General features: G+C 43.9%; 1 protein-coding gene across 1 annotated transcript; it reads left to right on the forward strand.

Moving 5' to 3' along the window:
* The first annotated feature begins 5,633 nt into the window (after nucleotides 1-5,633).
* YOD1 (YOD1 deubiquitinase) lies at nucleotides 5,634-23,495 on the forward strand. Its single transcript, XM_044288363.1, has 2 exons — nucleotides 5,634-5,891; nucleotides 22,160-23,495. Exons 1-2 carry the CDS (start codon nucleotides 5,684-5,686, stop codon nucleotides 22,852-22,854), a joined length of 903 nt encoding a protein of 300 aa, XP_044144298.1. The 5' UTR covers nucleotides 5,634-5,683; the 3' UTR covers nucleotides 22,855-23,495.
* The last annotated feature ends 48,594 nt before the right edge of the window (nucleotides 23,496-72,089 follow it).

The following is a 72,089-nucleotide window of genomic DNA, read 5'->3' on the forward strand; positions in this document are numbered from 1 at the left end:
TCAAGCTCAACTCCCAGTCCTACTGCCAGTTTCTGGAAGACACCTTCTTCAAGCAGTGGTACAGGAAGAAGTCTGCAAGGTAAGAAAAACATGATTTTCATGCAGGACAATGCTCCATCACACGCGTCCAAGTACTCCACAGCGTGGCTGGCAAGAAAGGGTATAAAAGAAGAAAATCTAATGACATGGCCTCCTTGTTCACCTGATCTGAACCCCATTGAGAACCTGTGGTCCATCATCAAATGTGAGATTTACAAGGAGGGAAAACAGTACACCTCTCTGAACAGTGTCTGGGAGGCTGTGGTTGCTGCTGCACGCAATGTTGATGGTGAACAGATCAAAACACTGACAGAATCCATGGATGGCAGGCTTTTGAGTGTCCTTGCAAAGAAAGGTGGCTATATTGGTCACTGATTTGTTTTTGTTTTGTTTTTGAATGTCAGAAATGTATATTTGTGAATGTTGAGATGTTATATTGGTTTCACTGGTAAAAATAAATAATTGAAATGGGTATATATTTGTTTTTTGTTAAGTTGCCTAATAATTATGTACAGTAATAGTCACCTGCACACACAGATATCCCCCTAAAATAGCTAAAACTAAAAACAAACTAAAAACTACTTCCAAAAATATTCAGCTTTGATATTAATGAGTTTTTTGGGTTCATTGAGAACATGGTTGTTGTTCAATAATAAAATTAATCCTCAAAAATACAACTTGCCTAATAATTCTGCACTCCCTGTATAGTGTATATAGAGGGAGGAGAGTATATAATGTATATAGAGAGAGTAGGGTATATAGTGTATATAAAGGGAGGACTGGAGGAGGGTATATAGAGGGAGGAGAGGGGGAAGGTATATAGTGTATATAGAGGGAGGGGTGGAGGAGGATATATAATGTATATAGAGGGAGGAGGGTATATAGAGGGAGGACTGGAGGAAGGTATATAGTGTATATAAAAGGAGGACTGGAGCAGAGTATATAATGTATATAGAGGGAGGACTGGAGAAGGGTATGTAGTGTATATAGAGGGAGGACTGGAGGGTATATAGAGGGAGGACTGGAGGAGGGTATGTAGTGTATATAGAGGGAGGACTGGAGGAGGGTATATAGTGTATATAGAGGGAGGACTGGAGGAGGGTATATAGTGTATATAGAGGGAGGGCTGGAGGAGGGTATATAGTGTATATAGAAGGAGGAGTGGAGGCGGGTATATAGTGTATATAGAGGGAGGACTGGAGGAGGGTATATAGTGTATATAGAGGGAGGACCGGAGGAGGGTATATATAGTGCATATATCTACTGTGAGGGGGCACATCTACTGTGATTAGCATAACTAATGTGTGGGACACTTAAGGGGGCATCACTGTGTGGAGGACACTAAGTGGACCTCCTGCTATGAAGGGGTATACACTGTATAGTGTATATAGAGGGAGGCGGGTATATAGTGTATATAGAGGGAGGACTGGAGGAGGGTATATAGTGTATATAGTGGGAGGACTGGAGGAGGGTATAAAGTGTATATAGGGGGACTGGAGGAGGGTATATAGTGTATATAGAGGGAGGACTGTAGAAGGGTATATAGTGTATATATAGGAGAATTGGAGAAGGGTATATAGTGTATATAGAGGGAGGAGGGTATATACTGTATATAGAGGGAGAAGTGGAGGAGGGTATATAGAGTATGTAGAGGGAGGACTGGAAAAGGGTATATAATGTATATAGATGGAGAAGTGGAGGAGGGTATATAGTGTATATAGAGGGAGGAGTGGAGGGGGGTATATAGTGTATATAGAGAGAGGAGTGGAGGAGGGTATATAGAGAGAGGAGTGAAGGAGGGTATATAGAGGGAGGAGTAGAGGAGGGTATATAGAGAAAAGAGTGGAGAAGTGTATATAGTGTATATAGAGAGAGGAGTGAATATAGAGTATATAGTGTATATCAGGGGTGCACAACCTTTTCTGCACAGAATGGTATCAAAGGCCACATGTGGCCCCCGTGCCACAAGTTGTGTACCCCTGGTGTATATAGAGGGAGGAGTGGAGGAGGGTATATAGTGTATATAGAGGGAGGAGTGGAGGAGGGTATATAGTGTATATAGAGGGAGGAGGGTATATAGAGGAGGAGGGTATATAGAGGGAGGATTGGAGGAGGGTATATAGAGGGAGAAGGGAATATAGAGGGAGGACTGGAGGAGGGTATATAGTGTATATATAGAGGAGGAGTGGAGGAGGGTATATAGAGAGAGGACTGGAGGAGGGTATATAATGTATATAGAGGGAGGAGGGTATATATAGGGAGGACTGGAGGAAGGTATACACTACGTGCAGAATTATTAGGCAAATGAGTATTTTGACCACATAGAGGGAGGAGTGGAGGAGGGTATATAGTGTATATAGAGGGAGGAGTGGAGGCAAAACTACAGTGTGGGGGGGGGGCACAGCGGAGGCAAAACTACAGTGTGGGGGGGGGCACAGCGGAGGCAAAACTACAGTGTGGGGGGGGGGGCACTCTGCAGGCAAAACCACAGTGTGGGGGGGCACTCTGCAGGCAAAACCACAGTGTGGGGGGGCACTCTGCAGGCAAAACCACAGTGTGGGGGGGCACTCTGCAGGCAAAACCACAGTGTGGGGGGGGGCACAGCGGAGGCAAAACTACAGTGTGGGGGGGCACAGCGGAGGCAAAACTACAGTGTGGGGGGGTACAGCGGAGGCAAAACAACAGTGTGGGGGGGCACAGTGGAGGCAAGACAACAGTGTAGGGGGGGCAAAGCAGAGGCAAAACAGTGTGGGGGGGGCACAGCGGAGGCAAAACTACTGCATCATACTCTGGGGGGCACTAAATGGGCATTATACTGCCTGGGGGCACTAAGGGTGGGTTTACATCATGTTTTTCCTGTCAGTTTTGATACAAAAAACGTATACGTTAATCGGATGTCTCAGACTGATAGCATACAGTGGCATCCGTTTCCCATACTGGACTGTGCAGTATACAAGAACGTGGTGCGCAGCGTTTTGTATCCTTTTTTTCATAACATGTACATCAAACGGAGGCATAAAACGTGATGTGAAGCCTCATTCACAAGTCCGTGTCCGTGCTCAAATCTGTGAGAAGGTGGTCAGTGATGCCTCCATGAAGGATCTGTGTATGGACCATGTGCCATCCGTGTTTCACTGATCCTGCAGGGCTGAAAAACCATTTTCAAAGCATATCTTCTTAATGATCCGTGAAGCACGGATGTAACATAGATGACATCCATGGTCTTCATGGACCCTTATACTATGATGGCCGTGATGGCTCCGTGAACATGGGACAAAATAGAGCATGCATCCGTGCTAAAAACACGGCCCGTGCTAGAACACTGATGTATGAATACACACATTAAAATGAATGGGGACGTGAGCTCTCCATGGAGAACTGATGTGTGAATGAGGCTTTAAGGGACATCACTCTGGTAGATGGCAATCAGCGGACATTCTTATTGTGTTGGGATCAGAGGCATGGCTTACTGCAAAAATTTGTGTGTGGACTCAGCAGGCAAAACCACAGTGTGGGGGGCACAGCGGAGGCAAAACTACAGTGTGGGGTGCACTCTGCAGGCAAAACCACAGTGTGGGGGGGGGCACAGCGGAGGCAAAACTACAGTGTGGGGGGCACAGCGGAGGCAAAACTACAGTGTGGGGGGGGGCACAGCGGAGTCAAAACTACAGTGTGGGGGGGGGGCACAGCGGAGTCAAAACTACAGTGTGGGGTGCACTCTGCAGGCAAAACCACAGTGTGGGGGGGGGGGCACAGCGGAGGCAAAACCACAGTGTGGGGGGGGGCACAGCGGAGGAAAAACTACAGTGTGGGGGGGCACAGCAGAGGCAAAACTACTGTGTGGGGGGGCACAGCAGAGGCAAAACTACTGTGTGGGGGGCACAGCAGAGGCAAAACTACTGTGTGGGGGGGCACAGCAGAGGCAAAACTACTGTGTGGGGGGGCACAGCAGAGGCAAAACTACTGTGTGGGGGGGGGGCACAGCGGAGGCAAAACTACAGTGTGGGGGGGGGCACAGTGGAGGCAAAACTACAGTGTGGGAGGGCACAGCGGAGGCAAAACTACAGTGTGGGGGGGCACAGCGGAGGCAAAACCACAGTGTGGGGGGGCACTCTGCAGGCAAAACCACAGTGTGGGGGGGCACTCTGCAGGCAAAACCACAGTGTGGGGGGGCACTCTGCAGGCAAAACCACAGTGTGGGGGGGCACTCTGCAGGCAAAACCACAGTGTGGGGGGGCACTCTGCAGGCAAAACCACAGTGTGGGGGGGCACTCTGCAGGCAAAACCACAGTGTGGGGGGGCACTCTGCAGGCAAAACCACAGTGTGGGGGGGGGGGCACAGCGGAGGCAAAACCACAGTGTGGGGGGGCACAGCGGAGGCAAAACTACAGTGTGGGGGGGGGTACAGCGGAGGCAAAACAACAGTGTGGGGGGGCACAGTGGAGGCAAAACAACAGTGTAGGGGGGGCAAAGCAGAGGCAAAACAGTGTGGGGGGGGCACAACGGAGGAAAAACTACAGTGTGGGGGGGCACAGCGGAGGCAAAACTACAGTGTGGGGGGCACAGCGGAGGCAAAACTACAGTGTGGGGGGGGCACAGCGGAGGCAAAACAACAGTGTGGGGGGGGGGGCACAGCGGAGGCAAAACTACAGTGTGGGGGGGGCACAGCGGAGGCAAAACAACAGTGTGGGGGGGGCACAGAGAAGGAAAAACCACATCAGGGAGTTAAAGGGATTCTGTCACCAGGTTTGGGGCTATAGAGATGCGTACATGCACGGCTAGATCGCCGCTAGCATGTCCGCAATATATCTGTCCTATAGGGCTGTGTGCTTTTATTTTCTTTAAAAAAGGATTTTATAGATATGTAAATGAGTGTTAAATGTGTCCAAGGGGCTGTACTAACCTTACTTGTGCCCAGCCACGCCCGCCGGTGAAGGAGCCCAACACCGCCTATCCTTCTTTCATCAACGATAGATAGCCGTAATCTCACGATGCGCGAGCTTGCGCATGCGCAGTGCCGGTATAGTGTTCCTTCCCTGTGCTGTCATCAGCCTCAGGGAAAGAACTGAGCATCGCAAGATTATGGCTATCTGTCGTTGATGAAAGGAGGAGACATAGGCGGTGCTGGGCTCCTTCACAGGCGGGCATGGCTGGGCACAAGTAAGGTTAGTACAGCCCCATGGACACATTTAACACTCATTTACATATCTATAAAATCCTTTTTTAAAGAAAATAAAAGCACACAGCCCTATAGGACAGGTATATTGCGGACATGCTAGCGGTGATCTAGCCGTGCATGTCCGTATCTCTATAGCCCCAAACCTGGTGACAGAATCCCTTTAAAATACCTTGTAAGGGGGTGTACTGTATGGTGAGCAATGTAACTGTGGGAGACTTTATAACAGCTTCTGGCAGCTCTTAGACCCCCAGCCCCTCACCAGAAATCACACAGCACACTGTAAGTGCTGCACTCTCCCAGCTCTGCTGCTCCTACAGCTCTTGTCCTGCATCTGGCACAGGCTGTAAGGGGCGGGAGGAAGCAGTCACATGATCTCATGACGTCATGCCCTCAAACAAGCCACTACATTCTAGACTCTACCATTGTTGTGCGGTTTTCCTGTAGTGACAGGTTGTAGCTCCGGTAATGCTGCGGCTCCGCTGTAAAACCCGGGAGGGCACTCACCTGCTGCAGGGGCTGACTGACCTCTCCAGTGTCCGGGAGCTGCAGGAGCGGATAGCCGGGCTGACCGGCATCTCGGGGCCCACACAGCGAGTAATGGTGGGCTACCCCCCGGCCAGCCTGGACCTCGCTGATGGGGACGCCGCACTACGAGATCTGCCGATCAAATCGGGTGAGAGGAGATTTGCTGTGACTGTCGGTGCCCTGCACATAATAACACTGTATGGCACCCCTTTATTTGTACCCTAGGAGTGTTCACACCTGGCAGTTATAGGGCAGATGTATCAAACTGCTGTCAAGTAGAACCAATCAGATTCCACCTTTCATATTCCAAAGGAGCTGTGAAAAATCAAATGTGGAATCTGATTGGTTGCTAAGGGAAACTAAGCCAGTTCTACTTGACACCAGAGATCGCCCCATGGTGGTGGTTCAGTGGCAGAGCATTGCGCTTCAGGAGCTGCTTATTTCTGGAGTTTAGCAGCAATTTGTGGCAGGTTCTGCCAGTGCTAAGTCTGAATACTCCCTGCTGTATCATTGCAGTGTGACACTTGTAATCTGTGTCTGTACGCCTCCATCCTGCCGTATGACGACTCTTTTTCAGGGCTCATGCACACGGCCATAGTTTCTGTCCGTATTCAATCTGCATTTCAACGCGGCCGTGTGCGGTCCACATCCGTATGTCCGTGTGCATGAGCCCCTCAGGCTGTGGTCACGTTCCTGGTGAAGCTCCAGTAGGATCCTCCATCCAGCGTGCTGTACTGTCCTAGCAACTGAAATGACCGAAACCCAGCAGACCCATGGGAATTGTCCACACCTGGCCATACGGGTGTTCTAGAAAGGCGCCCGCTTTTTTTTTTAGCCAGAGACCTGCTGAATCTAAAAGTGTATATGCGCTGAGTGCGTAAGACGCAGGGTTTTTTCTGCTTGGATTTTGTGCGGAAAATCTGCTTTATAATACTTTACCAGCAAAAGTTAAAGGGGTTTGCCGGGATTTTAATATCAATGACCTATCCTCAGAATAGGTAATCAATATTACATCGGCGGGGGTCCGACACCCAGCACCCCCGCCGTTCAGCTGTATGAAGGGAAGGTACGTGCATGCCGTCTCCCTCATCTTTTTCTGCTCGACATAGAAGCAGTGAGCAGGAAGAGAGATGGCATGTGCGTGCCTTCCCTTCATACAGCTGATCGTCGGGGGTGCTGGGTGTCGGACCCCCGCCAATGTAATATTGATGACCTATTGTGATAGGTCATCAATATTAAAAGCCCGGAGAACCCCTTTAATTAAATTTCCAAATCCCACATGGTGCATTTATTTTATTTAAAGGAATTGTCCACACCTGGACATATGGGTGTACTAGAAGGGCACCCGCTTTTTTTTAACTAGAGACCTGCTGAAGATCATGATTGTAATTGTCGTCCATGGATATTAAAGGGGTTTTCCCATCTCAGACAATGGGGCCATATCGCTAGGATATGCCCCCATTGTCTGATAGGTGCGGGTCCCGCACCTACAATGAGAACGGAGCCGGAAAATAAATGGAGGGTGCACTGCGCATGCGCAGCGCCCTCCATTCATTTCTATGGGGCCTCCGAAAATAGCAGAGTGCTGGCTCAGCTATTAGCGTCTGCCCCATAGAAATGAATGGGAGCATGGGCCGCGCATGTGCAGTGCTCTCCTGTTCACCTCTATGGGAGCGGCGCTTGGTGGTGGACGGACCCCGGGAAATCCAGGGTCCTCCAGCCACAGTGCTCCCTGCTTCGTTCTCGTTGTAGGTTCAGGTCCCAGCGGTGGGACCCTCACCTATCAGACAATGGGGATTGGGGGCATATCCTAGCAATATGCCCCCATTGTCTGAGATGGGAATACCCCTTTCATCTCATCTACACGCTGCGCTTGCAGTGCTGGTTTAGAAATCCAAAGCATGTCCATTGTTTGTGTGAAGGTTCAGTGCAGATTTCACCCTTAATATCGTCTCAAATTGGCATTAAAATCTGCAAGTACCATGTGGGTTTTGGTGCGAAATCCAGGAAAATATGCTGAAACTACTGCTGGCCATACACCTTAGATGGCTGTCATCCAAGTGCGAAGTAGGCCGACAGCTGTTACTCCTGAATGTCCCCACCTCTCCCAAGCATGCTGTTTTCAATGGTGCAAAATGAAATTAGGCCCTTCCAAACACTTCGAGCATCAGCTTTTCTCCATTGCAAACTAAGGATTCCGCATGCCTGGTCCTTCCTCCCCTTGTATCTGCCATTGACAAAGAGTCTGGACAACCCCAAATTAAATAGATGGTCGGCCAATCCTACAGAAATTGGCGGGTGCAGCCAAAATTCATCTGATGTGTAAGACTACCTTAAAGGGTTTCTTTGAGATTTATTTTTTATTGATGGCCTCCTTAAGATATAGATCATGAATATCTGTTTGGTGGGAGTCTGACTCTGGGTACCCCCTCCAATCAGTCGTTCTGCAGCGGCTCTTGAGCTACCAGTTCCAATAACTACACAGTGGATGGAGCTGGAGCCACAGTAGAAACTCTGATCGGCCGGGTTGCCCCAGAGTCAAATCCTCTCAGATCTGTTAGTGATGGCCTCTCCTGAGGATAGGTCAGCAGTAGAAAAGTCCCAGAGAACCCTATCTAAGACTCTAATTCCGAAGTGCACTGCAAAATACAACAAAGGGTGAAATTGACAGTTTCCGCCACAGAATAAGGTCAGATTTCTTCATGCCATTTTTCAGGGGCTTTTATTTAAAGGGGTGATCCGATATCTAAAATAATCCCCCCCAATGCCTGGGTCCCAATAGCAGGCCCCGATGGTGACTAGCCTCAAGGGGGCTATCTCTGTCATAGCCTGCTATTGGCTGCCCTGAGAATATGCTGTCGTGAGGGTGGCATATTATCATGGCTGGTCTAACCAAGCTTTCATACCAAGTGGTGGTTTGTATAATAGCTGCTAAGTAAGAATGACAAGGTCCTCCAATGGATTTGTAATACAGGTCCTTCTAAAAAAATTAGCATAGTGTGATAAAGTTCATTATTTTCTGTAATGTACTGATAAACATTAGACTGTCATATATTTTAGATTCATTACACACCAACTGAAGTAGTTCAAGCCTTTTATTGTTTTAATATTGATGATTTTGGCATACAGCTCATGAAAACCCAAATTTCCTATCTAAAAAAATTAGCATATTTCATCCGACCAATAAAAGCAAAGTGTTTTTAATACAAAAAAGTCAACCTTCAAATAATTATGTTCAGTTATGCACTCAATACTTGGTCGGGAATCCTTTTGCAGAAATGACTGCTTCAATGCGGCGTGGCATGGAGGCAATCAGCCTGTGGCACTGCTGAGGTGTTATGGAGGCCCAGGATGCTTCGATAGCGGCCTTAACCACCTCCGGACCGCCTAACGCACATGTGCGTTCCGGAGGTGGCAGGGCTGCGCACAGTCACGCATATACGCGTCATCTCGCGATACGCGAGATTTCCTGTGAACGCGCGCACACAGGCGCGCGCGCTCACAGGAACTGAAGGTAAGCGAGTGGATCTCCAGCCTGCCAGCGGCGATCGCTCGCTGGCAGGCTGGAGATCCGAATTTTTTAACCCCTAACAGGTATATTAGACGCTGTTTTCATAACAGCGTCTAATATACCTCCTACCTGGTCCTCTGGTAGTCCCTTTTGTTTGGATCGACCACCAGAGGACTCAGGTAGGTCAGTACAGTCGCACCAAACACCACACTACACTACACCCCACCCCCCCGGTCACTTATTAACCCCTTATAAACCCCTGATCACCCATGATCACCCCATATAAACTCCCTGATCACCCCCCTGTCATTGATCACCGCCCTGTCATTGATCACCCCCCTGTCAGGCTCCGTTCAGACGTCCGCATGATTTTTACGGATCCGATCCATGTATCCATGGATCCGTAAAAATCATGCGGAAGTCTGAATGGAGCCTTACAGGGGGGTGATCAATGACAGGCGGGTGATCACCCATATACACTCCCTGATCACCCCCTGTCATTGATCACCCCCCTGTCACTGATCACCCCCCCTGTAAGGCTCCATTCAGACGTCCGCATGATTTTTACGGATCCGATCCATGTATCCATGGATCCGTAAAAATCATGCGGACGTCTGAATGGAGCCTTACAGGGGGGGTGATCAGTGACAGGGGGGTGATCACCCTGATTACCCTGATCACCCCCTGTCATTGATAACCCCCCTGTCAGGCTCCATTCAGACGTCCGCATGATTTTTACGGATCCGATCCATGTATCCATGGATCCGTAAAAATCATGCGGACGTCTGAATGGAGCCTTACAGGGGGGGGTGATCAGTGACAGGGGGGTGATCACCCTGATTACCCCCTGTCATTGATAACCCCCCTGTAAGGCTCCATTCAGACGTCCGCATGCGTTCTGTGGATCCGATCCATGTATCCATGGATCCGTAAAAAATCATGCGGATGTCTGAATGGAGCCTTACAGGGGGGGTGATCAGTGACAGGGGGGTGATCACCCTGATTACCCTGATCACCCCCTGTCATTGATAACCCCCCTGTAAGGCTCCATTCAGACGTCCGCATGCGTTCTGTGGATCCGATCCATGTATCCATGGATCCGTAAAAAATCATGCGGATGTCTGAATGGAGCCTTACAGGGGGGGTGATCAGTGACAGGGGGGTGATCACCCTGATTACCCTGATCACCCGCCTGTCATTGATAACCCCCCTGTAAGGCTCCATTCAGACGTCCGCATGCGTTCTGTGGATCCGATCCATGTATCCATGGATCCGTAAAAAATCATGCGGATGTCTGAATGGAGCCTTACAGGGGGGGTGATCAGTGACAGGGGGGTGATCACCCTGATTACCCTGATCACCCCCTGTCATTGATAACCCCCCTGTAAGGCTCCATTCAGACGTCCGCATGCGTTCTGTGGATCCGATCCATGTATCCATGGATCCGTAAAAAATCATGCGGATGTCTGAATGGAGCCTTACAGGGGGGGTGATCAGTGACAGGGGGGTGATCACCCTGATTACCCTGATCACCCGCCTGTCATTGATAACCCCCCTGTAAGGCTCCATTCAGACGTCCGCATGCGTTCTGTGGATCCGATCCATGTATCCATGGATCCGTAAAAAATCATGCGGATGTCTGAATGGAGCCTTACAGGGGGGGTGATCAGTGACAGGGGGGTGATCACCCTGATTACCCTGATCACCCCCTGTCATTGATAACCCCCCTGTAAGGCTCCATTCAGACGTCCGCATGCGTTCTGTGGATCCGATCCATGTATCCATGGATCCGTAAAAAATCATGCGGATGTCTGAATGGAGCCTTACAGGGGGGGTGATCAGTGACAGGGGGGTGATCACCCTGATTACCCTGATCACCCCCTGTCATTGATAACCCCCCTGTAAGGCTCCATTCAGACGTCCGCATGCGTTCTGTGGATCCGATACATGTATCCATGGATCCGTAAAAAATCATGCGGATGTCTGAATGGAGCCTTACAGGGGGGGTGATCAGTGACAGGGGGGTGATCACCCTGATTACCCTGATCACCCCCTGTCATTGATAACCCCCCTGTAAGGCTCCATTCAGACGTCCGCATGCGTTCTGTGGATCCGATACATGTATCCATGGATCCGTAAAAAATCATGCGGATGTCTGAATGGAGCCTTACAGGGGGGGTGATCAATGACAGGGGGGTGATCAGGGAGTCTATATGGGTGATCACCCCCCTGTCATTGATCACCCCCCTGTCATTGATCACTCCCCCCCTGGTAAGGCTCCATTCAGCCATTTTTTTTGGCACAAGTTAGTGGAAATTTTTTGTCTGTTTTTGTTTTCGTTTTTTCTTACAAAGTCTCATATTCCACTAACTTGTGTCAAAAAATAAAATCTCACATGGACGCACCATACCCCTCACGGAATCCAAATGCGTAAACATTTTTAGACATTTATATTCCAGACTTCTCACGCTTTAGGGCCCCTAAAAAGCCAGGGCAGTATAAATACCCCACATGTGACCCCATTTCGGAAAGAAGACACCCCAAGGTATTCCGTGAGGGGCATATTGAGTCCATGAAAGATTGAAATTTTTGTCCTAAGTTAGCGGAAAGTGAGACTTTGTGAGAAAAAAAACAAAAAAAAATCAATATCCGCTAACTTATGCAAAAAAAAAAAAAAATTCTAGGAACTCGCCATGCCCCTCATTGAATACCTCGGGGTGTCTTCTTTCCAAAGTGGGGTCACATGTGGGGTATTTATACTGCCCTGGATTTTTAGGGGCCCTAAAGCATGAGAAGAAGTCTGGGATCCAAATGTCTAAAAATGCCCTCCTAAAAGGAATTTGGGCCCCTTTGCGCATCTAGGCTGCAAAAAAGTGTGACACATCTGGTATTGCCGTACTCAGGAGAAGTTGGGGAATGTGTTTTGGGGTGTCATTTTACATATACCCATGCTGGGTGAGAAAAATATCTTGGTCAAATGCCAACTTTGTATAAAAAAATGGGAAAAGTTGTCTTTTGCCAAGATATTTCTCTCACCCAGCATGGTTATATGTAAAATGACCCCCCAAAACACATTCCCCAACTTCTCCTGAGTACGGCGATACCAGATGTGTCACACTTTTTTGCAGCCAAGGTGGGCAAAGGGGCACATATTCCAAAGTGCACCTTTCAGATTTCGCAGGCCATTTTTTACACATTTTGATTTCAAGGTACTTCTTACACATTTGGGCCCCTAAATTGCCAGGGCAGTATAACTATGCCACAAGTGACCCCATTTTGGAAAGAAGACACCCCAAGGTATTCCGTGGGGGGCACGGCGAGTTCCTAGAATTTTTTATTTTTTGTCACAATTTAGCGGAAAATGCTGATTTTTCTTTTTTTTTCTTTTTTCCTTACAAAGTCTCATATTCCACTAACTTGCGACAAAAAATAAAAAATTCTAGGAACTCGCCATGCCCCTCACGGAATACCTTGGGGTGTCTTCTTTCCAAAATGGGGTCACTTGTGGGGTAGTTATACTGCCCTGGCAATTTAGGGGCCCAAATGTGTGAGAAGAACTTTGCAATCAAAATGTGTAAAAAATGCCCTGCAAAATCCGAAAGGTGCACTTTGGAATATGTGCCCCTTTGCCCACCTTGGCAGCAAAAAAGTGTGACACCTCTGGTATCGCCGTACTCAGGAGAAGTTGGGCAATGTGTTTTGGGGTGTCATTTTACATATACCCATGCTGGGTGAGAAAAATATCTTGGTCAAATGCCAACTTTGTATAAAAAAATTGGAAAAGTTGTCTTTTGCCAAGATATTTCTCTCACCCAGCATGGGTATATGTAAAATGACAGCCCAAAACACATTCCCCAACTTCTCCTGAGTACGGCGATACCAGATGTGTGACACTTTTTTGATGCCAAGGTGGGCAAAGGGGCACATATTCCAAAGTGCACCTTTCGGATTTCACCGGTCATTTTTTACAGATTTTGATTGCAAAGTACTTCTCACACATTTGGGCCCCTAAATTGCCAGGGCAGTATAACTACGCCACAAGTGACCCCATTTTGGAAAGAAGACACCCCAAGGTATTCCGTGAGGGGCATGGCGAGTTCCTAGAATTTTTTATTTTTTGTCGCAAGTTAGTGGAATATGAGACTTTGTAAGGAAAAAAGAGAAAAAAAAAAAAATCATCATTTTCCGCTAACTTGTGACAAAAAATAAAAAATTCTAGGAACTCGCAGTGCCCCTCACGGAATACCTTAGGGTGTCTTCTTTCCAAAATTGGGTCACTTGTGGCGTAGTTATACTGCCCTGGCAATTTAGGGGCCCAAATGTGTGAGAAGAACTTTGCAATCAAAATGTGTAAAAAATGCCCTGCAAAATCCGAAAGGTGCACTTTGGAATATGTGCCCCTATGCCCACCTTGGCAGCAAAAAAGTGTGACACATCTGGTATCGCCGTACTCAGGAGAAGTTGGGGAATGTGTTTTGGGGTGTCATTTTACATATACCCATGCTGGGTGAGAAAAATATCTTGGTCAAATGCCAACTTTGTATAAAAAAATGGGAAAAGTTGTCTTTTGCCAAGATATTTCTCTCACCCAGCATGGGTATATGTAAAATGACACCCCAAAACACATTCCCCAACTTCTCCTGAGTACGGCGATACCACATGTGTGACACTTTTTTGCTGCCAAGGTGGGCAAAGGGGCGCATATTCCAAAGTGCACCTTTCGGATTTCACCGGTCATTTCTTACACATTTTGATTGCAAAGTTCTTCTCACACATTTGGGCCCCTAAATTGCCAGGGCAGTATAACTACCCCACAAGTGACCCCATTTTGGAAAGAAGACACCCCAAGGTATTCTGTGAGGGGCATGGTGAGTTCCTAGAATTTTTTATTTTTTGTCGCAAGTTAGTGGAATATGAGACTTTGTAAGAAAAAAAAAAAAAAAAAAATCATCATCATTTTCCGCTAACTTGTGACAAAAAATAAAAAGTTCTATGAACTCACTATGCCCATCAGCGAATACCTTAGGGTGTCTACTTTCCGAAATGGGGTCATTTGTGGGGTTTTTCTACTGTTTGGGCATTGTAGAACCTCAGGAAACATGACAGGTGCTCAGAAAATCAGAGCCGTTTCAAAAAGCGGAAATTCACATTTTTGTACCATAGTTTGTAAATGCTATAACTTTTACCCAAACCATTTTTTTTTTGCCCAAACATTTTTTTTTTATCAAAGACATGTAGAACTATAAATTTAGCGAAAAATTTATATATGGATGTCGTTTTTTTTGCAAAATTTCACAGCTGAAAGTGAAAAATGTCATTTTTTTGCAAATAAATCGTTACAGTTTGATTAATAACAAAAAAAGTAAAAATGTCAGCAGCAATAAAATACCACCAAATGAAAGCTCCATTAGTGAGAAGAAAAGGAGGTAAAATTCATTTGGGTGGTAAGTTGCATGACCGAGCGATAAACGGTGAAATTAGTGTAGTGCCGAAGTGTAAAAAGTGGCCTGGTCATGAAGGGGGTTTCACCTAGCGGGGCTGAAGTGGTTAAAGGGGTTGTCCCACTTCATTAACCACCTCCGGACCGCCTAACGCACATGTGCGTTCCGGAGGTGGCAGGCTGGCGCACAGTCACGCATATATGCGTCATCTCGCGAGACGCGAGATTTCCTGTGAACGCGCGCACACAGGCGCGCGCGCTCACAGGAACGGAAGGTAAGCGAGTGGATCTCCAGCATGCCAGCGGCGATCGTTCGCTGGCAGGCTGGAGATCCGAATTTTTTAACCCCTAACAAGTATATTAGACGCTGTTTTCATAACAGCGTCTAATATACCTCCTACCTGGTCCTCTGGTGGTCCCTTTTGTTAGGATCGACCACCAGAGGACTCAGGTAGGTCAGTACAGTCGCACCAAACACCACACTACACTACACTACACTACACCCCCCCCCCGTCACTTATTAACCCCTTATAAACCCCTGATCACCCATGATCACCCCATATACACTCCCTGATCACCCCTTGTCATTGATCACCCCCCTGTCATTGATCACCCCCCTGTAAGGCTCCATTCAGACGTCCGCATGTTTTTTGCGGATCCATGGATACATGGATCGGATCCGCAAAACACATGCGGACGTCTGAATGGAGCCTTACAGGGGGGTGATCACCCATATACACTCCCTGATCACCCCCTGTCATTGATCACCCCCCTGTAAGGCTCCATTCAGACGTCCGCATGATTTTTACGGATCCATGGATACATGGATCGGATCCGCAAAACACATGCGGACGTCTGAATGGAGCCTTACAGGGGGTGATCAATGACAGGCGGGTGATCACCCATATACACTCCCTGATCACCCCCCTGTCATTGTTAACCCCCCTGTAAGGCTCCATTCAGACGTCCGCATGTTTTTTGTGGATCCGATCCATGTATCCATGGATCCGTAAAAAATCATGCGGATGTCTGAATGGAGCCTTACAGGGGGGGTGATCAGTGACAGGGGGGTGATCACCCTGATCACCCCCTGTCATTAATAACCCCCCTGTAAGGCTCCATTCAGACGTCCGCATGTTTTTTGTGGATCCGATCCATGGATCCGTAAAAAATCATGCGGATGTCTGAATGGAGCCTTACAGGGGGGGTGATCAGTGACAGGGGGGTGATCACCCTGATCACCCTGATCACCCCCTGTCATTGATAACCCCCCTGTAAGGCTCCATTCAGACGTCCGCATGTGTTTTGCGGATCCGATCCATGGATCCGTAAAAATTATACGGACGTCTGAATGGAGCCTTACCAGGGGGGTGATCAATGACAGGGGGGTGATCCGGGAGTCTATATGGGTGATTACCCCCCTGTCATTGATCACCTCACCCCCCCCCCCCCCCCCCTATAAGGCTCCATTCAGACATTTTTTTTGGCACAAGTTAGCGGCAATTTTTTTTTTTTTTTTTTTTTTTTTTTTTCTTACTAAGTCTCATATTCCACTAACTTGTGTCAAAAAATAAAATCTCACATGGACGCACCATACCCCTCACGGAATCCAAATGCGTAAACATTTTTAGACATTTATATTCCAGACTTCTTCTCACGCTTTAGGGCCCCTAAAAAGCCAGGGCAGTATAAATACCCCACATGTGACCCCATTTCGGAAAGAAGACACCCCAATGTATTCGCTGAGGGGCATATTGAGTCCATGAAAGATTGAAATTTTTGTCCTAAGTTAGCGGAAAGTGAGACTTTGTGAGAAAAAAACCAAAAAAATCAATTTCCGCTAACTTATGCAAAAAATAAAAAATTTCTAGGAACTCGCCAGGCCCCTCATTGAATACCTTGGGGTGTCTTCTTTCCAAAGTGGGGTCACATGTGGGGTATTTATACTGCCCTGGCTTTTTAGAGGCCCGAAAGTGTGAGAAGAAGTCTGGGATCCAAATGTCTAAAAATGCCCTCCTAAAAGGAATTTGGGCCCCTTTGCGCATCTAGGCTGCAAAAAAGTGTGACACATCTGGTATCGCCGTACTCAGGAGAAGTTGGGGAATGTGTTTTGGGGTGTCATTTTACATATACCCATGCTGGGTGAGAAAAATATCTTGGCAAAAGATAACTTTTCCCATTTTTTTATACAAAGTTGGCATTTGACCAAGATATTTTTCTCACCCAGCATGGGTATATGTAAAATGACACCCCAAAACACATTCCCCAACTTCTCCTGAGTACGGCGATACCAGATGTGTCACACTTTTTTGCTGCCAAGGTGGGCAAAGGGGCACATATTCCAAAGTGCACCTTTTGGATTTCACCGGTCATTTTTTACACATTTTGATTGCAAAGTTCTTCTCACACATTTGGGCCCCTAAATTGCCAGGGCAGTATAACTACCCCACAAGTGACCCCATTTTGGAAAGAAGACACCCCAAGGTATTCTGTGAGGGGCATGGCGAGTTCCTAGAATTTTTTATTTTTTGTCGCAAGTTAGTGGAATATGAGACTTTGTAAGAAAAAATAAAAATAAAATAAATCATCATCATTTTCCGCTAACTTGTGACAAAAAATAAAAAGTTCTATGAACTCACTATGCCCATCAGCGAATACCTTAGGGTGTCTACTTTCCGAAATGGGGTCATTTGTGGGGTTTTTCTACTGTTTGGGCATTGTAGAACCTCAGGAATCATGACAGGTGCTCAGAAAGTCAGAGCTGTTTCAAAAAGCGGAAATTCACATTTTTGTACCATAGTTTGTAAACGCTATAACTTTTACCCAAACCATTTTTTTTTGCCCAAACATTTTTTTTTTTTATCAAAGACATGTAGAACAATAAATTTGGCGAAAAATTTATATATGGATGTCGTTTTTTTTGCAAAATTTTACAGCTGAAAGTGAAAAATGTCATTTTTTTGCAAATAAATCGTTACAGTTTGATTAATAACAAAAAAAGTAAAAATGTCAGCAGCAATAAAATACCACCAAATGAAAGCATTAGTGAGAAGAAAAGGAGGTAAAATTCATTTGGGTGGTAAGTTGCATGACCGAGCGATAAACGGTGAAAGGAGTGTAGTGCCGAAGTGCAAAAAGTGCTCTGGTCATGAAGGGGGTTTCACCTAGCGGGGCTGAAGTGGTTAAATAGGGTTACATTAAATCATTGCCCACCACTGAACATTTCCTCTAATACATGTCATAAAAAAAACCATAGCATTCAGCCTAAAAACGCTCCTTTCACTCCCCTTTGTTTGTGCTGGTATCCCATGGATACAGCCGCATCTCACCGGCCGCATCAATGCCGCACCTGCACACTGGTAACTATTGCGATCCTACAGCCGGCCTCTCACTCACACTGTGAGCGCGCACGTCGCATAGTTCTGCTCTCTCCCTCCCCCTGTGCTACTGCTGCCGCCTCCGCCAATAAGAAGAGACGGGAGGAGGAGGGGAGGGGCTGTGGCCACTGCGCCACAAATAATGAAAACTGACCTGTAATACAAATACTATTTCACTCCGGCACCCACCTCCTGCATTTGTATTAACATTGGTGGCGCAGTGCGCCCCCCCCCCCCAGTATAATAAACATTGAGTGCGGCCCCCCCCAGTATAATAAACATTGAGTGCGGCCCCCCCAGTATAATAAACATTGAGTGCGGCCCCCCCAGTATAATAAACATTGAGTGCGGCCCCCCCAGTATAATAAACATTGAGTGCGGCCCCCCCAGTATAATAAACATTGAGTGCGGCCCCCCCAGTATAATAAACATTGAGTGGCCCCACCCCCAGTATAATAAACATTGAGTGCGGCCCCCCACCCCCCCCAGTATAATAAACATTGAGTGGGCCCCCCCCCCCCCCCCCCCCCCACCCCCCCAGTATAATAACATTGAGTGCGGCCACCCCCATCCAGTATAATAAAACATTGAGTGCGGCCCCCCCCCCCCCCGCAGTATAATAAACATTGAGTGCGGCCCCCCCAGTATAATAAACATGAGTGCGGCCCCCCCAGTATAATAAACATTGAGTGCGGCCCCCCCAGTATAATAAACATTGAGTGCGGCCCCCCCAGTATAATAACATGACGTGCGGCCCCCCCAGTATAATAAACATTGAGTGCGGCCCCCCCAGTATAATAAACTTGAGTGCGGCCCCCCAGTTATAATAAACATTGAGTGCGGCCCCCCCAGTATAATAAACATGAGTGCGGCCCCCCCAGTATAATAAACATTGAGTGCGGCCCCCCCCCCAGTACTAATAACATTGAGGCGGCCCCCCCCCCCGTATAATAAACATTGAGTGCGGCCCCCCCCCCCGCCACACCAGTATAATAAACATTGAGTGCGCCCCCCCCCCCCCAGTATAATAAACATTGAGTGCGGCCCCCCCCCCAGTATAATAAACATTGAGTGCGGCCCCCCCAGTATAATAAACATTGAGTGCGGCCCCCCCAGTATAATAAACATTGAGTGCGGCCCCCCCAGTATAATAAACATTGAGTGCGGCCCCCCCCCCCAGTATAATAAACATTGAGTGCGGCCCCCCCCCCCCAGTATAATAAACATTGAGTGCGCCCCCCCCCCCCCAGTATAATAAACATTGAGTGCGCCCCCCCCCCCCAGTATAATAAACATTGAGTGCGGCCCCCCCCCCAGTATAATAAACATTGAGTGCGGCCCCCCCAGTATAATAAACATTGAGTGCGGCCCCCCCAGTATAATAAACATTGAGTGCGGCCCCCCCAGTATAATAAACATTGAGTGCGGCCCCCCCCCCCAGTATAATAAACATTGAGTGCGGCCCCCCCCCCCAGTATAATAACATTGAGTGCGCCCCCCCCCCCCAGTATAATAAACATTGAGTGCGCCCCCCCCCCCAGTATAATAAACATTGAGTGCGGCCCCCCCCCCCAGTATAATAAACATTGAGTGCGGCCCCCCCAGTATAATAAACATTGAGTGCGGCGCCCCCCCCCCCCCCAGTATAATATACATTGAGTGCGGCCCCCCCCCCCCCCCAGTATAATATACATTGAGTGCGGCCCCCCCCCCCCCAGTATAATATACCTCGAGTGCGGCCCCCCCCCCCCAGTATAATATACCTCGAGTGCGGCCCCCCCCCCCCCCCAGTATAATATACATTGAGTGCGGCCCCCCCCCCCAGTATAATATACCTCGAGTGCGGCCCAATGAGGGCGCACTCAATGTTTATTATACTGGGGGGGGGGGGCGCACTCAATGTTTATTATACTGGGGGGGGCGCACTCAATGTTTATTATACTGGGGGGGGCGCACTCAATGTTTATTATACTGGGGGGGGCGCACTCAATGTTTATTATACTGGGGGGGGCGCACTCAATGTTTATTATACTGGGGGGGGGGCGCACTCAATGTTTATTATACTGGGGGGGGGGCGCATTCAATGTTTATTATACTGGGGGGGGGGGCGCATTCAATGTTTATTATACTGGGGGGGGGGGGGGCCCTCACATACATTGTCGGCTCCAGAAGGATGACTCATCCACATGAACGAACACGCAAGGACTGAGCTCTCAGGGTGAGTCATGAGGAGGCGTGGCCTTCAGTCAACTGCCAGAGTCAAACCAGGAAGTTATCAGGACATCTACTGCTGGTAAGATTGAAAAAGCAAAGTGGGACAACCCCTTTAAGCTCATCGAAAGTGTTGGGTCTTGCGTCTCTCAACTTTCTCTTCCCAATATCCCACAGATTCTCTCTTTTGGCACTGTGAGCAGGTGCCAGGCCGTGCTGAAAAATGAAATCTTCCTCTCCATAAAGCTTTTCAGCAGATGGAAGCATGAAGTGCTGCAAAATCTCCTGATAGCTAGCTGCATTGACCCTGCCCTTGATAAAACACAGTGGACCAACACCAGCAGCTGACATGGCACCCCAGACCGTCACTGACTGTGGGTACTTGACACTGGACTTCAGGCATTTTGGCATTTCCCTCTCCCCAGTCTTCCTCCAGACTCTGGCACCTTGATTTCCTAATGACATGCAAAATTAGCTTTCATCCGAAAAAAGTACTTTGGACCACTGAGCAACAGTCCAGTGCTGCTTCTCTGTAGCCCAGGTCAGGCGCTTCTGCCGCTGTTTCTGGTTCAAAAGTGGCTTGACCTGGGGAATGTGGCACCTGTAGCCCATTTCCTGCACACGCCTGTACACGGTGGCTCTGGATGTTTCTACTCCAGACTCAGTCCACTGCTTCCGCAGGTCCCCCAAGGTTTGGAATCGGTCCTTCTCCACAATCTTCCTCAGGGTCCGGTCACCTCTTCTCGTTGTGCAGCGTTTTCTGCCACACTTTTTCCTTCCCACAGACTTCCCACTGAGGTGCCTTGATACAGCACTCTGGGAACAGCCTATTCGTTCAGAAATTTCTTTGTGTCTTACCCTCTTGCTTGAGGGTGTCAATGATGGCCTTCTGGACAGCAGTCAGGTCGGCAGTCTTACCCATGATTGCGGTTATGAGTAATGAACCAGGCTGGGAGTTTTTAAAAGCCTCAGGAATCTTTTGTAGGTGTTTAGAGTTAATTAGTTGATTCAGATGATTAGGTTAATAGCTCGTTTAGAGAACCTTTTCATGATATGCAAATTTTTTTAGATAGGAATTTGGGGTTTTCATGAGCTGTTGTCACCACCAGACATCTGAGAAGCTCTGACAGATGCCTTTCAGAACCTCCTCCTTGAGCTTCCTTTGTTTTGCTTTCAGTTCCTCATCTTGTTAGCCTCTCTCAGCTGTCATGTAGTTGGACTGATTGCATCCCTTTAAATTCCTCCCCATACTGCATCAGTGTGCGGTTTATATTTCTTCCTGGAGTGTGTGTGCATGCTGATTCTACTTCCCACTCTTCTACAAGATAAGTGTTGTGCATCCTTTTGTGTTTTTCTGTTTGCTGGATCCCAGGTGACCCTGACTCCCTCCGTATCTAGTGTAGGGAGCCGGTGGTCGTGTCCCCTCACTATTATAGGGCGTTCAGGTGTTATACAGTCGAGGTACGAGGATATGCGATCATCTACCATTGGGATTATCGCATAGGCTGAGCAGTAAGGGAGAGAGCCAGGTCTGATGCAGGGGTCTCCCTTTTGTTCCTTAGTTTTGGATCCAGTGAGTCGTATATTTATTTTGTGTTGTCTTGTTTCCTGTACACCTTCCGTGACAGCTGTATGCCAAAATCATCAATATTAAAACAATAAAAGGCTTGAACTACTTCAGTTGTGTGTAATGAATCTAAAATATATGAAAGTCTAATGTTTATCAGTACATTACAGAAAATAATGAACTTTATCACAATATGCTATTTTTTTTTAGAGGGACCTGTACATGGCCCCCGTTTCTTAGTGTATCATTATGAACCTGCAGATGGTAATCCCAGGCCTTATGTTTCCTTTCTGTCTTTCTTCTGTAACAGGGGACACTCTTATTGTGGAAGAAGATAAAAGTAAACCTACAACTACCTCAATACATAGTATCAATGATCGAACCATAATAAAACGTCCACAGATTGTCCGACGAGTGGTACCAGCTGACAATTCTTGCCTCTTCACAAGTGTTTATTATGTGGTAGAGGGTGGCGTGTATGACCCAGCCTGTGCCCCAGAGATGCGAAGTTTAATTGCTGAGATTGTTGCCAGTGATCCGACAAGTTACAGTGAAGCAGTTCTAGGTAAGAGCAATGAAGAGTATTGTGCCTGGATACGCAGAGAGGACACCTGGGGAGGTGCCATAGAAGTATCCATACTTTCCAAGTTTTATCAGTGCGAGATCTGCGTTGTGGACACCCAGACAGTGAGGATTGACCGTTTCGGGGAAGATGCTGGCTACAGTAGAAGAGTTCTGCTGATTTATGATGGGATTCACTACGACCCCTTGCAGCGGCAGTTTCCAGATTCCGACATGCCACCCATGACCATTTTTTCCACGTCTGACGATGAGGCGTTGGTGCAGGCCTTAGAGCTTGCAGATGATGCCAGGCGAAAGAGGCAGTTTACAGATGTTAACAAATTCGCCCTGCGCTGTATGGTTTGCCAAAAAGGATTAACAGGACAGTCGGCAGCAAGGGATCATGCCAAGGAAACGGGCCATACCAACTTTGGCGAGGTGTAACTACGGCACCACTCCTAATAGGATTGGTGGAAGCTACCTCACGTCTGAACCCAGGTTACAGAAAAGGAAAACTCACAAATGAGATTTGTCCTTTTCTTGGCTTTGTTCCTGGATCAGAAAGCAGTAAAACTGTTCAATCTTCACAGGTTTACCTTATTGTATGAGCATCGTATCCTCCCATTGCATTCCCTCGTCTGTCAGTTTGGTCTGAGGAGGTCCTCTAGAATACCCTTGACCAAGATCAGTGTTTCATGAGCTTTTAACCTAGACTGTTTACAAGCCGAGCAGATGTTACGTATTTATTTTCAGCATTGCATGTTATATAATGACCGTCGCACCCATCATCATCTATTTTACTACATTATGTGTAGCCGTGATACAGCCCTTGGCGTAAGGCGGCTGCAGGCAAGTATTAGGAAAGTCTGGAAATGTTTTTACGTTTTTATGCTCCCATCTATGCTGGAATTGAGTTTTTATTTTACAGTGTGTATTTGGTTGGTGTAACCAGCTGCTGTACTACTCCATACTTGCACTAGATGAGCCTTTATATCACCATGTTTCAGCTAAGCGTAATAACTGAGCGCATGCTGCGTCCGATTACAGTATTTAGCTGGAATAAAGTGCCGATGTTGGGATGAGAAGGACTCTACTCCTTTTGATATTTGTGTTTTTATAAGCTACTTATTCATGAACTTTTCTTTTCATTTGACTGAAACAATCTCCAGGGATAGTCATGTTGTCCTTGTCCGTAATATTAACCTGTGACAATCTACAAAGCCTAGGGTGTGCAGAAGAGAAGTGCTGCCTCTTTATGTCTATGTGATTACCAATGTCATAAGCAACAGTCATCTCCATAAAACCATCTATGTCACATATATCGCTCCCACCGAAAATGAGCTATGGCATCTGCCTAATAGGTATAGGGTCAAATCGTGTACATTGGAGTACTCTCATGGTTACAACCAGACTTATAATTGGGGCTTCTCTAATCCTATTGTTTTTAAGAACTGCTACAATAAAATGAGTAATTCTCAGCTTACCAATCCCTCTGCCTATACTTCTCTGGTACCCTTCCCGTCTGTGCAGGGATGTTGTGGGGCAGTGGCATGTCCACACCAGTGAGGTCACTGCTGCTGCCAGTGATTGGTTGTTCCAAATTAATCCATGTTGTCACAGGGAGTCAGCAAAGAGTTGGTATACGGGCGGAGGGTATTGCTAAGGTCAGTATTACTATTGTTATATCGTTTTAAGTGACGGTAATCCTATTTGTTATCTCCTCTTTGTAAACCCACTTTCTTAAGGAAGTTTTTAAAGGGGAATTCTGGCAGGTAAAAGTTATCCCCCATACCCCCTGCAGCTCTCCTGAAATGACTTGAGCAGCCGGTAGCACATGCACGTGACCGCTCCATTTATTACTATGGGATTTTCGGAGATAGCCGAGTAGAGGGCCTGCAGGGCCTCCATTCTTGTGATCAGTGGGGTCCCAATGGTAGGACCCCCACTGATCTAATAGTTATCCCCTATCCCGTGGATATGGGATAACTTTTACCAACCGGAATACCTGATTAAGTGAGAAATCTGCTGTGACAGTGTCTGGTAGTGGCTCATTGACACATCCCTATTGCGAATGCATGTACAGGATGTCAAGTATGCATGTGTATGGATGGGTCTGATGGAAAAGTGGTGTGCTAAAGTAGCATTCAGCAGATAGCCATCTAAGGCGACGTTCACATCACCTTTTTGTTTTCTGTTCTGCCACTGCGCCACCAAATTAATATAATTAACCCCCTAAATATAAATGTGGGCGGCTGGCACCCAGCCTTAATGACAGGGCACGGCGATCCCGTGAACCACATTAATTATCCTCTCTGGTGCCGCACCTTTGGGGGGTTAATTGACGCAGTTCGTGGGATTGCCTTGCCCTGCCGCCCAGATTTGTATTAAGGGGGTTAATTATCATCATTGGTGGCAGTGGCAGCTTCTGATCAGAGCCCCAGCAGTGTAACCCTGGGGCTCTGATTGGTTACCATGGCAGCCAGGACCCTACTGAAGCCCTGGCTGCCATGGTAAGCTCCCTGATGCTGTGTGTACTATGCAAAGGGCAGCAAGAGAGTGTGAAGTTCTATTCACCCTAATAGAGCTCTATCAGGGTGAATAGGACAAGGGACGAAAGATCCCAGGAACTAGCCCTTAAGGGGTGAATTGGTTATTAAATTAAATAAAAACACCAAAATATTAAAAGTTTAAATCACCCCCTTTCCCAATTTTACATATAAAATATATAAACAATAAAAAATAAACATATTGCGTATTACCACGTCCGAAAAAGTCAGAACTATTAAAAGATTTTAAAAATATCTCCTAAGCTGTGAACGCCGTGACAGGAAAAGGAAAAAAACAACACGCTATTTGCCATTTTTAAGTGACCTTGTCCCCCCCCCCCCCAAAAAAAATAGTATAGGATTGTTCTATTATGGGCTGAATGTTCCATAAAATGCAATGCACAATGCTTTTTTGGTGTTTTATTTTTTCGCGTGGTATCGAAATCGAATCAAAATTTTGGTATCATGACAACCCTAGTTTGCAGCAGTAAAGGTGGTCATACACATTAGTCTATAGGCCCGTTTACGACTCTCCTGATAATTGCCCTGTGTAAGGCTAGGTTCATACCTGAGCGTTTTACAGCGCGTACGTAAAAAGCCCTACACCCCAAGAAATACAGGAGCTTCTTTGGGGCTTATTGTGGCAGTTTTTCATTGGATGCCTCTGTGGTTAATCACACAAATGTACTACACGCGTTTCCAAAATACAAAACCGCCTGTAAAAAGCACTTATCGAATACGCTCAGGTGTGAACCCAGCCTTAAGGCTGCTGCCACTTATCCGATTAATGAACAAACACTCAATCTTCGGGTCATGGCATCATTATTTTGGCACCGGAAATCATAGTTTGTGGGCAGCAGATTTCCCTGTGTTAACAGGAATGTGTTGCTGGCAAACCTGTGAGGGTGGCAGGGAGCCAATTATCACAAATGGTTCGCTCCTGATAATTGCCTTGTCAGTTAGTCCATACAAAAGGACCTTCACCGGGTGTCATTGAACACGTAGGGCCAATTTGAATGTTCACCAGGTTATCCTCTGGTCAACAGTCTACCTAGTGTCTATTGTGTATGGCTATTTTAAGGGCCCTTTCACACCTGCGTTATAGTCTTCCGGCATAGAGTTCCGTCGTCGGGGCTCTATGCCAGAAGAATACTGATCAGGATTTTCCTAATGCATTCTGAATGGACAGTCCGTCCTTCAGGATGCATCAGGATGTCTTCAGTTCCGGAACGGAACGTTTTGTGATCCATGCGCATGGGGCGCTCTGACGTCATTCTGGAGCGCCCCGGGAGCCGCGCGGATGGTAAGTATGCTGCTCCCCCGCTCCCCACTACTACTATGGCACCCAGGACTTTAATAGCGTCCTGGGTGCCATAGTAACACTGAAAGCATTTTGAAGACGGATCCGTCTTCAAATGCTTTCAGTACACTTGCGTTTTTCCGGATCCGGCGTGTAATTCCGGCAAGTGGAGTACACGCCGGATCCGGACAACGCAAGTGTGAAAGAGGCCTAAAGGACAATTTACAAGAAAGTTCCCACCTTGACAAAAAGTGACTCTCATTGCTAAGTGTAAATCCAGCATACTGTGGGTCTTGAATCAGGAATGCATAAAATGTTTCAGCCTTTGATGATCTCCTCCTTTATTGAAGGCCTCTGTCTCATGTTATGTAATGTAACTTGAGCAACCGTCTGCATCTTGTATCCGGTACTAAATATAATGTTTAATGTTTTAGATGTTTACTGACCTACTTCCATATATTTAAGTTACAATTAAAAAATTCTTTATATCTCGTCCGCTTGAGCCTTAGGCTTGAAGCCGACAACTTTCTACGTCCATGCTGTCAGTTCATACATGGGAGCGGGGGAAGGGCCTCCTGTGAGAGCCACCAGTTATATAGTCTTGATATAAGCTATAAAACACTCAACCTCGTTGCCAAGTGGTGGAAAGCTATACTTTATAAGGGTACTTTAACCCTACATTTTTCTTGGAGGTATACCTCAGGAGCGTTTCCAGATGAAAACTACTGTTACAGGTAGATTGTTTGAACAGCAGGCTGTTGGGCCTATGTGCTGTGGAACCATCCTAAGTGGCAACCTGTAAGTCTGGTCAGGCCATACGCACGCTTGTGTTTCCACCTTTGCCGTCTGTTGTCCATGGCACTTTATAAGAAGAGATGGACAGATATGGCAATGGACCGAGGGAAAAGGCAGCAGGCGTATAGCTCTGAAATGTTACTTGTATTACCCTGCCACTGAGTAGATCAGTTTGTGTGGTCTTTATACCGCCGTGGTTTTGTTATAAGCTGTATTTATTGAAAAAGTTATTTGGTGTGCATTGTGTCATTGTACGTAGCACTGATGTCATGGAACAGGGCTCAGAAGCTTCAGTTCATTTCATCATGTGGCTAGGATTTCTCTTTAATCCATTCTTCTACACAGTAGCATCTAGACCAGACTCCTAAGTAATACAAGGGTTTTATTAACCGACTTTAAAGCCGGGGTAGCAAAGGAAAGTAAACAAGTGGAGTCGTCCAAATGTGCTCACGAGTGCTCCACTTGGATTAGGTCCTATTGAACATGATTGTATTTTAAATCCCCTGAAACGCTTGACGGTGACAAACCAAAAGCAAGGCTTTGCCTGAAGTGTTGGCGTCCAGAGCCTGCTCCAGTGAGTGAAGTCGTGGATATTTGAAAATGTCAGGCAAACCTTTGTCTAAACCTTGTCTGTGAAAAAGATTTGTTTGTTTTTGTCGAGTATGGATTCTTTTTGTTAATTTCACCACATTTACAGGGACTGTTTTTGTTTAGCTCGGGGGAAAAAACAACCTTTAAGCAAAGAAGCTCTTTCAAATCAATCGCTCTTTGCATCATCATTCATGAAAACCTTTTGAGTGGTGGTTTGGGTGATTTTATAGTCTTAGAAATAAGCAAAGGTACCAGCTTACAGAATTCATGATGTGATCTACTGACCTGTCCTTACTTTATGGTACAGGTTTGGGGCATTTCACCTTTATAACCGAGAAGGGACCCTCAAACCAGAACTATTGTACCACCTGTATAACTTGTCAGTTTCAGCATTATGTAGAAAATGCATTTATAATGTAGCGCCTGTTGTGTGCTAATTAGGGTTGTATAGTCATGGGGCCGGTCCAGCTACAGTATCCTGAAGAGTTAAGCAGTCTGGTCTTCAAACCCTCCCTTCCAAGTCTCAGACTGTTGTCTTGTACCCTGCAAGTGTATTCTGCCCAACTTTATTGCTGCATGGTGCATCTAAGAGACGTATGCATTAGAGAACAACTTGAAAAACAGTAGAAGTCCTTGAAATGTATGGAAAATCTTTTAATGTTCTATTCTGCTACTTCTGACTTTTGTGGCCTCCTACAGTGATAGATACTGATTTATCCTATTGCAGTACCATAAGGCATAGTATCCCTGAATAAAGCTAAGGTGTAATCAGGGACGGACTGGCCATAGACCTCACAGGGAAAATCCCTGGTGGGTTGATACCCACCTTAGACACACACACACACACACACACACACACACACACACACACACACACACACACACACCTGCTGATTTGGAACGTAACAATCTGAGATCCTGAGAAGTTCTGCTCGGACAGTATATTGTACTGCACTGTGGTATTTAGTTCTGCTCGGGCAGTCTATTGTGCTACACTGTGGTATTTAGTTCTGCTCGGGCAGTCTATTGTGCTGCACTGTGGTATTTAGTTCTGCTCGGGCAGTCTATTGTGCTGCACTGTGGTATTTAGTTCTGCTCGGGCAGTCTATTGTGCTGCACTGTGGTATTTAGTTCTGCTCGGGCAGTCTATTGTGCTGCACTGTGGTATTTAGTTCTGCTCGGGCAGTCTATTGTGCTGCACTGTGGTATTTAGTTCTGCTCGGGCAGTCTATTGTGCTGCACTGTGGTATTTAGTTCTGCTCGGGCAGTCTATTGTGCTGCACTGTGGTATTTAGTTCTGCTCGGGCAGTCTATTGTGCTGCACTGTGGTATTTAGTTCTGCTCGGGCAGTCTATTGTGCTGCACTGTGGTATTTAGTTCTGCTCGGGCAGTCTATTGTGCTGCACTGTGGTATTTAGTTCTGCTCGGGCAGTCTATTGTGCTGCACTGTGGTATTTAGTTCTGCTCGGGCAGTCTATTGTGCTGCACTGTGGTATTTAGTTCTGCTCGGGCAGTCTATTGTGCTGCACTGTGGTATTTAGTTCTGCTCGGGCAGTCTATTGTGCTGCACTGTGGTATTTAGTTCTGCTCGGGCAGTCTATTGTGCTGCACTGTGGTATTTAGTTCTGCTCGGGCAGTCTATTGTGCTGCACTGTGGTATTTAGTTCTGCTCGGGCAGTCTATTGTGCTGCACTGTGGTATTTAGTTCTGCTCGGGCAGTCTATTGTGCTGCACTGTGGTATTTATTTTTTTGTCTGCCCCTGGGTGTAATACTTGATACAACTCATGGGCAACAGTGGTGTGCTTTCTGCCATCCCTTTTAATGGGAACCTGTGGTGAACACTGACGTTTCCCATGACAATATTTACTTGAAACCATAATCCTGACTCCAATTTTGTCCAACTTATAGCAAAGAAAAAGCCCATGAGTCCAAAGGATGACCACACCAAGATGTCCATCTCTCACACCTAACTTTACCATGAACTACATTTCTGGGCACTTATAGCCATTAATCCAAAACTTTGGTTTGAAGCGATTTCCATCTATACTTATCTTCTTGACAAATGCTTGAATTGTATGCCTTCACTTGGTGCATGACCCCTATATTATATTGTGAATGTTGTCTATATACCTGTCTTTATGGCATAGCCTTAAACACCCATGTACACAACTGTATGGACTGCTTGAATTTACATGTATGTACATGCTCAGTGTAATCCGGGAACATGCTGTACGAGTTCTGCACCAAGTATTTTAGACTTCTTGTACCTCACCCACATTTGGTTAATGACATGGCGTAACCTCATATATTGCTATTAAGGATGAGCGAATCGACTTCGGATGGAACATCCAAAGCCAATTTGCATAAAACGTTGTTAGAAACTGTTCAGAGCAGGCGCTCCGTACAGTATTAGAATGTATTGGCTCTGATGAGCAGAAGTCATTAGGTATCACTTGGAACCGAACCAGAGTTGGGTAAAAGGTTTCTTACAGTAGAAATTAATTTCTGAAGTTATTATGCAAAGTTCTGCGTGACTTCGCGGAGTAATAACTTTGGCTTATCGGAGCCAATACATTCTAATACTGTACGGAGTGCTCGCTCCGTACAGTATTCCAGCTACGTTTTATGCGAATCGATATTGATTTAGTTTTGCACCCTTATGTTGGGTGCAGTTTTCAGTTGGCCATGTACACTATACTGTACATTATATACAGTTCATAATACTATGCTGATTTTCTCTGAGGTGCTGCTTGACAATGAATCCTACCTTGAACACATTTTGATAAGAAGACAGTGACTCGCTTTGTGTGTTGGTTTTGCCCGGATATAAATAAAGTCACTATTTAATCAAATGTGTGTGTTGAGTGATGAGTTAAGTTTAATTATTACCTATGTGTTAAAATTGCTACTCTAAAGCTCCTTTCACACGTCCGCAAAATGCGGAACGGAATTGCGGACCCATTCATTTCTATGGGGCCACACAATGTGCTGTCCGGATCCGCACTTCTGGGTCCGCAATTACGTTCTTTGAAAAAAAATAGAACATGTCCTATTCTTGTCCGCAATTGAGGACAAGGTTAGGCATTTTCTATTAAGTGCCGTTGATGTTAGGTCTGCAAAATGCGGAACGCACAATGCTGGTGTCTGTGTTTTGTGGATCCGCAAAACACATACGGATGTGTGAGTGGACCCTAAGAGGGAGAGTTTAGTGCAGAAAAGTTGCAAATTGTGGCACAAGTTCCGCTTTATACCCACTTTCTACGTTTGGGTGGGCAGGATCTCTGCAGCACAACACATTTACCAGTACACAGTGCACATTAGACATACTGTAAAGAGGTCCTTTATTAAACAGAAATACGTCTAAATTGGGCATATTTCTGCCGCAGATTGCAAAGGTCCTTTGTGCCGCAATCTGTGACTTCCCCTCTCTTGCCAGGTTTAAAAAAAGTGGGCTTGGCGGGGAAGCGGACAGGCCCGGAGGCCCGTCTCATTTATTATTTTTTACGCCTGTTTTAGGCATAGAAAATGGTCTAATTGTAGCAGCAACAGTTAGACCATCATTACATTTCGAAGCAGCAGTGGATCCAACGAAGTTATGCAGAGGCCGGTGCCTCTACATAAGTGTGGCGGATCCGACACCAGCGTCTAAAATGCTGGTCTTAAATGTGCCCCAAAATGTACTCTAATTTTGCTTACCCGAGAGAGCCAGTGTCTCTTTCCCACTTTGCTGGTCAGGTCAATGGGAACTTACGCAGGTAAGAAGATAGCAAATGTTGATAAAAGGAGACAAGCCCTTTGGTGCCTCCCAATGTTGCTATATTACCCAGAATGGGGGAAGAGGTAATCAAAAAAATCTACTGACTTGCCATGAACATCCAGTGCGTACTGGGAAAGACTTATTTTGTAAGTCGGACATAAACTTAGGGGCACATTTATTAAAACCTAAGCTGGCGGTAGTTCCAGCGCCACTTCTAAATGTAAGACAGCCTCCTAGCCATTGTACATTTAGACCTTTTTCTGCGCCTAAAACAGACATAGAAAATGATATATGAGATGGGCCTCCCTGGCCGATCCTGCCCATATCACGCTCGCTTATATAGACCTGGCAAGAGTGGGCAGCAGTCGCAGATTGCAGTGTAACTAACCGCTGCACCGCAATCTGCACCTGAAATACGCCTAATTTAGACGTATTTCAGATTGATAAATTACCCCCTTAATCTTTTCCTATTCTCTGGGGCTTAATCACTGAACCAATCTCCAATACCAGAGGTTTGCCTCCCACCAAATATGCAACTCTGATTTCCCCACCAAGCCCAGGGAATCGGGCCTCATCCTAAGAAATGCTGAGCTTGGGCTTCTAGAATATATAGCCAAAGGTTTGGAACAGCAAGACCTCCTTCTTTGTAAAGTTTCCAATGTAATGTGTGGGCTTTGTTTATTCAAATTAAGGTTATGGAAAAGTCTTTGGATTTTACAGAAGTATCTCACAGAGGTCCATACAGAGGCATTGTGTAATATGTAAAAATAAATTGTAGTAAAAGGACCATTTTAACCAGATTAGCTTTGCCTATTACTGAGCACTTCTCGTCAGGAGGGGGACAACATTAACGGGGTTGCCCACTTTTATCTATTGATGACCTATCCTCAGGACTGGTCATCAATATGAGATCAGCTGGGGTGCATGTTTGGAGAGAAAGCAGTGCTCATACGAGCTCTGCCTTCTTTTCTCTGTTTACCTGTTCACCGTCACAACTTCAGCAGTGAGCAGGTGTAATTACAAGTATGGTGTCCCATTCACTTCTATGGGACGGCTCTGTCTGTTCAAGTGAATAGGACTGAACCGTCCCATAGAAGTGAATGGGGACAGCATAGCTGTAATTACACCTGCTCACCACGTCAATTGCGACGGCGAGCAGATAAACATTAAAGAGCAGGCAGCGTTGCTTTCTCTTCAAAAAGCTGATAGGGAGAGGTGTCGGGAGTCGGCCCCCTGCCAATCTGTTATTTATGTCAATAGAAAAGGGCAGACAACCCCTTTTATGAGCAACAGAATCCTAAAAACGAACTGAAATCTGATACCCATGTACCGGAATGTACAGACTACTTGTAAAGGAAGAGAGTGTCAACACAGACATGGGTAGGGGATCCAACGGCAGCATACTGATTTGTCCCATTTCATGGGCAGGCTGGAGTATGTACCAAAATTAGCAATACGTGGCATAATTGGATCTATAGGGTTGAACACAACTCCCACAAAATATATCATGTCATCTGCGTATAATGCAATGCGCTCATCGAGCCATAACATAAGACCTTAACAATGGAGGAGGCACGAATTAGTTGAGCCAAAGGTTCTACTGCGAGGGCAATAAGGGACAACCGTACCGGCTGCCCTGACTCAAAGAAAAAGGTGAGCCTCGGCGATGCCAAGAAAACACAGGGTTGATCGAGACACTGTCACTCAAAGTGGAGTGGAGAGTACAGGGAGCTTTGCGCTAGCGGTGCTCCTAGTGCTATGGCCTGCCATCTGATGCTCCAAAGGCCTAATTTACATACATAACCCTAGAGAGGAAACAAATATGATGTTTTAATTAGTATGATCGACCCTACCAGGAAATATGCCTGGTTTAATAAGGTTTATCATGCTGACACAGAGGCTCTTTAAGACTAGGGCTACACAATGACGCAGGCTGGCCGCGGCCAGGATTGCAGATTGGTTGTGTTCCCTTATTATTAAAGCACCATTCATTCCATAGTGCTGTACATATGAGAAGAGGTATACATACATAATCATTAACAAGACATGCACTAATCATAAACAAGACGGGTTACAAACTGGTACAGAAGGAGAGAGGGCCCACAATCTACACGGTATGGGAGAAGGACACAGTAGGTGCGGGTTGAGTTGGTCATGGCGGTATAGAGGCAGCAGGGTCACTGGTTGTAGGCTTGTCTGAAGAGGTGGGTTTTCAGGTTTCTTTTGAAGGATTCCACTGTAGATGAGTATAAATTAACCCCTTACCGACCAGCGCCGTACTATTGCGGCGCAATGACCCCCGGGCATAATCGCTTGGGAACCGGGGTGTGATGGCTGCTGTGCCTTTCTGTGATGCTTGTGGCTTGCTGGGCCTTGTGGTGAAAAGAACTTTCCTGCTGAAAAGAAGATGAACATCTGGAATAGATTTTTTATTTTATTTTTTCATTTGTAGCTGTTCCAGATCCCTAAACCACCCTCCGTCCCTGTCCCTTTTGATCTTTTTATTATTATTTTTTTTTACCATTTTCCAGCTCTGCGTGCAAGCTGTGACTGCCAAGTGCTGTTCAGTGCGTACCTGCCTGATCAGCACCTGCGGATTATTTGTGCTGATTTCTTAGGATATTTTTAGTTTTTTTTGTTAAAAAAGTAATTAAGGCTTTATATAAATATATAGAGAGTTCTATATTTAAGTTAAATTTTTAGCTAGTGTTCACTGTAGTGATTTTTTATATTAGAGTTTTTGCACGCACGCACGATCTGCGTGCGTGCTGCAGAGCACCAATCAGTAGTGTGCGCAGTAGCATCTGCACAGTTTTTTTTGGGTGTGAAAATAGAGCTTCAGTTAGAGTTAGTTACTTAGATATATATAAATTTCAGTTAGTGGCAGTTTAGGTTTTTGCATGAACGCACCATCTGTGTGCATGCATTTTGCAGAGCACTGAGCACCGATCAGTAAAGTCTGTTACTGATCGCGTCTGCTCAGTTTGCACTGCAAGTTTTTTTTTGTTTGTTGCAGAAAATACATTTTTTTTTTACTTTTTTGTGCAAAATACTTTTTTTTTTTTTTTTTACTTCTTAATTTAAATTTATTACAATTACAAGCCCCTTCACATGTGAAAACACTACATAAACACCTCACACTAAATAAAGGTTTACACGTTTCACAAGTCACACCCTGATAAAATAAAAATGGCCCGTCCATCCCAACGAGTGTACTCATCTGAAGAGGCATACGCCATTCTTGCCTCTGATACTAAGACTGATAGCAAGGGAGAAGAGGATGCCACTTTTCTCTGCTCCTCTACCCCCTCACCCCCTCATCATCTGCTGATGAGGGACTCTCTAGAAGGCACCCCAGGGTAGCAGCGGAGGCAGCCCCCCAGAGTGACCCCATATGGACCCCACCCCCTGACGTTTATCAGTCCCAAATTCCAGAGTTTGTGGGAAACTCTGGAATCCAAATTGACTGCACAGGCTTCACAGAAATAGATTTTTTTCAAAATCTTTTTCAGTGTAGATTTAGCAAATTTTAGCGTGGCCTAAACAAATTTATTTGCCCAGCAGTTTATTACCCAGAAGTTGAACGCCACATCGCCATTCACAAGATCTCCCTGGTTGAACCCCAGTTAAAGCAGCAGAAATGATAATCTTCTGGGGGCATCTGCTGCATATGGGGCTTGTTAAAAAAACTGAAATAAGACTGTATTGGAGTGTCTTGTACCACACTTCAATATTCAGTAATTCCATGGCCCGGAATAGATTTGAGTCGATTCTGAAGTTTTTGCATTACAACGATAGTGCACAGTGTCCGCTCCAAAATGACCCAACATTTGATCAGCTTTTTAAAATTAGGCCTGTCCTTGACCACTTCAGCACCAAGTTTTCTGAAGTGTACACCCCAGAACAAAATATCTGTATAGATGAGTCCCTGCTACATTTCAAGGGGAGGGTAAGATTCCGCCAGTACCTGCCTAGCAAGCGAGCAAGGTATGGCATAAAAATGTATAAACTCTGTGAGGGTAGCTCCGGGTACACCTATAGGTTTGGGGTTTATAAAGGGAAAGATTTCCGGGTAGAACCCCAAAAATGCTCCCTCCTCCCCAGTCCTAGGAATTAGTGGGAAGATATTGTGGGACTTACTGCACCCACTGCTGGATAAGGGTTACCACCTCTATGTGGATAACTATTATACCAGCTTGCGGCACAGCATGCAAAAATCTGAGAGGCCTCCCTAGATCCCTAGTAGGGCAACCACTTAGAAAGGGTGAAAGCAGGGCTCTCCGCAATGAGAACATGCTGGTGGTTAAGCACAAGGACAAGAGGGACGTCCTTGTACTGACCACCATTCACAGTAATGTCAACTCCCCTGCCGCTGTACGTGGTACCACTACCACTGTCCCCAAACCAGACTGCATTCTGGACTACAACAACAGGCACATGGGTGGGGTTGATCTTTCAGATCAAGTTATCAAGTTCTGAAGCCCTACAGTGCCACATGAAAAACAAAAGTGTGGTACAAACAGCTGGCCATACACATTGTACAGATGGCAAAGTATAATGCGTACGTGCTATATAAGTCTAACGGACACACAGGAACATTTCTTCACTTTCAAGAAGTAGTGATCAAGGCCCTAATTCTTCCAAACCAAGCAGAAGAGGGACCCAGTACTTCTGTAAGTCACAGTGGCCGTGTTGTACCAGGACAACATTTACCAGCTGAAGTCCCCCAGATAGCAAGAAAGGGAAGGACCCAAAAAAGATGCAGAGTGTGTTCAAAAAGGGGTATTAGAAAGGACACCATTTACCACTGCGAAACCTGCCCTGAAAAACCTGGCTTGTGTATGAAGGAATGTTTTAAAATATACCACACATCCATGGAGTATTAATATAATTTCATCCTTTATGCTCCCTGTAATATTTCCACTTTCCAACAACCACTGCATATTTTTTTCTGTGAGACAACCGTGCCCTTTCCACCCCTTTTGGTACGAGGGTGCACTTTCCAAAAAGGGGTCCATTTTTTTAATGCGACATGGCAGCTAAAATCCATATCTGTTTATTCAGGCCTGCAAAAACCATATTTTGCACTTTGCCTCTAGAGCCCTGCTGTGCGCCCATACAGTAGGCTACAAGCACATATGGGGTGTTTTCAAAAAGGGGAGAAAATGGGAAACATATACTCGGGTGCATTTTCTCCTTTAACCCGTTGTGAAAGTGAAAAATTGGGGTCTGCTAGTAATTTTTCATTTTTCCAAATGTGTGCTTTGAAATCCTTTCTCTACTATTTCTGCCTACTGTGAGACACCTGTTTGCTGAAAAGTACCCTTTTCACCACTTAAAATGTTCGTACAGGGGTGCTCTTTCCAAAATGGGGTCACTTCTTGGGGTTTTTCATTTCTGGGAAGCTCAGGAAATTTATTTAATGCGACATGGCACCTAAAATCCATGTCTGCCAATTGAGGCCTGTCAGCAAAATTCACATTTTGCTGTTTGCCTGCTGTGCGCCCATACAGCAGGCTACAAGCACATATGGGGTGTTTCCTGAATGGGGAGAAAATGGGGAACACAACCTGGGGTGCATTTTCTCGTTTAACCCCTTGTTTAAAAAAAATTGGGGTCTGCTGTTAATTTTATTTTTTTCACAAATCTGTGCTTTGAAATGCTTTCACAAGTATTTCTGTGTTCTGTGAGACACCTGTTTGCTGAAATGTACCCTTTCTACCACTTAAAATGTTTGTACGGGGGTGCTTTTTCCGAAATCTGGTCACTTGTTTCTTGGGACCTCAGGAATTTATTTAGTACAACATGGCACCTAAAATTCATGTCTGCCAATTCAGGTCAGCAAAATCCATATTTAGCTTTTGGACACTAGGGCCCTGCCATGCGCCCATACATCATTTTTTGAGCACATATGGGATATTGGCTTATTTGAGGGCAAATGGGTAACAAAATGTAAGGTGCATTTTGTCCTGTTACTCCTTGTGAAAGTGAAAAATGTGGGTGTAAAGCAACTTTTTCTGTAAAAAAATTGTAATTTTTCATTTTCACAGCCAAGTGTTTCCTAATTCTGTGAAACGCCTGATGGGTCAAAGTGCTCACTACACATCTTGAAATATTCCTTGAGGGGTGTAGTTTCCAGAATGGGGTCACTTTTCGGGGATTTCCACTCTAGGGGTACCTCAGTGTGTGTTCAATTGCAAGATGGTGTCTGTGAATTATTCCGGTGAAATCTGCCTTCCAGAAGCCATTTGGTGCTCCTTTACTTCTGACCCCTGTGGTACGCCCATATAGCAGTATACAAGCACATATGGGGTATTGCTGTAATCGGGAGAAAATGGGCAATACATTAGGGGGTATATTTTCTCCAGTTCCCCCTTGTGAAAGTGAAACATTTGGGCCTAAAATCAAATTTTCTGGATTTTATTTATATTTTTTCATTTTCACAGCCAATTCCATGAATCACCTTTGAGGACAAAGTTCTCACTACACATCTTGAAATATTCCTTGAGGGGTGTAGTTTCCAGAATGTGGTTACTTTTTGGGGTTTCTATTCTAGGGGTACCTCAGGGTGTCTTCATATGCGACATAGCTCCCAAAAGCCAATCCTGCAAAATCTGTCCTCCAAAAGCCCTATAGTGCTACTTCCCTTTTGAACCCCGCCATGTACCCATACAACATTTTTTGAGCACATATGGGGTGTTGGCGTATTTGGGGTAAATGGGCAACAAAATACTACACACCTTGAAATATTCCTTAAGGTGTTTAGATTCCAGAATAGGGTAACTTTTTGGAGGTTTCCACTGTAGGTCTTCATATGCGTCATAGCTCCCAATTACCATTCCAGCTAAATCCACTCTCCAAAAGCCATATGGTGCTCCTTCCACTTTGAAGCCTTCTGTGCGCCCATACATCAGTTTTTGAGCACACATGGGGTGTTTCTGTAAACTTCAGATTTAGGGTAATAGATTTTGAGTTTTGTTTGGCTGGTAACCCTTGATGTGTTGCAGAAAAAATACATTAAAATGTAAAATCTGCTAAAAAAAAGTGAAATTTTGAAATTTAATTTCCATTTTCCTTTAATTCTTGCGGGGCACCTAAAGGGTTAACAAAGTTTGTAAAATCAGTTTTGAATAGCTTGAGGGGTGTAGTTTCTAAAATGGAGTGATTTATCGGTGGTTTCTAATATGTAAGCCCCAGAAAGTGACTTCATAACTGAACTGGTCCTGAAAAAATTGGGTTTTGGAAATGTTCTTCAAAATTTTAAGATTTGCTTCTAAACTTCTAAGCCTTCTAACGTCACAAAAAAAGAAAATGCCTTTTTTTAAATTATCCAAACATGAAGTAGACATATGGGGAATGTAAAGTAATTACTATTTTTGGAGTTATTACTATCTACTATAAAAGTAGAGAAATTTTTGGCAAATTTAGATTTTTTTTTACAAATAAAAATGCATTTTTTTAAAACTCATTTTTACCACTGTCATGAAGTACAATATGTGATGAGAAAACAGTCTCAGAATGACCTGTATAAGTAAAAGCGTTTTAAAGTTATTACCATATAAAGTGACACATGTCAGATTTGCAAAAAATGGCCTGGGCAGGAAGGTGAAAACTGGCCCGGGGTTGAAAGGGTTAATGGGATTGCAGTGCAAGTCGCAAAAAAATCCAATACTGCTGGGTTTTTGTGACTTGTGTTGCAATTCTGTTCATTTCTATTGGATCACCACCACTCTGCAATCCTGGCTGTGACCAGTCTCATTGTGTAGCCCTACCATTAGGCTTTGACAATGAAAAGTGGATCCTATTGCTTTTCCCTTGTGGAAGTATAGGTTGTTTAAGGCATCCTGCCACATCACAAATACTGCAAGGGATATATGAATATTAGTAACAGTCAGAGTTCCTTGCATTAATAATGTCACAGACCGTGTAGTTAACGACCCATGCACCTTAGGTCTTCTCACAGTGAAGCTGAAGCTTATTTGTATCCAGTCAGGAAGCTTCATCTTTGGATGTGTCGAAGAAGCATGTGGAGTGCAAAGCCACCACGAGAAGCCTAGCCAAGTAAAACATAGACTATGGTATTTGCTGCTGACAAAGTCGCCTTTTTACATCTTGATATTGTACTGTTCTTCCTTTGGACATCCATCGAGAAATCAGGCAAAACAGAGATCTTCCCACCAGCAACAGATAGCTGACCCATTCTCTCTGCCTTTCTCAGAATGATGTCACTATCTCTGTAATGCAATATATGAATTGGCACTGGCCTAGGAGTGCTGCCTGGGGGGCAGGGACGAGCAGGTACTCTATGAGCCCTCGCCACAGTGAATAGGGGGGTTAAAGTCTCTTCTAAAAGTGGTTATCAACCAGTTTTCAAAGAAGTCACTGTGGTTTCTCCCCTTTTCCTTTTTGGGTACACCAATTAGTCTAATGTTTCGCCGCATCTGGCTTTGCAGCCAGAATAGTGACATTATCGATGGTACATTTTATTTTACGTTTCATAGGAGGAAACTGATCTTCTTTTTCACCCACTCACCCCTCCACTGCCCCCATGCGTTTAGAGACCTTTTTTAAAATCATGCCTGATAATGTTAAAATCTTGTTGCGATAGTGTAACCTTACATTGAATTACAGCAGTGAGCAGAGCCTTTAGTTTGGTGTGTGCATTAGGGTCAGGACCTGTGGAGATCTCGCTCCCACCAGTATTAACACCAGATGTAGTCTGCTTGTTATCTCCAGAGCCTTCACTCTCAGCCACCGAAATGCCAGCAGCCATATGATCAGGGGTCGCCAGGTCTTGTGTCCCAGGCTGAGCCTGCTGCCAGTCTGCATCATTAACCCCACAGCCTCGCCAGTCCTTATCTCCTAATGCAGTGATGGGGAACCTTTTACAGACTGAGTGCCCAAACTGTAACCCAAAACCCACATATTTATCTCAAAGTGCCAACACGGCAATCTAACCTACATACTACAATCCTATATAGTATATCTTCCATGCCGGCCTACATTCAATACACTGCTTGTGCTGTTCATAGCGCGCCCTGTGCTGATGAATGGCAGGAAAAGCCTAAGGCATATTGGTACACCATAGACTTTTTCCAGGGCGTGGGTGCCTACAGAGAGGGCTCTGAGTGCCACTGTCCTAGTGAAATACAAGATTCCTTACCGCCCTAGTTTAGCAGCCACTTCAGCAGCATTATCCGCTCTTGTTCTGGTCGAAAGCAGTAATGGCCAACCTAGACCGTCTTCTTTTGTCTCCTTCTCCTGACTTCCCTCCTTGTTCTTCTTGATCATAGTTGACAACGAGGACAAAGGATGCACTGGATAATAGACAGATGGACAGCAGGAGCTCACAGCTACATGTCCTCTCACATGCTTGGCTTGGCCACACCCGGTTGAAGTACATTTCAGTTCTGGTGCACAGGTGGCCCAAGATGCTCCATAATTAGGAGCCGTAAAGGTAGTTGTTTGCTGTCACGAGTATTTTAAAATTATGCCCCATACCTTGTCCGATCTTTCCAATAGTGGAAGAAGCCGTTTTAGAGACAAGACACTGTGTTACGCAAGGTGGTGGGTGAACTCCTAAGGTACAACTGTTTCATTACATGCTCAAAATGAGAAGCTGGGCAGGTTCTGTTTGGATTGTGTCGACTTGGTTTAAGAGGCTGGGGTCTTGTCTCTTATCTACTGTGGTCCTGCTGGAAGACAGAACTGTGCTAACCTATACAGTAACTCTTTTGACACTGCCTTCATCTGGTTGATTGACATAACACTCATGTTCATGTTTCTGAAGGTGTACACCAGCCCAGCTTCATAAGACCCGACCATCCGCTCCATTCATTTCAGTGGTGCTGCAGGGGATTTGGGGCCACTCTTCTCGTGATTGGTGGGCGTCCCATTGGTAGGACCCCACCAATCTAATAATTACTCCCTGTCCCGTGGATAGGGGATAACTTCTAACAACTGGAGTACCCCCTTAAGGCCTCTTTCACATAAGCAATAACGATTTTGTCAGGATGTGATTATGGAAAAACAAAATCAGCTTTTTCTGGGACTGCGTTCAGTGCGTGCGTTTTTCATTTCGGATTATATCCGGATAGCACTTTTTGCATATGTGAAGATAAACTGAAGAATAAAAATCTACATCTCCTAGCAACCATCAGTGAAAAACATTGCATCCGAATGCCTTCTGTTTTTCACACAAGCCCCATTCATGGAGCCAGGGCCATGCTGAGATTTTTCCTGAACTCGGAGATAATGTGTGACAAAAGAGGCTTATGTACACAGACACATGAATGGGTCAGTATCCAGTCCAGATGCTATGCGTTTACTACATGCATCGCTTCTGAACATAAAATTCTCTTGTGTGAAAGAGCTCTAATAGTTAAGGGGCATTCCCATTATAACAAGCTATGGATAGGGGATAACCATCAGATTGATGGGGTCCTACTGCTGGGACCTCCACTGATCATGAGGACATGGGCCCCATACCCTGTGGAGTCCCCCTGAAATGGACGGAGCAGCTGGTGGTCGCCGCTCCATTCATTTCTATGGGCACACCGGAGATAGTCGAGCACTGTACTTGGCTATCTCCAGCACTCCTATAGAAATTGATGGAGCTGACGCCCGCATTTCCAGGGGGGCTCAACAAGGTACGGATCAGTACCTTTTTGGGATTGGTGGGGGTCCCAGCGGTAGGACCCCCACCAATCTGATAGTTATCCCCTATCCTATGGATAGGGTATAGCTTCTTATAACCGGAAAATCTGCTGCGAAAATCTGCTGCGAGTAGCCCCAGCCTTAGCAATCGTATGTGTTTGAAGAAGTATTTCTAGCCTTCTGCCAGCAGATGGTGCACCATTAATACAAGACAAAGACATGTTATAACTGCAGCCATGGATTCATTTCATCTGACAGCTTAAAGAGGACCTTTCATGGGTTCAGATTTTATAAACTAAGTATCAGGGTATGTAGGGCATACAGCAGGGATCTAATAGCGCTTACTATTTTTTCTGGGCGCCGCTCTGTTCGCCCGCTGTGGCCCACGTTAAATTCTTCCGCCTTGTATGCTAATTTTCGCATCGGTACAGGGAGGATGCTGCACTGTTTCTCAATGGGCGTCTCCTTCTCCCTGGCTGTGACGCTCTCCACTGCGATTGGACAGCTCACAGCCAGGGAGAAGGAGACGCCCATTGAGAAACAGTGCAGCCTCCTCCTCCCTGTACCGATGTGAAAATTAGCATACAAGGCAGAAGAATTTAATGGGGGCCACAGCGGGTGAATGGAGCGGCGCCCAGAAAATATAGCAAGCGCTATTAGATTCCCCGCTGTATTACCTACATACCCTGAAACTTAGTTTATAAAGTCTGGACCCATAAAAGGTCCTCTTTAAATAGATTGCCTCCTTTATATGTACTGTCCTGTGAGGAGCTTGGACAATAAATACACTGACTTCCTAGTATATCATAGAATATACAGTAGTCATAGTGGATATTGATATGCTAAAAGTACTCTATATATACTGTGTCATTTCGGGGGCTTCCACAGGGTATGTGTCACGGCTGAGGATGGGGAAAACCCTCAGCCGTGCGGTATCAGAAGGCGGATGGTCAAGGCCAGGCCAGGACAGGAATCAGGGAGCAGGTCACCTCCTACACATCCCTAATTCTGACCCTGTCTCCTATCCGTATGAGCCAACCCTGAAGGTAGGAGGGCTCATACTCCGGAACCTGATATTCCTGCTAGCCCTCAGGGTGGCCCTGGACTAGGAGCAGGGTAAGACGACCTGTTCCTCCTAGACACGGAGGAACAGGAGTCTCACTGGCCAAGCTACATAGAAAGCGGAACATGAACAAACATATGGCAATGACAGGTAAGTGAGACTAGTACCACACTTACCTGCCACAGAAACACAACCTGGAACCCACGTGCAAGTGCTGCTGTCCACAACAAACACAAAGGACACAGCACACAACAGACATCACACGGGAACCCAGGAAACCATATGCTGCAATAACAAATATACCAAACAAACATCTTCTATACACCATACATGAACTTTTGACCAGAAGGGTGGCCCCCACTTGCAGATGGAATTACACAGGAGGCTGCTCCAGCTAACCATGGCTGAAGTACCCCTCAGACTAGTGATATACACTGAGGCTTTATAGGCCCAAGTAGCCACACCCAACAGACACACCCAGTGTTCACACACACAGAAGGGAATTAACCCTTCCAACACAAGGCAAGGGAAGACGGACACTTAAAGGGGAAGTACACATATAAACCCATACTTCACCTGTTGCCGCGGGCAACGGCATGTGTGGCAATCATGTCCTGGGGATCAGCCAAGTGAAGGAAAGTGTCACAAAACACAGCATAGGCCGTGACAGTATGAGATCCCTGTTCTCTTTGTGCATAAAAGATAAGGAAGCGAGCACTCAATTCTATGGCAACACTCAGATTTAATATTGTAAAAATTAATATTTTAAAATGACATCAATAATAGGAATAACACACATTAAGTAAAATACAATGATTAAAATTATAACGGTCGACCGTGTGCAGACACTAATTCACTGGGCATAATAATATGGGGGGCTCATTCAGCATAAAATGTTTTCCAATAGTGAACTAATAGGGTGGTGAAACCAATAAGTGAATAAACAATAGTGATAAATATAGTGAATTGAACAACCTATATAACAAAAAGAATCATAAACATAATAGTGTTGATACGTGATAAATAGTGCAATACTTGAATAAGAGGACACTATTTGGAGTCCTGCGCATGCGAGCGCAATGTGCTTCACTTGATACCTGTTGAGAATAAAACCAGTCCGAGTCTGTGGTATAATAACCGCAACGAACGGTACTCCGCTGTTGATAATGTTCGTGTAAGCAGATTCTAATAGCAGCTGAGAGCTTACCTCTATCTGGAAAGAGCAGTCAGCGGTCTTGCCTCCTATAGTGCTGTATCCAGGATTTCTTTGAAGCGCTGTAAAATCTACTAGAGATGCCGCTCCGTCTTCACGGCTTGCGAGCTCTAACAATCCAGCCCAATCTCGCGATGGTACAAGCGGGACTTCCGTCCGGTCTCTTACGCTCGCTCAGATGGTCAGGGCAGTCTCCATGCCAACTCAAAAATATTGTCGTTGATCCATCTATACTCATCAAGTTCCTTGATTTATTATTTTGCTGCATTTTAAATCATTTTAGCGTTTTAACATGATTTTTTTTATAGTATTAAGAATTGTATGTCATTTTTAATATTTCTAATGGGGTTTATTGAATGATTATATGAATTAGAATAAAACGGACAAAAAAACGCATCCATGAATAAAAAAACGCAACAAAAACGCACTAAAACCGCATCTAGGCGGAAAAGTGCTGAGGATACTCCAACTCTGGATTATGATAACCGGGACTTACATAGTACCCTAGGGACGCCTATAAAAGAGGAGGTGAGGAGTGCAGGAGTTACCACTGAGGAAGGGATTGGAATATCCCGAAACGCGTCTGGGTAAATAGACACTCCGCATATACCTCCACAAGAAGTACTCATTGCATGACCATGCTTTAAAGATGAAATATTGAAGAACCGCTAACTTGCGACAATTGAACTGCCCTGACCATCTGAGCGAGCGTAAGAGTGCTTGTACCATCGCGAGATTGGGCTGGATTGTCAGAGCTCGCAAGCCGTGAAGACGGAGCGGCGTCTCTAGTAGATTTTACAGCGCTTCAAAGAAATCCTGGATACAGCACTATAGGAGGCAAGACCGCTGACTGCTCTTTCCAGATAGAGGTAAGCTCTCAGCTGCTATTAGAATCTGCTTACACGAACATTATCAACAGCGGAGTACCGTTCGTTGCGGTTATTATACCACAGACTCGGACTGGTTTTATTCTCAACAGGTATCAAGTGAAGCACATTGCGCTCGCATGCGCAGGACTCCAAATAGTGTCCTCTTATTCAAGTATTGCACTATTTATCACGTATCAACAATATTATGTTTATGATTCTTTTTGTTATTTAGGTTGTTCAATTCACTATATTTATCACTATTGTTTATTCACTTATTGGTTTCACCACCCTATTAGGTCATTATTGGAAAACATTTTATGCTGAATGAGCCCCCCATATTATTATGCCCAGTGAATTAGTGTCTTTACACGGTCGACCGTTGTAATTTTAATCATTGTATTTTACCTAAAGAGGTTCTGTACTTTCAATGAACTGATGATCTATCCTCTGGATAGATCATCAGCTTCTGATCGGCGGGGGTCCGACACCCGGGACCCCCGCCGATCAGCTGTTTGAGAAGGCAGCGGCGCTCCAGCAGCGCCGCGGCCTTCTCACTGTTTACCGCCGGGCAGCCCGCCCACTGACGTCACGACTTGTATCAACTAGAGTGGGCGCGGCTAAGCTCCATTCAAGTGAACAGAGCTTAGCCGCGCCCACTCTAGTTGATACAAGTCGTGACGTCAGTGGGCGGGCGGCCCGGCGGTAAACAGTGAGAAGGCCGCGGCGCTGCTGGAGCGCCGCTGCCTTCTCAAACAGCTGATCGGCGGGGGTCCCGGGTGTCGGACCCACGCCGATCAGAAGCTGATGATCGATCCAGAGGATAGATCATCAGTTAATTGAAAGTGCAGAACCCCTTTAATGTGTGTTATTCCTATTATTGATGTAATTTTAAAATATTCATTTTTACAATATTAAATCTAAGTGTTGCCATAGAATTGAGTGCTCGCTTCCTTATCTTTTATGCACTTATCAAATTGAGGTGGGGCGTCCTCAATTACTAGCTTGTAGCACCATACCACCCATTAGCAGCAGTGAGCCACTCCATTCAATTACCTGTTCTCTTTGTGTCACAGTCACAGGAGGTCATCCATGTCCTCCCTTCTCCTGGCTGGAGCAGAATCCTCCTTGCTGTGTCCTGTCTGCAGGAAGACAAAATATGGTTTAGCCCCACCCCATCTTGGCTAAGCCCAACCCCCTCAGTCAGTCTCCAGCCAGAGATGCGTTGCGATCTCTTCATACAGCTGATCAATGGGAGTGCCTGAAGTCAGACCCCCATGGATCTGTTATATGGGGAAAGCAGAAAACCCCTTTAAGGATTGGCACTAGCTTAGTCTGCCATATTGCACTCACTAAAATCTCTCTTTTTAGCTGTTGAGTGGTGAACTCTACTATATTTAGCATCAAACACTTGACAGTGTTTAATTACAGTTTTTGTATCTGATGCTCTCTCTTAGTAGCTTTGACTGCTTTATTGTATTTCTTTGGCAGGCGTTTAAATAATTTGTACTTCTGATAATTAAAATCATTATGTAACATTTCTCCATGGTGGATATTATAAAGCCTTAAAAAGTCCATTATTCTTTGTAGCAGTCACTTGTTTGTGCAGTTACTTATTTCGGTATACAAATATAGTATTAGTATTTTACTTGCTTGAAGGACTTTTCCAAATTTGAAATATTGGTGGCCTATCTGCTGAATAGGCCATCAACCTCAGATTGGTAGGGCTTTTACTCTTGGCACCTCCTAGCGATATGCCCCCATTGACTGTGATGGGACAACCCCTTTTAATAAGGCAACGCTGCTCTGCTGCTACTAAGTACATGGTGGGAAGGTTAACAGTAGTGTTGATCACGAATATTCGAATTTCGAATTTTTATCGCGAATATAGGTACTTCGAAAATTCGCGAATATTTCGAATATAGTTGTACATATTATTTCAAATATTCGATTTTTTTCCGATTTTTTTTTATTTATTTATATTTTTAATCAGTACACATGATCCCTTCCTGCTTCTAGCTTGTGGGCCAATAAGAAGGCTGCAATATACTTGACTTTAGGAGTAGTGATGAGCGGCAGGGGTCATATTCGAAAATGCATGATTTTTTTTTCTTGAAAAAATCGGCAAGGTAATGATTGTGTAATATGCAAATGTTCGTAATTCGAATTTTCGGATTCAAATTTTTATTGCGAATTTTTCAACTTTTAGACAAAGAAGATGATAGCACTATATTAGCTAAATTGCTCTATATTAGTTTTTTTCGAATATTCGCTATATTGCTATATAGTCTTGTTTTAGAATATTACAAATATTCGAAAAAACGAAGTTATAGCAATATAGCGAATATTCAAAAAAAACAAATATAGAGCAATTTAGCTAATATAGTGCTATTACACAATCATTACCTTGCCGATTTTTTTTCAGGAAAAAAAATTGCGAATTTTTTAATTTTCGAATATTCGACAAATATTCTAAAATATATTAGTAGTAAGAGGGGATATGTTTCGTCAAAGTGACAGGTACCACGCCCCTTTTACACGCCTCCTTTTATATAGCTTGATATAAATTTGATATCAAAGCTGCTATAAAATTGATATCGCGTGGTATTGGATTTATATAGTTTGATACTAGTTTATAATGGCCCTTCTCAGATGTCTGCTAGACTGCATCTCATATATTGGCACCTCTTAAATGTTTGATAAAACTGCAGAACACAAAAATTTTCCCAGATATGTCAGTCTGTATTTGTGTAAACAAACCTTTTCTAATGCAACGTCCTATTGCAGGCAGATGGCTTAATTACAGAGTTTCCCAGACTTCTGACAACCAAGCTGCTATACAAGGGCCTGACATCTGTCATGGATATCAAAAAACACAGCTTTTAGACCAGTATCGATTACAAGGGTGGGTATCGATTATCTTGTAATCGATACTGGTCTAAATGACTTTTCTACAGACAGGCTCATTAAAACAGCTGGCCATTTTATCTCATTTTATATAAAACTTCATAAAGGAGTATCAAAATATCTCCTTAAGATATAAAAGCTACCCAGTTTTATATGAATTTGATATGAATTTATATCAATTCATATTGATAAGTTGATAAGTCGATAAGTTTCATTTAAATAAAATTCAAAAGACACAGCTAAGCCCTTTTTATAACACTTCATAAGCTTTTTATATAAAATTAAGATAACTTACATTTAAATAAATGCAAAAGACAATCATAAGTCCTTTTTATAGCAGCCGATAAGTTATTGATATAAAATTAAGATTAATTCATAAAAGGACTATAATAAAACATATAAATTCTTATAAACATAATTTAACTAGTATAATTTAATTAGGTATTATAAATAATATTTTTGTAATTTATAACATTGGTATAAAGGCTAAACACTTTGATATCTCTTTATATCATTTTATACAACTTGATCATTTTAATAAGTGTTTTTTTTTTTTTTTTTTTCTTTGCTGCTAATCAATATGCTAATTGCTACCACCTGACATGTTTTACAACACGGACAGCCTATATAAACAGGGGCCAGGCTCTGCAAGGCTATCACAGAGAGACTCGGGCAAATAGACGCAGAGACCAACAAGTCGTAATACATTTCAGGTAAGAGCCAGTGCTTAAGTGCTTTTAAAGCTTTCACTATTTTGAATATGCATTATTTTATCTGTCGCTATGTAACGTTGATTATTTATATTCGTTATGCTTTATAACTGGCTTTTTTTCAAAGGTAAGAGACATTGGCACTTGTGCTTTTAAAGCTTTCACTATTTTGAATATGCATTATTTTATCTGTCGCTATGTAACGTTGTTTATTTATATTCGTAATGCTTTACTAACTGGCTTTTTTTCTTTTACCACATACAAATGAGATTATATTTTTACTAGCAATATCTTTCACTATTTATTCAATATGTCTTATTTTAGCTATGTGTACATGCCGCCAAATACCGCAACTATCTAAATTCTAGCAATCTATCGATCTATACATCTATACAGCTATCTATCTATCTATCTATCTATGTATCTATCTCTTATAGCTAGCAGCCTATCTAGCTATCTATACATCTATCCATCTATCTATGTATCTATCTATTCTGTCCGTCTATCTATGTGTCTATCTAATCTATCTGTCTAGCTATATAGCTATCTATCTAGCTAGCCACCCATCTAATACATATCTAATCTATCTATCTATCTAGCTCTCCAGATATCTGTTAGCTATCTACCTATCTATCTAACGAACCATTTACTTATCTATGTATACATATAGCCAACTACACCCAACTATCTAAAATCTATCTATCTATCTATCTATCTAACTATCTATCTATCTATCTAACTATCTATCTAACTAGCTTTACATATCCCTGTTAGCTAGATACATAGCTTTCTATCTATGTATACATACAGCCAAAATACCACGTTTAACTAACAATATACATTTCGTTTAGATGGAATCGTACCAAGATTTGTGGGGGGATGACAACATGCCTGATGCTCAGCTGCTTATGGCGGTCGATGATTACTATGAGTCGTACATTAGCGGTGGTGGTGCGCAATTGTTTTCAGACGATTCGCCCAGTATGGGGCTAGTTCATACGTATATTTCAAGCGAACCCGATTACAATCCGACATCACCTTGCCTACCCGGTAAGTATAAACAGCTTCTGCTTTTATTACATATGTAGTTTTAGAGCTCGCTATATTTCATGTACATTTATTACAGACACCCAAATCCGCGCCATTTTAGGAATTGCGACCAGAGACGTTGATACTGAAAATACAGTAAATACAAACATTGAAGTTACCAGCAACAACAATTCTGGCGAGCTAAAGGAGAACGAGCCGTCGCGCGTTATCGATCTCACAACCCCAGGGCGCCCTGAAATGAAACAGACGACCAGACTAGCCAGAACACGTAAGGCTCGACCGACTTCTTTTATGTTGGCTGTTTTAAACATTATCTATATTTCTAATACACTTTTTTAAAACACAGCTCTGGAAAGAAAAGTGTATACAATTGATGACATCGCGACACTCTCCGAGGCGGGCCTACAAAAGCCTAGCAAGCGGGGCAAAGAGCGTAAGGATCAAAATGCATTGTGGCTGTAATATATTTGAAACAATCGATATAAGTCTAATACTTTCTTTAAATGCAGCGTTGAAAAGAAAAATGGCCACGACCGGAGGCTCCAAAACGGTATCAAAGAAAGCTAACACAAAGGGTAAGGATCCCGCTACAGCGGCTCAAAAACAATATCTATAACTTTTAAGCGGTTATAAAACAATGATGTTTAATCAAACCTTGTAATTTAAAGTTTTTCAGCTGCCTGAAAGTAGCGCACGGACCAACAGAACTGTTTTATTCACCGAACCACCAGAGGCGATCACCAACGCCCGCCTGCCGGGTAGTAGCGCACGTACCAACAGGACTGTTTTATTCACCGAACCACCAGAGGCGATCACCAACCCCCACCTGTTGGGTAGTAGCGCACGTACCAACAGAACAGCTTCATTCACCGAACCACCAGAGGCGATCACTAACGCCCGCGACAGTTGGCTTGCGGAAAATACAGCAATGTCGGTCATCCGTTGTCCTGGTGCACGTAAGTTAATATTACACGGGGTGCTCTGTTGTAATTAGCGTCGCTTGATGTTCTTAAGGCATACAGCTGGCTGCTTGTCTTTAAATTTTTAATAAAAGTCATAATGACATATATAGTTATCAGTCTATCTATCTATCGATATACCCATTTATCTAGCTATGTAGCTACACAGCTAAATAACACAACTATGTAAATTCTAGCATTTTTCAATATTTTTATAATAGCACTTTAATTATAGCGCTTTAAAATTCTTAATACTATATCTTAATGTTTGTCTTTAATTTTCAGCCAAAAGAAAACAAAACAACAAAGCCCGAATCGCTAAAGAGAGACAACGCTCGACCACTAAACAGCATCAGGAGCAGTTTTCGCCGATAGCGGGAGTTCTAACAACGCCGCTGCCGGGTCTGCAGAGTGGTGAGCCAACTAGCGTAATAAATGATATTGCAGCTTTATGCGACATAACACCAGCACCCAATACACAGGATGTAGTACCTTGTAAAAAGCGCATCACATTTGATACGCCAGACACATGCAGCAACGTACAACAGATAAGCGAACCCCAACAGCGAGACGCACCTCTTGTCCATTCCTGTTATTGTCGGGGTGGAAAGACGTACGACGCGTTGAGGGATATCGCGAAATGTAATGACAAAATGGCACGCGTGGCGTTGCATTTAAAATGTTACGTTAAAGACTCTACGTCTCTAGCGTTTAACAGTCCCAACAAAAATACTGAGGGACAAATACACGCTACGCGTGACAAATGCAGACGACTGATTACGCATCTTGACGCTCTTGAAAAAGAGCTGCTACACCGAGACTGACTAGTCATGACTGGTGGGGGTGGTGGACGCCCTTTTAAAAGCACAAAAACAACTGTAAGTGCTAGGGTTAGAAAGTTAAAAAAGGCTATAAAAATCTGTTTTTCAGTTAAACGCTCTAAAAGAGCTAGAGAAAAAAGGCGTAGCCGGCGTAACAATGGGCCGCCGGCGCGTCCGAACAAAGTTAGCAAAAAAAGACAGGAGTGTCGTAACAAGACTGGTGCGTCAGCTAGTCTGAACGCTGGACAAACACATCAGCAACCGCAGCCCGCGCAAGCGGAGCACAGTCGGCCAAACAGCGAGCCCGCTAATAGACCTTCTAACACACAATCAAAGCGCCGTCATTCAGGCGACGGGCCATATAACACGGCTATTACAGACGACCCCCCTGAAACACAAAATGTTAGATCCGTTTATCTAGAACGTGTATATCAGCAACAGCGTGACTTAGCGAATTTTAACAGTACCATGTACACGGAACACTTCAGATTCGCTAACCTCGAAGCCATTCGTTCATTTGTTGACGCTCTTGATGCAATACACGCTGCTATACAGACATTGCTAGATAGGATTTTACGGGACGCCGAGCCGGGTGATTTCATACAATTGCGTTTAGACGGCGGTGAAACGTTTGATTCGATTTTTTCTAATAGGTATTCTAGAGATGGATTTAGCGCCGAAACATTTTTGAACAATATCGCTAACGCTTTACAGAGTAACGCGGAGTGCATAGCCGGTAATACACTTAAACTAGTTGTCATCATTGTCAGGTGCCGCCGTGGTGGGGCCCGAAGACGTTTGGGCGGTGTCGCGTATAGCCGTATTATTGATCGTAAAAAACAACATTTATACGATTTCAATAATTACGATAATAACGTCTGTCTGGCCGCTAGTGTTTACGCTATTTTGGAGGGTGCTGCTTTGGGCGATGTTGCTTTGTTAGAGAAAGCTCGACAACTGCATAGAGACTTACAAATACCTGAGGGGTATTTGGTGTCTTTTACAGACGTTGCTGAATTTGAAAAAAAATTAAACATCACAATAAAAATTTTGTACCACAATAGGGGTCAGTGGCGTTATTATCACACAGCCCGCACAGCTAAAGAAAAGACCGTCTATATATTGCACCATGAAAAGCATTATTATGGCATAAAAAATCTAAAAGCCTTTATCGGCTTCGATTATTTTTGCGATGTTTGTTGCACTGTATACAGACATAAATACCGACACGGTTGCATGCAGTTTTGTAAAGCGTGCCAGAGCCCGAATTGTGCGGAGCAGTCTAATAATACACGTTGCCCGATATGTAGGACGTACTGCCGTTCAGCGGCATGTTTTGAAACACATAGAAACCTGTCACTTAGTGATAAAGCTCTTTGTAAGAAAAAAACTTTTTGCGGATTTTGTTACAAATATATAGACAACGGCGATGAGCACAAATGTAGCGGTTTAAAATGCACCATCTGCGGCGGCCAGGTTGACAAATTTGACGACCATGTTTGTTACATGCAGCCATACACCCCCAAAAAAATGACTGACAAGTACATCTTTTACGATTTTGAATGCATGCAAGAAACAGGCTTGCATGTACCCAATTTCATTTACGCAACCACACTATACGGACCCGACTCCTGGCAGTTTAGCGGAAAAACCTGTACGTTTGACTTTGTGCGATTTTTTGCCGACGGTAAGTTTTCGGGTTACACGTTCATAGCGCACAATGCAGGCCGCTACGACGCTTATTTTGTTTTACAGGCGTTGATTAATGAAAAATTTAAAATTGATATTATAAATCAAGGCGGTCGGTTAATGTGCGTTACCCTGAAGGACTTAAAAATTAGGTTCATAGACTCTCTGAATTTCATGCCTATGAAACTCAGCAAGATGCCCGAGGCTATGGGTTTTTCAGGCGCCAAGGGGCACTTCCCGCATTTTTTCAACACGGCCGAAAATCAAAACTACATAGGCGCCCTACCGGCCGCTATGTATTATGGTGTCGAATACATGATGCCCGGTGATAAAAAAGAATTCACAGATTGGTATGAGAAACATAAAAATGACACCTTCAATTTTCAAAAAGAGTTAAAAGCTTACTGTAAGCAGGATGTTGAGGTTTTGAGAAGGGCTTGTGAGTGTTACAGGGACACGATTATGGCCATGACGGAACAAAAAGTGTTGCAATACATTAAAAGTGAAAACAAATACAGAACGGTCACTAAATGTATTGATCCACTCCAGCTTATCACATTGGCATCCGTGTGCATGGCCATGTATCGGTTTAAATTTCTACCCAAAAATAGCATAGCGATTGTCCCTGCAGATAATTACCACAAGACCCAGAAACGCTTTTCAACACCCGCTATACATTGGCTCATGTACCTTGAACATGCTGAAGGCATTTCTATACAACACGCGTTAAAGGGCGGTGAAAAAAAGGTTGATAAATATTTTTTGGACGGGTATGCTTTTGTTAACGGTAAACACACCGCTTTTGAATTTCAGGGCTGTTTTTATCATGGGTGTCCTGTGTGTTATAACGAGCAGGACAGCAACGAGCTTACTAAATCGTCCTACGGGCAGCTATACCAATCTTACCTAGTCAGGAAAAGTCGACTACAGCGACAAGGCTTTACGGTCCGCGTCCTGTGGGAACACGAGTGGCGGGAAATGATTGCAAACGATTCGGGGGTCAAAGACTTTCTGATTAAAATGAAATTCCCAGCTCCTTTGGATCCTCGTGACGCGCTTTACGGCGGGCGAACTAACGCCATTAAACTTTACCACAAGGTGCAGGCCGATGAAACATTGCATTATTACGATTTCACCAGTCTGTACCCTTTTGTTAATAAAACTAAGACATACCCTGCGGGGCACCCAAAAATCATTTATGATCATTTTGGATACATCAAAAAATACTTTGGCATTGCACGAGTTAAAGTGTACCCGCCAAGAGACTTATTTTTTCCGGTCCTCCCTGTAAAGCTAAATAAAAAACTAATGTTTCCGCTATGTTACACATGTGCCTTGGGTTGTCAGAAAGACATTTGCAGTCACACAGACGATGAGCGGTCCCTAACCGGTACATGGTGCACCATAGAGCTAGTTTTAGCTGTTGAAAAAGGTTACAGGATTGCCGAGATCTACGAGATCTGGCATTTTCCGAATACAACAGACAATTTGTTCGCCCCGTACATCAAATTACACCTCAGAGATAAACAGGAGGCTTCCGGTTATCCCAGTTGGTGTAAAACGGATTCTGAAAAAGCCGCTTACATAGAGGCATTTTTAAAAAAAGAAGATGTCTGCCTGCGCTCTGATAAGATAGCTGTAAACCCCGCAAAAAGACAAATTTCAAAACTGTTCCTAAACTCTTTGTGGGGTAAGTTTGGCCAGCGTTCTAACTTGTCACGTACCAGCATAGTCACGGACCCTGACGAGCTTTTCAAATTAGCTTTTGTGCCGTACTACGACCTCTCCGAGGTTAATTTCATCGATGACGATACGGCCTTAGTCAATTGGCGCTATGTAAAAGAGCGCTACACCCACAACAAAAACACAAACATTTTTATAGCCTGTTTTACAACCGCCTATGCCAGACTCGAATTATACACGCTACTAGACAGGCTACAGGAACGTTGCCTTTATCATGACACAGACTCCGTAATATTCGTGAGTAAGGGGTCTGAATGGACACCACCCTTGGGTGATTTTCTCGGTGAACTAACTAGTGAAATACCCGACGATGCCCACATTACCGAATTTGTGTCCGCAGGCCCAAAGACTTACGGCTACAAACTTAACAACGGCAAAACCGTATTGAAGGTTAAGGGTATAACACTCAATGTCGCTAACACAAGGCTTGTTAATTTTGACAGTTTAAAAGACCTTGTGTTGGATTACTCACACAACAGCGACCCCGAGACGCAGAAAACAATAGGCATCGAGCAAGACGGAATTATCAGAAATAGGAAGCGCTTGACCATAGAGACAAGACCGTTACGTAAAACGCAAAAGTGCGTCTACACAAAGAGGCAGCTGACGGTTGACTTTACAACGCTGCCTTTTGGCTATTAAATATGACTGCACAATTTCAACACCCTTTTTCGTGTATTCTAGCAGGACCCTCAAATTCCGGAAAGAGTTTTTTTGTTAAAAATGTATTAATGCACAAGGATACGTTAATGTCGCACAAACCTGATAATGTCATTTGGTTTTACGCCTGTTGGCAGAAATTGTATGATGAACTAACCCGTTTGTTTACAAATATCAGGTTTATCGAGGGGGTCCCGCAAAATTTTACAGACGCGGATCTATTTCCAACGGACAAGGTAAATTTGGCGGTTGTTGATGATCTTATGGAGGCGGCTTGTGAAAATCTTGAAATACAAAACGCATTCACCAAATACGTGCACCACAGAAATTTGAGCATTATGTATCTCGTTCAAAACGTTTTTTGTCAGGGTAAGAAAAGCCGAACCATAAATTTAAACACTAAATACATGGTCCTTTTTAAGAACCCTCGTGATAAATTACAGGTTATTACGTTGGCTCGGCAGATGTACCCTGGTAAAACACGTTTCTTTTTAGAAGCTTTTGAAGATGCTACACACAAGCCTTACGGCTATTTACTTGTAGATTTAAGATCTGACACGCCTGAGGACCTGCGACTCAGAACCGGTCTGTTCCCTCCAGATCTGCCTGTAGCGTATGTGTGCAAACAGAAGCTCTAAAATGAGGTAGCGCACATCTTTACGGTTATTTTTGTTAGATGCGCTGGTGCTGTAAGGATGTCGATCAGGATCCGGCGTAATTGGGACCTTTTAAAAGCATTAGTCAAAACAAATCTGAAGGCCCGAAAATCAATATTACGTAACGCCAGTAATGATTTGATATCGGCTATTGGCGAGATAGCTCTCAACATTCTTAAAGGAAAGATCCCCCTTAAAGAGCGCCAAAAAAATATATTGAAAAAATGGCGTAGGGCTATAAAGAAATTAAGCGATAAAAAGTACTCCATTAAAGGAAAGAAACGCATTGTGAGCCAGAGCGGCGGTTTTATAGGAGCTTTGCTCGGCTTTGCCATACCTTTAATCACTAGCCTGATAGCTAATACCGCCGGTGGTTCATAATGCAGTATGCAGAGAAAATGTTCCTGGTTTCCAAAAATGAAATGGACAGGCTTAAAAATACCTCCGTAGATGCAACAGATATACGCCAAACAGCCATACGGCGCTTAGATGCTGAGATTAGCGAAATACTACACAGAAATGACCTTTCAGATGATGAAAAAATTAAGCGCTACACAGTCGTGTTACAGAGGTACCTTAATGCTCAACAAACAGTCCGGTAAAGAAATGCCTGGTATAACCCTGATTACACAGCCGCAAACCGATCAACAACAATTGTCAAATGCAGCCTCAAGCAGCACAGATACTAACGAGATACTTAACAGTATTAACACACGTTATAGAAAAAATGCCGAACTATTGTTAAGTAAACTGTACCGCTCTGGTAATAAGCCGTACTGGAACGCTATGGGTGAGTTCATTTACAAAGAACAAACGGTACCCGGATCCAACATTATTGACCTGATTCGAACGGCTACCCAGAGTCACGGCTTGCCTAATATTAAACCTCACGGTTGGGACTATTTTATGGAGACTATCGCACAGCTGAACGCCCCGTCAACGGTTATTGGTAACACAAGAACAAGAGAACTTTTCGATAATTTGAAAAAGCGGTCGTTGAGTGAGCCCTTTGACGTGGCTCGAAGCCCTTTTACACCCCCGGGGTTATTAAGTGCGCCTACTGTATCGCCACGTGGATCATTACTACCTAAAAAGAGGCCACCGCCCTTGTTGCAAGTTGCTTGGTTAACGTTGTAAATTTTGTTTGTATTAAACATCTTATAATACTTTTATTTGTTTTACATAAATTTTTACTGTGCCTGTATATAAAATGTATTTGTGTGTAATGTCTTATAATGTTTATTTACTATACATAAACTGTTTAAAATAAAAATGTATTCAGTTTTTTCTTTTTACAATAAATATAATAGCTTGATTATTTAAAATTGTATAAACAGTTAGGACGTGTTGTTGAGTAGACGCTGTTTAAAACACAGCTAAAATGCCTGCAAAAAGCAAAATATTGCGAAAACAGTACTACACGCCAAAAGCTGTCGGCTCTTATGGGGGTGTTGACGCCTTATTCAGAGAAGTACGGAAATTTGGAATAAGAAAAGACTCTGTCAAAAACTGGTTGAGTAACGAGGATACTTACACATTATACAAACCTGTTAAAAAAAACTTTACAAGAAACAAGATTGTGGTGTCTGATATAGATGCGCAGTGGCAGGCAGATCTTGTGTCGATGATGGATTTTTCTAAAGAAAATAATGGTGTAAAATACCTGCTGACGGTCGTTGATATTCTATCTAAATATGCCTGGGTGTCGGGCCTTTCAAATAAGTCCGGGGCGACCGTGGCTACCGCTTTTGAGCAGATATTTAAGTTAAGCGGCCGAACCCCCCGAAAGCTACAGACTGATCGGGGCCGTGAGTTTATAAACAAACCTATGCGGCATCTTTGTGAAACCTATAAAATACATCATTTTTTAACTACAAACACTGTTAAGGCAGCGTTGGTCGAGCGTTTTAATAGAACGCTGAAAACTAAAATGTGGCGCTATCCTAGAGAGCAAAACACGTACAGGTACATCGACAAGTTGCAAGACTTGGTGTATAGTTATAACCACACATACCACAGAACTATAAGGCGGCGCCCCGTCGATGTGTCAAAAGAGAACTCTTTAACCGTTTGGAAAAATATCTACGGGTGTTACGATACTAATAAAAAAGTTAAACAGGTATTAAAAATAGGTGACCACGTCAGAATTGTTTGTTATAAGGGTGTTTTTACAAAGGGGTATGAACAAACCTATACGGACGAGATATTTAAAATTCATGCTGTAAACACTAGGGGCCTCAGACCCCTTTATAAGCTGAAAGACCTGTCCGATGAGCTCATTGAAGGCTCGTTCTACCCGGAAGAAGTCCAAAAAGTAACTCTCGGCAAGCGACGCGTTTACAGGATAGAAAAAATACTGAAAAAGAAGAAAGTTCAGGGTAAAACGTTGTGTTTTGTAAAGTGGATAGGTTACCCTGACAAGTTTAACTCTTGGGTGCCTGAAAAACAGTTGATGTGTCTGTAAACTATGGAGGACGGATCGTTTTTTATCACGCTGCCTTGCAACGCCTCCGCCAAACTTTATCCCGAAAACAGCATCGCCGATTACACCACTAAGTTAGCAAAAGCGGTGCATCTTCGCGGCCCTTACGAAGTAGCTTTAGTGGAGATTCAGTATCCACACACGTGGGAAACCTTTGGCCCCGGAGATGGTGTATTCTACATCGCCCAGCGCGACGAGACGATCAGCGAACTTTTTGTTAAATCGGGTTATTACTCCAATATGCAAGATCTCATCAAAGCCATTAATAGCAAACTTGAATCTATAAAAATACCTCCCGATCAATTGCGTCTAAGATACGATGATATTGACAGAACCGTTTATGTACTGAATTCACCAGCATACAAGTTCATGCCTTGTGTGAAGTTGGGGAATATTTTGGGGCTGACGGGGTATTCGAAAGCTCCGCCGCTCAAGAATGTCGACACCGAGCACATCACTCTCCGCTACAAAGGACCCGGATTACCTGTTTTAGAACATCATGTTGGTGGTATAAAGGGGCTTGCTCTAGTTTCATCAAAAGAGAAAAAAATTAATTCCGATATTAAAGCCGGTTTTTATACATTGTTTGTATGTACCGATATCGTCCAACATCAACTTGTTGGCGATAGTTACGTACAACTTTTAAGAACTGTCGAGTTAGGCGGCAAGAATGGTGATATCGTCACACAAAAGTATCACCGGCCGGACTATATACCTGTTTGTAAACATCATTTTGACACGGTTACAATATCGATACTGACGGATCAGGCTAAACCTGTTAAATTCAAATACGGTAAGACTATTGTGCGATTACACTTTAGACCGCGCGCGGTGACGACGCACTAAAATGTTGTCCCAGAGAGTGTACGGTGACCCGGACGCTTATACGCATTATTACATAACGCAAGCCGGTCATGGTTTGGACGGCTTCTACGGTACTGAATTCATGCATGGTTCTGGACTCGCCGGGTTATTTCGGGGTCTGTTCCGCCGTGTCGTTCCCCTATTTAAGAGAGGTTTGGTGCTTGCAAAACCACATGTGAAAACAGCCGCCCGTAACATCGCTAAAGACGTTGTTACTACGGCTTAGACCGCCTTTATGGATCGTGTAAATAGGTCGGCGCAGAACCAGGAGGGCTCTGGTGTCGTTCAAATACGTAAAAAAACGCGTAAAAGAAAACGTGAACGAGCGGCCTTTGTCTTACCATCTTTTATGAATAAAGTAGCACAACCTAAGAGACGTCGCCGCCAGAAAACAAGAAGTCGCTCACCGAGTGACATCTTCTAGTTAGACGCTATGGCTTTCGTGCATGACGCCTCCGCCGAGTACGCCAAATCAGAGTTGGATATCTTTCAAATACCACCTACCCAAACAAGCATTGAAAAATCGCTTTATGTAGAGGTGCAGCCAATCGCCGCAATAACTGACAATGCACCTTTGGAATTCTACATCACGGGCAGCGGTGAATATTATTACGACCTTAATAACACATTGTTACACGTCGTTTGCAAAATCGTTAGTCCTGATAACACCCCCATACCGGAAGGATCCCGCGTTGCACTTATTAACTACCCTATAGCGAGTCTTTTTAATCAGCTGGATATAACGCTCGGCGACACGTTGATTTCAAGAAGCGACAACCTTTATACGTATAGAGAGTATATAGAGTCCCTAATAAATTATAATTCACAAACTTTAGCGTCCCAATTTACAGCCGATTTATTCTATAAAGACACAGCGGGACATCATGATGACCGGGTTCTCGACGGGCGTAATGACGGCTTCAGCAAGAGAGCAAAGTATTCAGCCCGCTCTAGGAGTGTTGAATTAATGGGCCCCATTTACGCCGATATATTTAATCAACCAAAGTTAATACTGAACGGTTTAGATCTAAAGATAAAATTGACAAGAAACAAAGACACTTTCTGCCTTATGTCGGCCGAGGCGGCACATTTTAAAGTACAGATACAGCACGCTTCCCTGTTTGTCAAAAGAGTACAAGTATCGCCCGCTGTAAGAATCGGTCACAGTCGTGCTCTGTTAACCGCTAACGCAAAGTACTCGATCGATCGGGCGTCGCTTAAAGTGTATAGCGTCCCCGCCGGTACTCGCATATGTAACCACGAGAATCTTTTCCTCGGCAACCTACCAAAAACAGTAATACTAGCGTTTGTGGATAACGAATCATTTTCCGGGAGTTACCAAAGAAACCCTTTGTGCTTCAACCACTATAATGTGAATTATGCAGCCTTATATTTGGATGGTCAACAGATACCTGCAAAACCTTTTCAACCTAACTTCCAAGACGAGTCAGCTGTTCGTGAATATATGTCACTAGTACATATTTCGGGGAAACACAAGGCCGACAACGCTTTATCAGTCGATCGACACGAGTTTTTGAACGGTTACACTTTGTTCGCTTTTGATTTATCGCCGGATCAGGAGCCCGGCGGTCATTTCTCTCTAGTAAAAACTGGCAATCTGCGAGCTGAAATTAGATTTGCCGAGCCGATTGCGAACACAATTAATATGATTGTATATTCAGTTCATGAAAATATTATTGAAATAAATAATCGTCGTGAGGTATTATATGATTTTCAATAGACATGAATAATTATGAAATTGCATGTGTTATTAAAGCTGATATTAATGCCAGGCGCATATTTAAAGGTGTATTCCCGTGTGATTTATTACCGGGGGGTAAGATCATCGACAGGCCCGCGGCCTACATTGTAAATACGGATAATTCGTATCAGCGGGGGAAGCATTGGATTTTAATTATATTATACCCGAATGATATATCTATTTTTTTTGATAGTTATGGTTTATCCCCCGAAAATGAAATATTTCCGGGCGAGTTTATGCAGTTTTTATATAAAAATTCTAAGACTATAAGGTACCAAAACAGACAAATACAAGACGCCGTTAGTACGGTCTGCGGCCATTACTGTATCTATATCTTGCAATGCCTCGCTAAAGGGAGCTCTTTTGAAAATGTGTTAAAAATGTTCACTAACGATTTTAGAAAAAATGACCGTATTGTGCGATCATTTGTAACAAAACGCATGAAACGGTTATGTATATGATGCTATAATTACAGTCAAACGTGTCTGTCCCTACGGGAATGTTGTAAATAAGGAAAATGAATAAAACTTTTTAACCAAATTATATTTGTCATCTTTTTGATTTTTAATACTATTATATTAAAATATCATGCATTATACATTTTAATATCAAACACGATAAATTTTAATAGCGGGCCCTATAGATTTTATTAGCACGACCTATACATTTTAATATTTTAATATCAAACACTATAAATAATAGCGAGCCCTATAAATTTTAATAGCGAGCCCTATAAATTTTAATATTTTAATATCAAACACTATAAATAATAGCGAGCCCTATAAATTTTAATAGCGAGCCCTATAAATTTTAATAGCGAGCCCTATAATTTTTAATATTTTAATATCAAATTTATATCAAGCTATATAAAAGGGGGCGTGTAAAAGGGGCGTGGTACCTGTCACTTTGACGAAACATATCCCCTCTTACTACTTATATTCGCGAAATATCGCGAATCCGAATATGACCCCTGCCGCTCATCACTAGTTAACAGCAAGGAGGCCACATGGCCATGAGTCACAGCCCCCAAGATCAGATATTAATGGCCTATCCTGAGGATAAGCTTTTGATATTCCAATCCTGCTAGGGAGCTAGGTAGACTCGTCCCCCATCACGGAGTGCTATTGTTGTTTTGATCTGCGCAACGGGGAAATGCAGCGGTGGTCGTGCAGGCATCAGGAGCAACGCGGGTGCTGGGGAGCGAGGTAAGTATAACCTGTATGAGGGGCCCGGGCATTTTGGGGGCATTATAGGTGTTGGAAAACCCCTTTAACCCGTAGAGGACCCTCGCCGTACATGTACAGCGCTGGTGGACGTGACTTAAGGACCAGCATCGTACATGTACAACAGGCTGATCGGGCGGGTGCGTGGCCCCTGCTGCAAAACACTGATGCAGGCGTATTAATCCTTTGTATGCCACAGATAAAGCTGATCGCGGCATGCAGAGGGTTTGCGGAGGGTACGGTACAGGTGACGGGGACCCGATTGCAAAGAAGGCAGCCCGATGTCTTCCATAGGCATTGTGGATTGCCTTATACGGAAGCCTGTGAGATCCAGCACCTTAGGCTGGGTGTCACAGGCAGGCTGTCAGCATAAAAGCTGACAGTCAATGCATTAAAATACAGGACTTGTATTGTAATGCATTGCAGAGGGGGTCAGACCCCAGAAGTCCCAAAGTGGGACAAATATAAAAAGTAAGAAAAAAGGTGTTTTTCATAAAAAAAAATTAGTTTCAAGTAAAAAAAAAAAATCCCAAAATAAAACATAAAATTGAAAAAAAAATTGAAATAAAAAGACATATTGGGCATTGCCACGACCTCTTGAAGCTCATCAAGAGAATGCCAAGAGTGTGCAAAGCAGTAATCAAAGCAAAAGGTTTGAAGAACCTAGAATATGACATATTTTCAGTTGTTTCACAATTTTTTGTTATGTATATAATTCCATATGTGTTAATTCATAGTTTTGATGCCTTCAGTGTGAATCTACAATTTTCATAGTCATGAAAATAAAGAAAACTCTTTGAATGAGAAGGTGTGTCCAAACTTTTGGTCTGTACTATATATACCGCCTAGTGGGAGCAGGCGCGTGACGTCAGTGAGTGAGCGCCGCTCCCCGCACTGCCTGCTATTACCGGAGCAACGATAAAGTAAGATATCCAAAGAATACTGATAAATAAAGAATACTGATAAATATACTGCTTATACTTTATACTTTATAAATATACTGCTGTGAGCGTCGGGGAGGGGGATCTGTGGATGGCACTGTAGGGGGATCTGTGGATGGGATCCCCCTACAGTGCCATCCACAGATCCTGGCACTGTTTAGGGGAGGGGGGATCTGTGGATGGCACTGTTTAGGGGGGATCTGTGGATGGCACTGTTTAGGGGGGAGATCTGTGGATGGCTCCCTGTATTTAATGCAGAGTGTGTGTGTGTATATAATGCACACACTCTGCATTAAATACAGGGAGTCAGAGTCAGACTCCCATCAATCTGAGTCACCCTCTTGCAGATGTGTGTATATAATGTAGAGTGTGTGCATTATATACACATACACGCTGCATTTCCCACCCTAGTCTTATACTCGAGTCACTAATTTTTCCCATTTTTTTGGGTAAAATTAGGGGCCTCGGCTTATACTCGGGTCGGCTTATACTCGAGTATATACGGTATATGGCTCTCAGAAAATGGAGGAAACATTATTTTTTTTTTGTTTCAAAAATGCTTTTATTGTGTATAACTTAAATAAATTTAAAAAAGTATACATATTAGGTATCCCCATGTCCGTAACAACCTGTTGTATAAAGAACTAACCACTCAGGTGGATACTGTAAAAAATATAAAATAAAAACTGTGTCAAAAAAGCTATTTTTTGTCACATTACATCACAAAAAGCGGAATACAAAGCGATCAAAGTTATACACACCGCAAAATAGTACCAATAAAACTCATCCCGGAAAAAATGAGCCTCTACATAAGACAGTCACCTGAAAATTAAAAAAAAACTATGGCTTTCAGAATATGGAGACACAAAAAAATCATTAAAACAACTATTTTTTGTTACCTTGCCTCACAAAAAGTGTAATATAGAGCAACCAAAATGTACCCTAAAATAGTACCAACAAAACTTCCACCTTAGGCTACATGCACACGACCGTATGTGTCTTGCGGTCCACAAATTGGGGATCCGCAAAAAAAGGATGATGTTCCATATGGCATCCGTTTTTTTTGCGGATCCATTTTTTTTTGCGGATCCATTGTAATAATACCTATCCTTGTCCGCAAACTAGAAAAAAAATTGGACATGCACAATTTTTTTTGCAGAGCAACGGAACGGGTCCGCATTTTTTGCGGACCCATTGAAATGAATGGGTCCGCATCCTATCCGCAAAAAAAAAAATGAACAGACACGGAAACAAAACACGGTCGTGTGCATATGGCCTTAAATCCTGTAGTTTCCAAAATGGGGTCACTTTTTGGGATTTTCTACTCTAGGGTTGCATCATTATGGAAATTATCCCAGTGAAATCTGCCCTCCAAAAACCACATGGAGCTCCTTTCCTTCTGTGCCCTGCTGTGCGCCTGTACAGCAGTTTACAATCACAAATGGGGTGTTTCTGTAATCGACAGAATCCGGGTAATAAATATTGAGTTTTCTCTGGCTGTTAACCCTTTCTTGGTTACCGGAAAAAATGTATTAAAATGGAAAATCCGCCAAAAAAGTGAAATTCTGAAATTTCATCTACATTTGCCTTTAATTCTTGTGGAACACCTAAAGGGTTGCCAAAGTTTGTAAAATCTGTTTTGAATACCTTGAGGTGTGTAGTTTCTAAAATGGGGTGGTTTCTATTATGTAAGCCCCACAAAGTGACTTCAAACCTGAACTGGTCCTTAAAAATTGGTCCGTAAAATGTCAAGATTTGCTTCTAAACTTCTAAGCCTCTAAGGTCTCCAAAAAATAAAATGGCATTCACAAAATGTTCCAAACATAAAGTTGACATATGGGAAATTTAAAGTAATAACTTTTATATGAGGTATCACTTTCTGTTTTAAAAGCGAGGAAATAAAAATTTGGAAAGTTGCACATTTTTTCACATTTTTGGGCAAATTTGGGATTTTTTAAAACATAAAAATGAAAAATATTGACAGAAATTTACCACTATCATGGTAGTGCAATGTGTCATGGGAAAACAATCTCAGAATGGCTTGGATATGTAAAAGCGTCCCAAAGTCATTATTACATAAAGTGATACATTTCCAAAAAAACGCGCCTGGTCCTTTTCATTCTAGTTAGTTTGAAAAGGCTTCACATTGTGATCTTCCCTCAGGTATCTATTGCATATTAGAAGGCCTGTTCTCTGAATTTCCCCTTAAAGGGGTTATCCAATCAATATAATGACCCCCAGAATGCCTGGGCCCCCCCCCTCTACAGCTTACTTACCTGCTCCCCGACACGCGTCCCTCCAGATTTCTGACGGGATGCGGAGGTAGAGAGAACTCAGAGTGGTCCGTGTCCGTTAATGCTGTGTTTGTGGTTCACGTCACCGTTTGTTTTTCCGTTCTTCTGATCTCAAAAAAAAAAAAAAAGGATCCTGTATTTTAAGCATCCGTTATGCTCATTTATGCACATTTGGCATCTGATTTAGCCATATTTGTCTGAGATCCGTTATTTTAGACGGAAGAAAAATTCCTGCATGCAGGACTTTGTTTTACATCTAAAATAACGGATCTCAGACAAAAATTGCTCAAACGGATGTCAAATGCTTTTAACACAGGATCATTTATTTTTTTTTCTTCACTTTTTTGTTCTTCTGACGGATCAGAAGAAAGGAAAAATAAACGGTGATGTGAACCCGTCCTAACATGTATGCAGATAGAACAATAGTTTAGTGCTCTCATTAAGAGAAACAAATTAAGAGTATTGCAGGTTTGATACCTTTTAATGGCTAACAAAAATAGAAGTAATGATGTTACATAGCGAGCTTTCGAGACATCACCAGTCTCTTCATCAGGTGTACTACAAGAATATATGAAGAAACAGCAATATATATACAATAAGAACAGAGGCATGGGGGGAATGAATGGACATGTGAAAAAAAAAACAGAACAACATATTAAAGATCTTGAGAATGGGTCCTTAATTATCTTACAGATAAGGGGTGTGAAAGTTTTATGGTCTCTAAATTGATGTTATCTCAGAGACCTGGTGCCCGACTATGTCTATAGAAGACTCTTTAAATCTTGTAGTGTGTCATAAATCCCGGGGACAAATTCAGTCCAGTATTCAAAGTGTCAAGCAAGTGTTGTAAATTTTTATTCCCAAATTCTTCTAGCTTTTTGGGGTTTGAAGTTACCTTTTAATATGAGAACTTTCATGTGTTCTACATTGTGTCCTGGGCTACAGAAATGCTTAGCCACAGGAAAGTGTAGCTTCTTCTCTTTAATTGTGTGGGGGTGGCAGGGCTGGTGCAAGGATTTTTGCCACCCTAGGCAAAAGCTAATTTTGCCGCCCCCTTGACTCCACCCATTGACCACACCCCCTTACCCGCCCCTTTTTCAGCCACCTATTGGATGTAACATTTAACTATGGTCGTGTACCCTGTGCCAGTCTGACTATTGTCATGTATATATAATATCCAGCCATTGTCTGCCACTTAGTACCATCCCAGTGATGCCAATCACTCTGCGCTGTTCAGCAGGTTGGCACACCAAACACGAGCAGTGCCACCTATTCACTGCCAGGCGCCATTAAGCCACTGTCTGAAATCCTTTGCCACCAGGGCAACATAAAACAGTATGCTGCCTTGTGCCCTCTGCCAGTCTGGCACTGTCCTGCACCCTGTACCATTCATAGCCCTTTAGACAGTCTGTGCCACCTATTAGGCTCCATGTGCCACTGCTGGGCACCCTGTGCCAGTTAGAATCTATGGCCCCTAGTCAAGCAGCAGGTGTGCCGTGACCCCTGTACACAAGTGTGTGCCACCCTGCTGCCAGTCACTGTCCTGCAGCCTCTGACACCCTAGTGCAGGTTGTCAGAGTGCGGTTGCCAGGGGTGCTCACCCACCATGTGCTAATATCATAGTGCCATTCTCTCCCCCTGCCCCCTAATGTACCAGTATCAAGTGCCTCTCTCCTCCCCCCTCCATGTGCCAGTATCATGGTGCCAATTGTCAGTATCATGGCGCCAATAGTCCCTCATGGCTCCAATAGCCCCCCTCCCCATGTATTTAAAAAACAAAAAACTTTCAACACACCTAGCTCTGCTACATCCATACACAGTGTACTGGGGCAGCTGTCATGTGTATGGTTGTACACTAGGTATCAAAGTTACCTACAGTAGAAGTCTTATATATATATATATATATATATATATATGTATATATATATATATATATATATTTTTTTTTTTTAAAGTAACTAGCTAGACAGCTTTCATGGCTGTGAGGGTTAATGCCTTGCTTCTGATGTGTAGAGGTCGTGAGTTTGAATCCCAGGACAAACTTTTCTGAAAAGCAGTCTAAATGAACTTGTGCCGCTCGCTCTGCCCGAAGTGACTGACAAACTCATACTCGCAATCTGTCCGGAACAGAAGAAGCGAAGGAGATGAAGTAGGGGACGGGGCGCAGGCCCGGCGGCAGGGAGCTACTGCTTGGGATTCGGACTCCTGCCGGCGCCCCCAGGCAGAGTGCGCTCTACGCGGTTGCCTACTCTGCTTATGGGTGGCGGTGGGACCTCTTTGTCCTGTTTCTCCAATGTAGAGGCCTCTAACAGGACATTTAGTGCAGAGAATCAGATAAACAACATTAGATGTAGAACATGTGAATGTCCCAGGGATCCTATATTCCTGCTGTGTGCTGGGGATCCGGATTTTATCTGTTGTCATTATATGGGAACAGGTTTTGCATCTTCTTATATTACAGGGATGGGTTCCTTTTTCTGTGGTACATGGCCTTGAACTTGATCTGATCAGAATGTTCCTTAGATTTGGAGGTTGTCGGTAAGCTAGTAAGGGGGGGGGGGGGTCTGGGGAAGATTGTTTTTAGTCGATCATCCTTACTCTTGTGGCTCTTGTGATCTGATCTTCAATCGAAGCAGGATGATAGCCCTGGTGTAAAAATGTCCTTTTCAGATATTGTAAATGCTCATCCCTGTCTAATGGGCTGGAGCAGATTCGGTTATATCTGACGGCTTGACTATAGATGATGGACTTTTTAATATGTTTGGGGTGGAAGCTGTCCCATTTAAGGTATGTAGGCCGATCAATAGGTTTCCGATACAGGGATGTCTGTATTGAGCTGTCTTGAAGTTTTATGGTAGTGTCCAGAAAGCTGACTTCTGTGTGGGAATAGTTGAGGGTCAGGTTTATGGTGGGATGGAATTTGTTGAATTGTTCATGAAATTTTATCAGTTCATGTTCAGAGTCGGTCCAGGTTATTAGGATGTCATCAATGAAACGGAAGTAGGCCAAGGGTTTTTTGAGACAGGATACCAAAAAAGTCATTTTCCAGTTTTGCCATGAACAGATTTGCATATTGCGATGCCATTTTACTGCACATGGCGGTCCCAGTGCACTGTAAATATATCTCCTTGTCAAAAGAGAAATAGTTATGGGTGAGGATGAATTTGGTCAGTTGTAGTACAGACTCTGAGATGATCCCATTCACCTCCAAGTATACTCGGCAAGCAGTTAATCCATCATTGTGCGGGATATTCGAATACAAGGATTCCACATCCATGGTTGCCAAGATTGTGCCTTTAGGGAGGGGACCTATGGTTGACAGTTTGTTCAATAAGTCAGTGGTGTCCTGTAGATAACTTTTTGTGTTCCTCACTAATGGTTTGAGGATGCCCTCTATCCAACCTGAGATTTTTTCAGTGAGGGTTCCCACACCTGAAATGATCGGCCTCCCTGGATTCCCTGCTTTGTTTATTTTGGGAAGCATGTAGAATACTCCAATCCTGCGATTCTCAGGTACCAAGTCTAAAAGTTGCGTGGATCCTGCAGGAAGACCTCTGAGCACTAAACTATTTTTCTATTGGCTAACACGGTACCAGACTTTTTCCTTTATCTTTCATACAGATAGAACATCACATTTCCAGTCCAATAGGGACCAAAATCAGAGGAAGAGAGCTCAGCGCTGGCACCGGATTGTAGGTGACCCCTGCCTGCTCACATAAAAAGGGGTTCCTTGGTCTTTAACCCAGCAGATGCAGTGTCATTTTTACATCTCCACATTTCTAAAGTCATAACCTTTTCATGTTTCTGTCAGGTTCTGAAGGAGAGCATGTTCCACATCAGTCAGCGTCACCGGCATTTAGTTGTCAGGACGGTGGGGGCTGGTGCAGGAAGCTCCAGCCTATAAGAGGTGGCACAGACACATCTGGCATCCTGACATCAGTCATGTGGCTGTATCGGTGTTTGTGTTTTTGCAGGATTAGTTGTATTTTTAATGCCAGAATTTTAGGGCATATAATGTATTACTGCATTGAACTTTTAATTTTTTCCCCTAGGGGTGTGAAACAACAGCAATCCCGCCATTGTTTTTTGTGCAATATTCACATTGAAGCATAAATAACACTATAACTTTATGTTATGGGTTTTTACAATTCCAACAATACCAAATGCATATAGTTTTATGTATTTTTCTACTGTTGCACAACAAAACAATATGGGGGAGACTTAAGACACTAAACGGACTGACTAAACGGTAAACTGTCTTTGTTGCCCACAGCAACCAATCACAGCTCAGCTTTCATTTTTTTAAGGGCTGAATATGAAATTAAAGCTGAACTGAGACTTGTTGTTATGGGCAAAAAAACAGTTTTCCTTTTAGACAGTTTCATAAATCTCCCCCTTTTTGTCCGCTGACCCTTGATGGGCCTAAGTTTTGTAGAGGTGCCGGCCTCTACATAACTTAGGTGCTGGCAGTGTGTCTTGGTTAAATCTATGCCAGCTCCCTTGTTGGCGTAGATTTACGTAATTTTCAACAACAAAAACAGGCGTAGAAAATGATAGATGAGGTGGTCCGGCCCGCCACCTTCCACATCCACTCCCTCTTTTTCTGCCACCTCAGAAATCTGGCTCAAGTGGGGGGAAAAAAAAATCGCAGATATGGCCGGAAATCTCCTTTGCAAACAAATTTGCAACAAAAGTACGCCAAAAAGTTTGCATCATAAATGACCCCCTTTGTTTCTGTGCCACTGCATGCAAAGACGCATAACCACTTTTTATTCTATTCTTAGGTGGCATGATTCACAGAAACAGCAATTTTAACCATTGTTCACTGTACAGAATAAATATTGTGTGCTGATGAACGTGACGTCACATGGCCTAGGCAAAGCTGCGAGAAGGTCACAGTGCTACTGCAAGCGTTGTGCCTTCTCAAACAGCTGATCAACGGGGCTCCCGGTTGTCGGACCCCCACCAATTAGATACTGATAACCTATCCAGTGGATAGATCATTAGTAAAAAAAAAAAAAAAAAATTCTCGCAAAACCCCTTTAAAGTTTGAATTGTCATATTAGGCCGAAATTGTCAATTTGCATTCATTCAATGCTTAGTAATAATACCATATGAACACAAAAAAATAATATAAATAGTCACTTGGTGATGGTGGGAGAAGAACGACTATTAAGAAACTACAAAATGTTTATAATCTATAAAAAGCAAGAAGAAAACTGAAGCCTGCAGGACGTGTTAGGTTACATTCTTATAAGACAAATCAGTTTATGATTGTTTGTATGAATACACCCCAAGAACAAAATATCTGTTTTCACCATTCACCTGTAAAATCAGAAGTGATAATATCAGGAATTTCCAGTTTGAGATCAAGTTTGAAGCTGTCGCACCCTGCGTTCAGCCATGGTAAAACTATGCACTATATAGAGGAAATGAAGAATGACATATGCAGCTATTGTAGGTGGCTACAGCCAAGTGTTTAATCCGAAAAATATGTATTAGGCCTTATGCACACGACCGTGTGTGTTTTGCGGTCCGCAAATTGCAGATACGAAAAAAAAAACTGCCGATGTTCCGTATGGATCCTTGTCCGCAAACTAGCAAAAAATAGAACATGCACTATTATTTTTGCGGGGAAACGGAACGGACATACTGATGTGGACAGCACACGGTGTGCTGTCCGCGTTTTTTGTGGACCCATTGAAATGAATGGGTCCGCATCCTATCCGCAAAAAAAAAAAAAGGAATGGAAACAAACAACGTTCGTTTGCATGTAGCCTTAGGCCTCATGCACACGACCGTAGTTATAGTCCGCATATAGTTCACTTCAATGGGGCCACAAAAGATGCAGACAGCACTCTGTGTGCTGTCCGTATCCATTGCTCCGTTCCGAGGCCCCGCCCAAAAAAATATAGAATGTCCTATTCTTGTCCGTTTTGCGAACAAGAATTGGCATTTCTACAATGGGCCGTCCGTTCCGTAAATTGTGGAAGGCACAGGGGGCGGCTTCCATTTTTTGCGGATCTGCAGTTTGCGGACCGCAAAAAATGGCACGGTCGTGTGCATGAGGCCTTACACTGTAATGGGGTTGTATGCCAGGTACTTTGCAGGATTCTGTCAGGATTTAGGC

Source organism: Bufo gargarizans, chromosome 3 (assembly GCF_014858855.1).
Source record: "Bufo gargarizans isolate SCDJY-AF-19 chromosome 3, ASM1485885v1, whole genome shotgun sequence".
Classification (NCBI taxonomy): domain Eukaryota; kingdom Metazoa; phylum Chordata; class Amphibia; order Anura; family Bufonidae; genus Bufo; species Bufo gargarizans.

Coding starts and splice junctions, on each gene's coding strand:
- YOD1 (XM_044288363.1), top strand. CDS start 5,684: ATGCTGCGGCTCCGCTGTAAAACCCGGGAGGGCACTCACCTGCTGCAG. Junction 5,892..22,159: donor AGATCTGCCGATCAAATCGG/GTGAGAGGAGAT, acceptor CTTCTGTAACAG/GGGACACTCTTATTGTGGAA.